The sequence below is a fragment of the Nomascus leucogenys genome, chromosome 4 (genome assembly GCF_006542625.1).
Source record: "Nomascus leucogenys isolate Asia chromosome 4, Asia_NLE_v1, whole genome shotgun sequence".
Taxonomy (NCBI): domain Eukaryota; kingdom Metazoa; phylum Chordata; class Mammalia; order Primates; family Hylobatidae; genus Nomascus; species Nomascus leucogenys.
In genome coordinates this window covers 76,175,127-76,247,215 of record NC_044384.1, presented here as the reverse complement: position 1 = coordinate 76,247,215, position 72,089 = coordinate 76,175,127, and the positions used below count along the sequence as shown (strand labels likewise).

At 37.0% G+C, this 72,089-nt stretch overlaps 2 protein-coding genes and 1 pseudogene across 2 annotated transcripts; all 3 read left to right on the top strand.

Moving 5' to 3' along the window:
- Positions 1 to 35,179: 35,179 nt before the first annotated feature.
- On the top strand, positions 35,180 to 50,768 carry LOC100580661 (olfactory receptor 5G3-like). The gene is given in 4 exon segments (XM_003275254.3): positions 35,180 to 35,321; positions 35,324 to 35,983; positions 50,037 to 50,320; positions 50,468 to 50,768. Coding segments are annotated over 3 exon segments (807 nt in total). The 3' UTR covers positions 50,042 to 50,320; positions 50,468 to 50,768.
- On the top strand, positions 50,051 to 50,996 carry LOC115830383 (olfactory receptor 1002-like). The gene is given in 2 exon segments (XM_030810121.1): positions 50,051 to 50,662; positions 50,664 to 50,996. Coding segments are annotated over 2 exon segments (945 nt in total).
- A 10,818-nt stretch (positions 50,997 to 61,814) lies between these two features.
- Positions 61,815 to 62,686, top strand: LOC100580329 (annotated as a pseudogene).
- Positions 62,687 to 72,089: the final 9,403 nt, after the last annotated feature.

Here is a 72,089-nt window from a genome sequence, read left to right as displayed (position 1 = left end):
GTGTGTGTGTGTGTGTGTGTGTGTATTTTTCAACAAAATGAGGTGGAGAGGCGAACTATTTTCTATCCATTTTGCCTAATGTCAGTAGCTTCTTTGGCTGATTCCAGGCCCCTCAGTAGCAAATTTTGAAGTGTTCATTATCGGTTTGATTACTTTAATTTCCCACTAAACATATATAGAGTGGAATAGTGAGGTAAACAAGCTGGGAGATTTATGTACAATATTATAAACATCGTACAAGGGAATTTTAAAATATTCTGCTTTGTGCTTTGTAGCATAACAGAAATTTCTAAGGTGTGAGTTTGGAGAGGCACATGCTTTCTGGCAAGATTCATTTCATCCCTAATCTTGTCCGGCAGTGTGTGTATCTGTCTGTGTTCTATTTCTTGTTCACTTGGCACATGAGGGAATAGCTCTGTGCAGGTGCTGCTTTCATGGATCAGGGAATTGTAGATGATCACGTCACTCATTTCAGGAAAAGATATTGGAGCCAAACCTTAAGATTTTCCTGCCTAAACTTTCCCAGCATGAAATAAACTGATTTCTGATAAGCCAGAGCAGAACCCAGACAGAAAATCAGTTGCACCTGAGGCACTACTGCATTGGATTATCAGGAGTTCAAGGCAGGGAATGTGTCTTGTTCAAGTTTGCACTCTTCATTGGCATGTAGTGGTCAATGGGTTGGTTATTTTTTAGTATTTATAATAACAATGCCTTAACTTTACAAAGGTCTTTGAAATAGAGATCTTTCTTTCTCTCTCTTTCCTTCTTTCCTCCCTCCCTTCCCTTCCCCTTCTTTTTCCTTCCTTCCGTCCTTCCTTCCTTCCTTCCTTCCTTCCTTCCTTCCCTTCCTTCTTTCCTTCCTTCCTTTTTTCCTTCTTCCCTCCCTCCCTCCTTTCCTTCCTTCCTTCCTTGCTTCCTTCCTCCCTTCCTTGCTTCCTTCCTCCCTCTCTTCCCTCCTTTTCCCTTTCTTTCTTTCTTTCTTTCTTTCTTTCTTTTTCTTTCTTTCTTTCTTTCTTTTTCTTTCTTTCTTTCTTTCTTCTTTCTTTTTCTTTCTCTTTCTTTCTTTCTTTCTTTCTTTCTTTCTTCTCTTTCTTTCTTTCTTTCTTTCTTCCTTCCTTTCTTTCTTTCTTTTTCTTCTTCTTCTTCTTCTTTTCTTTCTTTCTTTCTTTCTTTCTTTCTTTCTTTCTTTCTTTCTTTCTTTTTTTTCTCTCTCTCTCTTTCTCTTTTATACAGACAGGGGCCTTACCATGTTGCCCAGGCTGATCTCAAACTAGAATCTTTCATATTTATTATCTTATTTAAAACAAATGCCAGTAGTTTGAGGCTGGTTGTATTATCTCTGTTTCACAGATAAGGGATTTCTCAAAGTCGCAGAACAGGTAACAGTTGGTGGTTGTGAGGGCTGGTACCAGCACTTCTGTCTCTAAGTGGACTCTTCTCACTTTGTCTCAATTGCCCCCATTTATTTTAATGATTGGAAGAAAAATGAATGAATGATTGGATGAGTAAAAGAACTATAGCCAGGACAATTCACCAACCCTCAGGGATGGAGAAGCTAGCCTGGCCAAAGTAGACCCAAACAGAAGATCCATCAGGATGCCCCTGAGAAATACAGGCTGTTGGTATTAGACTGCAAATTACAAATGTAACAGGGAGGGAAACTCATGCGTATTACACTTAGATATGCAAATGATCTGTACTTTTAATTTTTTTCTATAATTAATTTCATCTTTATTATGAGCCCACATAATGCTGAGTAGCAGGGGCTACTACACTGAGTTGAATTTGTTAAATGCAATTACACTGCTGATCTCAAAAACCCTGCATTTCAGATGCCTCTTCTCCATATACCTCTCCAGATTGGCCTCTAGAGATATGAGAAAGGGGCTTTAGGATAATTTATGGTGAATGGAATGGGAGAAGTCTCTTGGATTTACATGAGAGCCCTCTGGCTTCCCTGGCTCTTATGGTAACTTTATTGTCAACCTAGTTGGGTCTCACCTTACTGGCTTCCTTAGCTGGTGATGTCCTGGCCTCTTCTTTAAGCACAGTCATGAGAACAAGAACTGTGTTCTTCCCTGTCTCCAAGTTCTCACTTTGGTTCAGCTGGTGATGATAGCATGTGTTATAAGAAGAGGTGCAGAAAGTTTTGAAAGGCTCAGATATCTGCCAAGTCAGTTCATAGACAGGTCAATATAGCTAGGTGTTTAAAGCAAACTAGACCTCGGATTTTTCCTACTATTAGGCTTAAGAGTGTACCTTCTATCCACCACTCTACCTTATAATATCTCTTTCCAAATTAGCTTATACTGAGTTGAGAGTGGGAAGGGAGAAGAAGTGATGAAAATTCTTTTGATTAGTCAATGAATTTAGGGGGAATAGCCAGGAGTTCTGCTAGAAGGATTTGGTTAACATCATTAAGAGGAATCTTGAGGAGGATTCAAAGATCAGGGACTCAGACTCCTGAAAAAAATACCATAACCATTCTCTCCTACCCACCATCCAACTTTGCAGGATGTTCTCTTTATAGGTGAAGTGACCTCTCTGAGTTAGACAAGCCATGAGGTACTCTGGCTCCTGGACAGTGAGTGGATATTGATTGGAAAGGAACATTTGGGTTTGACTCAGAATTAAGAATCTCAGTCTCTTAACCTATCCCAGAAAAATTTATTCCAAGTTCAGAGGAAGAATGAGTACACTACAAGAAATTAGTTAAAGCAACTAAAAATATAAATGGATATTTATTGAACACCTACCATGTGCCAGGCACTATTCTAGGCACTGAGGGAAAAACAATGGGGCTGGAGGGAGGAGTGAGAAGGAATAAAAAACAACAACAGACAAAATTATCCAACTTTCTGGAGCTTCTATTCAGGAAAGGATGTCAGATAATAAATAACATAACTAAGTAAACTATGCAGCACATTAACTAGTGATAAATGTCAAAAGAAATAAAGGAGGAAGGAGGACACAGGTAGAGTGGGGAGTGCAATTTAAGTTGGTTTGAACAGAGAATGTCTCACTGAGATGACATTTGAGCAAAAACTTGAAGAGGGTAAAGAAGTGAGCCATGTGACTGGATATCTGAAAGAAGAGAATTCCAGTGAGAAGGTAATACTGTTTCTGGTATATGTTAGAAGCACAGGATGGAGATTACTAGAGCTTGAAGGTACTGTCTGGTGAGGAGAAAATCTGTAAATGAGGCTAAAGAAATAAAGGAGTAGGGCCTTGATCATGGAAAAGGCTCTTGGTTGTTTCCCAGGTGAGATGGGAGCCCTTGAGCCCTTGAGCACAGGAAAGACCTGGTCTGATTTCAAGAGTCATTTGTTTGCTGTGCTGAGAATTGATTCTCTCTACTATTCTAGGAGAAAAGTTGAAGCAGATAAACCAGTTAGGATACTGTCACAATAATTCTAGTGAGAGAGATATTAGTAGCTTGGGATTGGGTAGCAGCAAGAGAGAGTGGGAGAAATAATTAGATATGGATATATTTTGTAGTAGAACCACTCAATAGCATGGATTGGATGTGGGGTAGAAGAAAAATACGAAAATCGAGGATGTCTTCAAAATTGTTGGATTAACTAGAAAAATGGAATCACTATTAAGATGTGGAAGGCTTTAGGTGAGTTAGGTTGAGGGAGAGATTAGAAGTTGGTTTTTGCACATATTAATTTTGAGATGCCTATAAAACATCCAATAATTATTTGTTGAGTAGGTATTTGGAGTCTGACTTTAAGGGACAGGTCTGAGCTGGACATATAAATTTGTGAATCATCAGCACATAGATGGTTTTGAAAGGCATGAAACTAGATGAGATCATCAAGGGAGTGAGTGTAGACAAAACAAAAATGTAATAACATGGCTGAGCACTTTTTAGCATCCCAGGCCTTTAAATACAGCTCTCAGCTGGATATCTCCACTTAGGTATCTCCACGCACCTCAAATTTAACAGGTCCAAAACTCAGTGCATTATCTGACCTCTTTCAAAACTTGCTATGTAAGCACAGTACTGATATTAAGTCGAATGATTATAGTAGGCACTATTTTTTGAATGCTTACATGTCTGGCATTTTGCTAAGCACTTTACATGCATTATTTAGTTTAATCCTTACAGTATCATGTTAAGTAGATATTACTATTTTCTTTCTATAGCAGATAAGAAAAGCGAGGCTAGAAAGTTTGAATAAATTGCCCAGGGACACACGACTAGTAAGTGGTGAAGTTTGATGGTAATCCCAGGTCTTTTGAATCCAGACCTTATAACAACCAAGTCATACAGTATCTTGATATTCAGGAAAAGTAAGTCTAGAGACTTTCCTAAATTTTTAGTTTTGTAACTTGTTTTGCATTATGGGGTTCTTTGATAATCTGATGAGAACTATAGATAATTCCCCTGGAAATATGCACATATGGGAAGAGAGCTAACATTTTGTATTCAATTTCAAGGTTCAATAGTCACCTTCAGATCCATCTATGGAACTTGTCCGCTTAAATATCAGTGGGACCTCCACAAAAAAATTTCTGCATTATGTACCCCCCATAATTTCTCTCATAAATGGCACTTTCTCTTTTAGTAACTTACTAAAAAATTTAAGTGACTTTTTTTAGGCTTTCATTTATTTATTTTAAAAGATATATATTCAGACAGGTAAATACTATAGACTTGTAGAAACCTCATTTCTACCCTACCTCTATTCCTATCTACTCCATCCCATTCCCCCAAATCTCATATTGAAAATGATGTAGTACTTTTCCTTAGTTTAGCTAAAGATGGGGTCCTTGTCCCACGGCCAAGAAAATTTAGGCTTGCAGATGATTTTAGGGGTGAGTGAGGCAGGATTTTTCTGGGGGGAAAGGAAAAAAAGGGGAGTAGAGAATCTCTGCAAGGCCAGAGTTACTGCTAGTGTGCTTCCTGCCTGTCAGCTTGAATCCCAGGTTCCACACAGGAAGAGGAGGGGCTGAAAATGGTGCAAACTTCTGTGACTATATCCCATTGCACATTCCTCCTAGTGCACAGGCTGATTGGAAGCTCTGCCAGGGAGTCCTTCTCACCTGGCCGTCCCAGCAACAACTTCTGTTACTTCATTTAGTATCTGTCCAGTGTTTCTTTAATGTAAATATAAGCAGGAATTTAGTTGTTGGTCCCCACTCCATCTCTTTGTTGTATAAAGGTAGCACAGTATGCTCATAATCCTTTGCTTTGCTTTTATTAATATATCCTGGGCATCTTTCCAGGTCAATAGGCAGAGAGCTTCTTCATTCATTTTTAATTACAATCCATCTATCAGTCTCTTATGAATGCACATTTGGGAGCTTTCTAATTTTTTCTCCTTTAAACAATGCTGCAGTGGATAACTAACAAAAGTCATTTTGAACATATGCAGGAATATCTATCAGATACAGTCCCAGTAGTAAGATACCAAAGTCAAAATGTAAATGCATTTGCATTTTTTAAACCATTTCTCAAGGCATTATTGCCATATGGAAAGTTGTATATATTTAATATATTCATCTCAATAGGTTTTGGAATAAAAAAAGCACACATCAATGAAACCATCACAATCATCCAGGCCATAATTATATCCATCACCTCCCAAAGTTTACTTCTGCTCTCTTTATTATTATTATTTTGTGGAAAGATAAAATAATAACATAATGTAAAATCTACCCCCTTTGCATTTTAAAGTATACAATACAGCGTTGTTTGCTATAGGCACTACGCTATACGTTGGATCTCCAGTATTAAATTCTCCTGCATAACTGAAACTTTGTCCCTTTAACCATCACTCCTCATTCTCCCCTCTCCCCAGCTCTTGGCAACCACCATTCTACCCTCTGCTTCTATGAATTTGACTATTTTAGATTCCACATATAAGTGAAATCATACAGTGTCTTTCTGTATCTGACTTATTTTGCTTAATGTATAACCATGTTGCCACAAATGGCAGGATTTCTGTCTTTCTTAAGGCTGACTAATATTCTGTTGTACGTATTTACCACATTTTCTTTATCCATTCATCTGTCAATGGATAAAGAACAATGGACATTTTGCATTTATAATTTTGATAGATATTACACACTTGCATTCCTTAGAAGTTGAAACATACTGCACATTCATTATAGAAATGTGAGAGAGTGCCTGTTTCTCTACAGTTTCCCCAGAAGCTGGTGTATTATTAAACTTTTGAATTTTTACCAAATAGGTGAGAAATGCTATTTCTGTGTAGTCTTAATTTTCATTGTATGAGAGGGATGAGCATCTTTTCATAAGTTTAGGGCTGCAGTTACTTTTTTTCTGAGAACTTTCTGTTCTCTACTTTTCAGTTGGTTCTTTGGGCATTAATATTTCTATAAATATAAGACTAAAGTAATGGATAAAGTTACTAAAATAAATACTAAAATTTATTTCATCAGGCATTGTTGAAGCATTTTTATTTAATTAATTTATTTATTTTACTTTAAATTCTGGGATACATGTTTTATCTGGGATACATGTTTTAATACATGAAAAAAATACTGGCATTATTATTCTTTCCTTTTTTTATACTGTCAATATACCCTCAGGAAGTTCTTATTGTTCTCTCTTGGCATCATGGGGGTTTTCCTAAATGGTGAAACAAGTCCAGCTTAAAATGAAGACTTCAGCATTGTCCTAAAGAAGATGAGTCACTTTTTACCTGCTTTAACCCAGAAGCTCATCTCTCTTGGGGATATTTGTGTGCCAAAGCACTTTCTTCTACTATAGGTATATGCTGTCTGTGTTGAGCATTTATTTTGGTTTCTAACCTCCTCTGCAATGAGCCACTTTGGCTTTTCAGTTCAGGAAAAACATAAAAACAAAAATATCTGATAAATCAGGAAAGTCAGTCAATGTTCTTTGTTTGATTATATTAAGCAGGGAAAACAGCCCTTAAAATTCTCTTACCAACTCAGTGGTAAACTTCTACTCAATAGTAAACTTGGATTAGGCAAGGTCACTAGAACATTTTACTACGTATAATTTAAGAATGTGTATTGCCAAGTTTCTGACTTTGTCCTGAAGTACATTTCTACTAAGAAGCATTTGTTTTCCTGTGCTAATCCTGGCATGAAAAGCAAACCACTTTTTCCGATTTCATTACTGTTGTATCTCTCACTTGACAAGTAGCTTTTTCAGCGTTGGCAATGCTCCTGAAATAGTTCTATTAAATTTTTCTCCTATTTCTGTGTAGGCAGCATTTGAATTTATTCAACTTGTAGATACAAGCTTTTACTAAATTTGATTTTCCATTTTTACATTATAGCAAATCTTTTGTTTTCAGTCTGAGAACCATTACTTTTACTCTTTATTATTCTTTGCTTCCATCTCCAATACCAGAAGTTGGCTTTCTTTTTAAAGCCATTTAAAAAATCACCCCCCCACTCAAAAAGAGAAAAAGAGGGGTTCATAAGAGAGGTTATGTGAGTTATCATATTCACACTGAATATAAAACAACGAAGCCTCATACTTATGGGCAAATGGTTAGGCTCACTCACCAGCTCAGTAATTCCCCTTTGTATAGAATGTAAGATAAAAATTTATGATACAAGAAAATTAAAGATGCCTGCAGAGGAAGTCTGGCAAGATTGCCCCCAGGTCCTTAGTATTCTAAGGGAGTATGTGTCTAAAGACCCTAAACCTTAAAATACGATGTACTCATCCTCACAAACTGCCAAATGACAACCGGCCTTTTATTCCTATAAACTTCCATTATCCTGCTACTGATGTAAAGATGAATTTCATGTTAATCATTAATGTCTCTATTTGTGTCAGGAGCCTCCCTGTCTAGACATTTTTAGCTGGAGGGATAGCGGCTGCAAATTAGCCATGCAGTCACGCAGCACAGAAGTTCTGTTAGCGTAATGAACCTCTTAGGACTGGGATTGAGAACTGCAGGGATGGCAGCATCTCTGTGGGTCCCCCGCTGGCACTCGCCATTTTGGTAGAGTCAATGTGATGCCTTTTTAATCACAATTTTGTTTCAACACATTTTGATCTGTTAATGGGCATTCATATGTCTTTGGTGAATATCTTGCTTTTTAAAAACATTTTCAAAGGAAGAAACTGTTTTTTACATTTACCAAAAGCCTATTAAATTCAAAGTGCCTATTTTCCACCCGTCCTCTGTTATTTTCTAGCACTCGCAACTTACAGGAGCCACTCACTTTTCTACTTCAGAAAAATTTTTCTTCTCATTTCTGCCATACCTTCCCCTGATCTCTCTTGTCTTTTGGTATTTCTCCCCTCCATGTGACGAGCTACTCAGATGTCATACATTTTCTGGTTTCAGCTCCCCGGAAAGGGCAGTTTATTTTTCACTCTGATTTTCTTGCAAGGGTCTGTTCATCCCACTTCTGACCTTTCCTTTTGGAGACAGAAAAAGGAAGCATAACACTAAATTGACCACGGCTAAATCTTTTGCCTGGACTGGGGAGCTGAGAAGAGAAGGCTGTAAATCTAGATATGAGGACTGTTTTTGTTCATCACACTCTTACCATGATCAATCTTTGTGTATTCCTGTGGAGTGACATCCATGCCTAGTTTGCTTCTGTAGCCTTTTATTGAATTGCGAGTTTATCCCTGATGTTTCTGGAATTGCTGCTGGGCAGACCCTGACTGAAAACATTATCGTCCCTGCAAAAACCCTGGGCTGGGAAGCAGTTTTGTTTAAGAGTAGATTTATTAGAATTAGGCTTCCCTCTCCATGACCAGATTCTTTGCTATGAGCAGGAAATGAAATAAAGAGGAAAGCAGCCAGTAGATACTTATCTCTAACTCCACGGTATTGGGATTTAGTCCATGTTTTCTGGGCTTCCCGATCAGAGGGTGAACGTAAATCACTGCGTGACTCTGACCACTCCTTTCTGTGCTGCGTGGGAGGAAACCCGGGGCATGCGGTCTCTAACATGCACTCAGGCTGGCTGTCGTGGGGATGGCATTCACCCATTAACACTTGCAGGGCCCTCCTTGAGGTTTGCTTCTCAGTTCTGCATCCTGTTGTACATGAGATTCACTTTCTGTGTTCCCAAGTCATGTTTACATTCAAGTAGCATTTGGCTCCTTGGCATAGGGATAATTCCCAACCTTATTTAATGAGTCCTAACTATATTGCTCAATCAAAAACTCAGCTTACTTGCTTATGAGCTTGCAAGCATTATTGCTTTTGTGGTCGGAAAACGGCGTGCTGGAGGATGGCGTGCTATAGTGGTTTTTCAAGTCAGGACCTGAATTGTTAAACTGTCATCCAAATCCTAGTTGTAGTCCACCCTGATATACGTTGTTTCTAGGACAGTGAGTTAGTCTTTTAGAGAAGCAGCAATTTTAATGGATTCAAGTCCATCAAGAGCCCTCAGGAGAAGGCTTGCAAAATATCCCAGAGATATCTCTGGATATGTGTGTCTTTGTGCTGCCTGCTCTGTGTTCCTCCCTTGACTCAAAGTCCTTTCCATTTCTACTGCTGGAGAGTTCACCATGCAAATCCTGCAATCTGGGTAGAAAGCAATTTATGCAAGTAGGCTCCAAAGCTTGATATGAGGCCAATGTCACATGAGCAGGCAAGGCTCAGAGTGTCCAGTCTTAACCATTGCAGAAGATCAAAAGTGTGTCCGGAATTGGTGGGTTCTTGGTCTCACTGACTTCAAGAATGAAGCCGTGGACCCTCCCAGCGAGTGTTACAGTTCTTAAAGATGGTGTGTCCAGAGTTTCTTCCTTCTGGTCGGTTCGTGGTCTCAATGGCTTTAAGAGTGAAGCTGCTCCTCCTTCCCAGTGGGTTTGTGGTCTCGCTGGCTTCACTAATGAAGCTGCAGACCTTCGCAGTGAGTGTTACAGCTCATGAAGGCAGTGTGGACTTCAGAGTGAGCAGCAGTAAGATTTATTGCAAACAGCAAAAGAACAAATCTTCCACAGCGCAGAAGGGGACCGATTGGCAGTGGATTGCCACTGCTGGTTCTGGCAGCCTGCTTTTACTCCCTTACCTGGCCCCACCCACATCCTGCTGATTGGTCCATTTTACAGAGAGCTGATTGGTCCATTTTGACAGGGTGCTGATTGGTGTATTTACAATCCCTGAGCTAGACACAAAAGTTATCCAAGTGCCGGGAAGCTCCGGAGTGCTGGGGAGGCTCAGGCATGGCTGGCTGCAGGTCCTGAGCCCTGCCCTGTGGGGAGGCAGCTGAGGCCCAGCGAGAATTCGAGCGCAGTGCTAGCAGGCCGGCACTGCTGGGGGACCCGGCGCACCCTCCGCAGCAGCTGGCCCGGGTGTTAAGCCCCTCACTGCCGGGGGCTGGCTGCTGCGGCCAGCCTTGCCTAGTGCAGCCTGCCGAGCCCACGCCCACCCGGAACTTGCGCTGGACCGCAATTGCCGCTGGCAGCTCGGGTTCCCGCCCTCGCCTCTCCCTCCACACCTCCCGGCAAGCAGAGGGAGCTAGCTCTGGCCTCGTCCAGCCCAGAGAGGGGGCCCCCACAGCGCAGTGGAGGGCTGAAGGGCCCCTAGAGCATGGCTAGAGCAGGCGCCGAGGCTGAGGAGGCGCTGAGAGCGAGCGAGGGCTGCGAGCCAGCAAGGGCTGCGAGGGCTGCCAGCATGCTGTCACCTCTGAAAAGGTTTAATTTGTAGCGGGGACAGAAACAGTTACATCCCGTTTGCACCTGGGAGCAGCACAGTTATTGAGGCTGGAGAGAGAACTCACTAACTCCAGCAACAGACATAAGAGTAGTCAGCCATGAGTTGGGTATTGGTGATTCTCACAACTAACTCTGGCTCCAGGAGAAAGAGCAGGAATCAGTCTCAATTGAAGCTGGAGTTCAAGATTTCAGACACATTCTGAGTCCTGATAAAGGCTGAAAGGGAAATATTTGAATGAGGGGGAAGGTAGGGATGAAGAGTGGAAATGGAGCCAAATATACTGTTTCTGTCATTGTTTTAACTGTTTCTTAATTGTCTTCTTCTGGTTTGAGGAAGTGCTGTTATATACATAAATACAAGATTAATCTTAGCTGGTCTATTGCAGTCCTATGTTTATTTCCAGGGATGCTTGGAGCCATTGTTGTCTGGAGGGAGGACTGACTTATTTCCAGAGATTCTTGGAGACACTGCTGGAGCCTTAGCCAACTCAGAATAAACTCAACTGACAAATATTCCTGTCCTAGGACCTGAGACAGGCCAAGTGAGCGATCTGTAGTAGTTTATTAGCTTTGTTCATTAAAAAAACAACAAAGTAATCCAGATTGGTGTTTTTTACCTAGTTTCTACTATGTTCTCTTCGTTTCTTCTGTTCACTTTTGTCATGCAGCCCAATTTTGGTTATGAGACCAGACAGATATGAAGGACCACTCCTTGGACAAGACTGTGATTCTCCAGAGCTCAAGTTTTCTTGTATATATCTTGGTAGTTCATGATTCAGATTAAAATCACATCCTAATCAATTGAGAAATGATCCTGGAAGCTGGGTCTGAAGGTCTTGGACCTTTCTGAGGTTTTCTGTGCTATTTTCCCCCTGCTTTATAGTATCCTTTACCTTTATTAAGACTGTACTCTGTGGAGTCTCATGAGTCATTTCAGTTGTTCAACCCTGTGTATTGATGCATCATGTTAGTTTTGTGTTCACTCTGGAATATGATACAGTAAAAGGTCCGTATATTTTTTTCAACTCGTCTAAAGTGTCTTAGGTCTAGCTGGACTAGATCAAATGGTAATTGAGAAAGTCAGGCTTTAAGTAAGCCAGATATCTGGCTTTTGCTTCTCCTCTTTCTCACTTTCTTCTCCTCATTCCCCTTAGATATAGAATACCCTCATAATTTTTCTAATATCCTCCCATCAATGCCTTCTGTGGATTGCTCTAAGAAACTTCCCTAATTCTTTTCTACCCCATTTTCATTAAATAAAATTAGTTTCCAGCCCTCTGCAGCTACAAGACTGTGTTTTTACAAAACTGCTATGACACATCACATCCTATTAAATCATTATCTCACCTGATAGACTGTGAAATCTGTGAAAACAGAAGTCCCGTCTTACTCATTTCTAATTCTTAGCACTCTCTTGTAAGAGCAGGAACTCTTTAAATGCATTATCAAAGAAGTCAATGAATTAACAAATAGCTCTTTATAGATAAAGAAGTTCTTTTACAAGAGTTATTCAAGTGTTGACTGACTGGCAACATATCTCACAGGTGTATTTGCATTCCAAATGTACCAGGTGGATAAAACCTTAGGCTAAAGTAATGCTATTTTAATCGTGGCATGTCACATGTTGACAGACTCTAGGTAGCTCAAGTGTTTGCATATGTTTTTAGTGGGGGCAGCAGGGACTTTCACAGAAACTTCAAATGGAGACACATAGATTCTTTTGACCATAAATCCACTTTGGAAGCTGGAAATATCAGTGAATATTCATCTAGTTTAAGTTGGGGTCAATTCTACCCTAAGTGAAATCTCAATATTACTTTTATCGAGGTTATTTTTAGCATGGCACAGGTGGCCACCATGGCATGGCAGTCAGTCTAAAGCTGTGCCACCAAATAGCTGCATGACCATGAGTCAGGTTGCTTGTGTGAAATTTTCATTTCCTTATTTGCAAAATAAAATGTTGAATTCCATAATCTCTGGTGTGTCTGTCAGCTGAATATTTCATGTGACCATGAATACATCATTCACCTAGATACACTTAACTAGAAAGAAGTGCTTTGTGTGAAATCAGTGAGATCAGTCACCTTTCACTGTCTTGGCAAATGGAAGGAAGGAGTTGTACATGAAAGATTAACAAGTCGTATTTGAACTGGGAAAAAAAAGTGTGACATTTTCATTTGTCATTGTATTTGGCCTAAAACAATATTACAGCAAATTTGGTTCCTCCTGGAATATACTTACCCAATTGACTTTGATATTCTTTCTGATATCATCCAATTGTCTGATTGCCCATAAGGCTGAGAAGGAGACTACATGGCAAATTAGTAGCCATCATAAAGTCTATGAAGTAAGCGAGTGACCTTTATTTCCATCCTGGCAGAGGACAAAAATAAGAGCATATTTGTAAGAAAACTGAATACACCCAAAGTATATAAGTTGATGTATGAAAGGTAAGTCCCATAGACTTTAGGTGTCATGTGAGGAAGCTTCGTGGTTGCCAAGAGATCTAAAAAAAAATTTACTTTGGAGAAATCTAGTCCAGGATCTAATAGGTTTTTAAGTACAGAATTTTGGTCTCAAGGGCATTTGGATTTATGGGTACTGAATTCAGCCAAAGAATATCCAAGATGATATCTAAAAGTCCCCCCAAAGCTTGCAAGAGAATGATACATGAAAGTGGAGTGCCAGGTTTCATTAGAAATGTATTTTTCTTGGGCAGGGACACTCACATGGGCCAGATTCATTCTGGCTTCCTGGGGAGAGGCTTTATTGTGTGTGTGGGGGGGTGCCATATGCTCATTTGAAGCTTGGTTGGTGAACATGACATGGGTAGGGAATATTAGTGGCATCTGGCTCGGCTGCCATAAGATTGACACTGCAGAATTCCCTACTTCATTTTCTACTTACTCCTTACTGTGTTTTCAGAGATTTTTTTTTTTTTTTTTTTTTTTTTTGTGGTTCCATTCAGCAAACTCCTCTTCTAATGGATCAGCTCTAATTTAGATAAGGAAATAATTTACTTTTATTGCCATCCAGTGTAATAAAACAGATCTCTCAAAAGCGACTTTGTATATTGTTGTTCCCAATTATTTTACACTCACTTGTGGTTCTAACTTCAGGATGAGCCATCCTAATTTCCTTTTATTTCAAAGATTTGTTTTGGGTAGGAGGAGGCTGTCAGGGTGGAGATGAGACATCTTAACTTTCCCTAGTGAACTACCTACAAAACATAAGGTAACATTTGCTACTTGATAAACACTAGAATGATTTAATTGGTAAATGCTAGGTGCAATGATGCTTTTTAAATTTGTCATGGTTGTTTTTGGTTCTGCAAATCAACTAACAAGGATTTCAGGAGCAAAACTGCTGTGAGACATTCTGTTTTGAGTTGGTTAACAAAGTTCATAATTAGGATATTAGAAGTTCACACAAGAAAAGGAGATACTGTGGCATGGTCAAGATATTAACGGCTGAGTGTCAGGTTTTCTGTTACATTTCAGCAGGAAGAGGAAAGAATTTGCTGACAGGAAATCAGTATAGCCGACCTCTTTGTATGTGGACGTGCTGCCACCTGTTGGTCTTTTCTTGTCATTGACGAGGTTTCAAAAGCTGTTGAATCTAGACTTTTCATTCCAGTTTTCTGCTCCTGGGATCTTAGTAAGCTTCCAGACTTTTTTGCACTAGGACGGGAATCGGAAGGAATGGATTCTAGTTCCAAAAATGCCAGCAACTTGCTCTGTGATTTTGGGCTACTCATAACTACTCTGGGTGGTGGTTTTCTCATTTGCAAAGAAGCCAAAAATATTGATCATGTTAGCCTAATTTTTTTTATGATTACAATATATTTTTAAAATACTTCAGATGTGTTATAGGACTTAAGCCAAACAATTATATCCACTTGCAATTAAGGAAAATGTGGCAAAGAGAGAGCAAGTAATTTGTTTGTTAAATGGCAGAGCTAGGATTTGACCATGATGCTAAACATGTTTTGCAAAGTTTCTTCCAGCTCTGGTTTTTCTACTTCTTTTCTAATTGAATTAACTTTAATGATCGCCAACACTTATCAACAACTTGCTATTTGGCAACAAACTAGGATTTTTACATAAGTTCCCTCCTTTAATTATTGTTATAATAATATAAAACAGATACTATTATCCTTTCTGTTTTATAGAACAAGAAAACTAAGGCTTAGATTAATTGATAGCTGACCACTTTAACTGGTGTGTCCCACTGTTTGTTTATCTTCCTGATGCAGCTGACAATAATATGCTACAAAACTTTTAAAAACTGGTATTTGAAAAAACTGTATATATAATTAGTTTTTTTCTGTTTGTACAAAAAAATTATGACAGTCAGTGTAGGGAGGGGGAATACACAGTTTATTCTAATAAAGATCCAATCCTCAGAAAGAATTATGACTAATAGAGACCTGTGTCATATGATTTATTATGTATATTTGTGAGGTCCACAATGAAAGGGATTCAGCTAAAATAGTGTGGGGATTCCAGTGTTCAGGGAGATGACAGTCATATGCACATGCATTCACACTTAGACACATGTACAAACAAAAACTTAGTTCCATTGTAAATGTCAGTGAGAGGAAGTTTATCCTATCTTTGGTGTTTCTGAAGAGAGATTTAGGAAATAAAGTATGTAGAACATACAGGAAAACAGTGTACCAATCATGCTAGGTGTCATCTGCAAAGTGTACCCTAGAACTACTCATAAGGCCATTCCAACATTCAGTTGGCTAGTAGTTTCTGGGTGATGTGGCATGAAGGAAGCCATATTGATTTTATAGTCATATGCTTATTGCTCCTTTCTCATCATAAACTATGTCCCTTGGTCTGAGATAATGTTAGATGGAATCCCATGATAATTTAGACGCTCTGTGAGCTTTCAAATTATAATATAGACAAAGCATCTGACATAGTTTGACTGTGTCCCCACCCAAATCTCATTTTGAATTGTAGTTCCAATAATCCCCACATGTCATGGGAGGGACCCAGTGGGAGGTAACTGAATCATGGGAGCAGGTACTCTCATGATGTTCTCATGACAGTGAGTGAGTTCTCATGAGATTGATGGTTTTATAAGGGGCATTTTCCCCTTTGCTTGGCACTTTTCTCTCCTGCCACCACGTGAAGAAGGACGTGTTATCTTTCCTTTAGAAATTACTCAGTCTTGGGTATGTCTTTATTAGCAGTGTGAGAATGAATGAATACAGTAAATTGGTACTGGTAGAGTGGGGTGCTGCTATAAGGATACCCGAACTGTGGAAGCAACTTTGAAACTGGTAACAGGCAGAGGTTGGAACTGTTTGGAGGGCTCGGAAGAAGACAGGGAAATGTGGGAAAGTTTGGAACTTCCTAGAGACTTGTTGAATAGCTTTAACCAAAATGCTGATAGTGGTATGAACAATGAAGTCCAGGCTAAGGCGATGAGGAACTTCTTGGAAACTGTAGCAAAGGCGACTCTTGCTATGCTTTAGCAAAGGGACCAGCGGCATTTTGTCCCTGCCTTAGAGATCTGTGGAACTTTGAACTTAAGAGAGATGATTTAGGGTATCTGGTGGAAGAAATTTGTAAGCAGCAAAGCTTTCAAGATGGAGCAAAGTATAAAAGTTTGGAAAATTTGCAGCTCAACAATGCAATAGAATAGAAAAGCCCATTTTCTGGGGGCGGGGAGTGGGGGGAGAAATTTAAGCCTACTGCAGAAATTTGCATCAGTAACATGGAGCCAAATATTAATCACCAAGACAATAGGGAAAATGTCTCCAGGTCATATCAGAGACCTTTACAGCAGCCCATCCCATCACTGGCCAAGAGACTTAAGAGGGAAAAATGGCTTCATGGGTTGGGCCCTGGGACCCCCTGCTCTATGAAGCCTCGGGACATGATGCCCTGCATCACAACTGCTCCAACCATGGCTAAAAAGGGCCAATATATAGCTCAGGCCATTGCTTCAGAAGGTGCAAGCCCCAAGCCTTGGTGGTTTACCGATGGTGTTGGGCCTGTAGACACACAGAAGTCAAGAATTGATGTTTGGAAACCACTTGCCTATATTTCAGAGGATGTATGGAAATGCTTGGATGTCCAGACATATGTTTGCTGTAAGGACAGAGCCCTCATGGAGAAGCTCTGTTAGGGCAATGAGGAAGGGACACATGGGGATGGAGCCCCCACAGAGAATCCTTACTGGTGCACTACCTAGTGGAGCTGTGAGAAGAGGGCTACCATCCTCCAGATCCCAGAATAGTAGATTCACTGACAGCTTGCACCGTGTGCCTGGAAAAGCTGTAGACATGAAATGCCAGCCCATGAAAGCAGCCAGGAGGGGAGCTATACCCTGCAAAGCCCCAGAGGCAGAGCTGCCTAAATCATGAAAGCCCACCTCTTGCATCAGCATGACCTGGATGTGAGACATGGAGTCAAAGGATCATTTTGGAACTTTAAGGTTTGATGACTGGCCTATTGGAATTCAGACATGCATGGGGCCTGTAGCCCATTTGCTTTGTACAATTTCTCCTATTTGAATGGGTGTATTTACCTGATGCTTGTACACCCATTTTATCTAGGAAGCAACTAACTTGCTTTTGATTTTACAGGCTCATAGGTGGAAGAGACTTGCCTTGTCTCAGATGAGACTTTGGACTTGGACTTTTGGGTTAAGCCTGGAATGAGTTAAGACTTTGGGGGACTGTTGGAAAGGCATGATTGTGTTTTGAAATGTGAGGCCATGAGATTTGGGAAGGGCCAGGGGTGAAATGATATGGTTTGGCTGTGTCCCCACCCAAATCTCATCTTGAATTGTAGTTTCCATAATCCCCATATGTAGTGGGAGGAACCTGGTGGGAGGTAATTGAATCTTGGGGGTTCTTACTCTCATGATGTTCTTGTGATAGTGAGTGAGTTCTCACGAGATCTGAGTTTCATAAGGGGCTTTTCCCCCTTTGCTCAGCTCTTCTCTCTTCTGCCACCATGTGAAGAAGGGCCTGTTTGCTTCCTTTTTCACCATGATTGTAAGTTTCCTGAGGCTTCCTCAGCCATGCAGAACTGAGTTAATTAAACTACTATCTTTAGTAAATTACCCAGTTTTGAGCAGTTCTTTATAGCAGTGTGAAAGTGGACTAACACAGCATCATAGACTGGAAGGGCAAATTCATATCTAAAAATTTTGTTAATCCCAGTGAGATCTAAACATTGCTTCTTGCAATGTGGAAGGAGTCTGATAGGCTCAACTTAACACCTGTGGCTCAGGGGATGGGATAGTCAAGGAATGGGATTGTATCAATGACCCAGAATCAGGCCTTTCTATTGCAAGATGAATGTTCAGCAATAGCAACATCAACAGCATTAGTGAGGCTGTTTGATCAACCTTGGCAGGGGAAGCCCATGCTGCTGTATTTCTGTATAGCTTCTATCCCTGCCACCATGGTTATGCTGTTCATGAATCCACTGTGTTAGCACTGAGGTGGTTGAAGAAAAAGGGTGGTTGCCATCAACTGGTCAACTCATCCCATCTACCTGTTCAGGGGGTAATATTCATTGACATTGACATGAGACAAAGCAATCTGCACCCATTGTGCACATACCCATAGTTATATCTACATACTTCTTATCCAGGTTTCTTTGTCTCATATCTTCCAATCATTTTTTCCAGATATCGGAGTAACCAGTCGAACTATTTGCAACATCTCAGAAGTTTGAGTGTATTTTTAGTTCAGGCAACTTTCCCTTTCAATAACATGATGATTTCTTGCAGAATGCCCAGAAAATCAAGTTTGTTTCAAAGTGTACTATATACGAGAAGAGGAAATTTAAAATATCCCTGCAGCAAAACTTAACGTATACTGCTATCCTTTCCAGGTGAACATAATATACTTCTATACTGTACCTGATAGAGATTGAAAATAAATTGAAAAGGAGGGAATACTTGTAAAACATTTTATGAAGCCAGCACTATCCTAATGCAAAGCCAGACAAAGGCACTACAAGAAAAGAAAATTACAGGCCGACATTCCTGATGAAGATAGAGGCAAAAACCCTTGACAAAATACTAGCAAACTAAATTCACAGCACATTAAAAAATCATCAAGATTAAGTAGGCTTTATCCCTGGGGTGCAAGAATGGTTCAATATATACAAATCCATAAATGTAATATATTATATTAAAGTGGAAATAAAACACCATTTGATTATCTCAATAGATGCAGTAAAGACATTTGACAAAATTCAACATATTTTCATGACAAGAACTCTGAACAAATCAGATATGGAAGAAATTTACCTCAAAACAATAAAAGCCATACATGAAAAACCCAGAACAAATATCATTCTTAATGGTTAAAAATTAAGTTTTTCTCTAAGATCAGGAGCAGGATGAGGATGCCCCTTTCATCTCTTTATTCAACATACTACTAGAGTCCTAGCCAAAAAAGTAGGGAAGAAAAAGAAATGAGGCATCCGTAAAGGAAAGGAAGAAGTGAAATTGTTTCTGTTTGCTGACAACATTATCCAAAGACACATGCACACATATGTTTATTGTGGCACTATTCACAATAGCAAAGACTTGGAACCAACCCAAATGTCCAACAATGATAGACTGGATTAAGAATATGTGGCACATATACACCATGGAATACTATGCAGCCATAAAAAATGAATGAGTTTGTGTCCTTTGTAGGGACATGGATGAAGCTGGAAACCATTATTCTCAGCAAAATATCGCAAGGACAAAAAATCAAACACCGCATGTTCTCACTCATAGGTGGGAATTGAACAATGAGAACACTTGGACACAGGAAAGGGAACATCACACACCAGGGCCTGTTGTGGGGTGAGGGGAGGGGGGAGTGATAGCATTAGGAGATATACCTAATGCTAAATGACGAGTTAATGGGTGCAGCACACCAACATGGCACATGGATACATATGTAACAAACCTGCATGTTGTGTGCATGTACCCTAAAACTTAAAGTAAAAAAAAACAAAAGAAAATCCTAAAGACCCCACCAAAAACTCTTGAACTAGTAAATAAATTCAGTAAATTCGGAGGATACAAAACAAGTATGCAAAAATCAAGAGTGTTTCTATACACTAACAATGAACTATTTGAAAAATAAACTAAGAAAATAATCCCATTTACAATAGCATCAAAAAATACTTAGGAGTAAATTTACCCAAGGAGGTGTAAGATCTCTACAATGAAAATGGAAATACATTGATGAAATTAATTGAAAAAGACACAAGTAAATAGAAAGATACCTATGTTTTTAAATTGGAAGAATTAATATTGTTGAAATGTCTATACTACACAAATCAATCTACAGAGTCATTGCAATGCTCCTCAAATTTTCAATGGCATTTTTCAGATACATGGAAAAAAGTTCTAAAGTTCATATGGAATCACAAAAGATGCCATATAGACAAAGCAATCTGGAGTAGAGAGAACGAAAGTGGAGGCATCACACTACCTGACTTCAAAATGACTTACAAAGACATAGTAATCAAAACAACATGGTACTGGAATAAAAATAGACACATAGACCAGTTAAAAAGAATAGAGAGCCCAGAAATAAATCCACACATTTATGATCAATTGATTTTTGACAAAGATGCCAGGAATACACAATGGGGAAAGGAGAGTCTCTTCAATAAATGTTCTTGGGAAAATTGGATATCCACACACAAAAGAAAGAAATTGGACCTTATCTCATTCCATATACAAAAATAATTTAAAGTTGATTAAAACTTAAATATAAGACCTGAAACTGTAAAACTAATAGCATAAAACACAGGGAAAAACATCCATGACATTGGTCTTTGCAATGATGTCTTTAGATGTGACCCCAGAAACAGCAGAAGTAGCAACAGCAAAAATAGACAAATGAGATTGCATCAAACTAAAATCTTCTGAATAGTAAAGCAAACAATTAACAGAGTGAAGACACAACACATAGACTGAGAGAGAATATTTGCAAATCATACATTTGATAAGCAAATAATATCCAAAATATATAAGGAACTCAACTCAATGGCAAGAAAACGAATATCCCCATTAAAGACTGACAAAAACCTGAGTAAACATTTTTTGAAAGAAGATGTACAAATGGCTAACAGATATCTGAAAAACTGTTCAACACCACTAATCATCATGGAAATGCAACTAAAAACTATAAACAAATATCATCTTATCACTGTTAGAATGACTAGTATCAAAAAGATAAAAGACAACACCTGTTAGAATAACAATTATCTAAAAGATGAAATGTAACAAGTGTTGGCCAAGATGTGGAGCAAAGAGAACAATTGTACACTGTTGGTGAGAATATTAATTAGTACGGCCATTATGGAAGACAGTATGGAGGTTTCTCAAAACACTAAAAATAGAATTACCATATGCTCTAGCAATCCTTCTTCTGGTGCAAATCTCAAGTAATTGAAATCAGTGTATTGAAGAGATATCTGCACTCCCAGGTTCATTGCAGCATTATTCACAATAGCTAAGATATGGAATCAACCTAGGTGTCCATCAGTGTTTGAATGAAGAAAGAAAATGTGACACTTATACACAATATAATACATACAGACTTTGAAAGGAAGAAAATTCTGTCATTTGTGACAACATAAATGTTTGGAAGACATTATTATAAGTATATTTAGCCAGTCACAGAAAGACAAAAACTGCATAATCTTATTTATATGTGAAATTTTTATAAAGTCCAACTCACAGAAGCAAAGTAAAACTGTGGTTTCTGGGCACTGGGTTTAGAAAAACATGGGGAGATGTTGGTCCAAGTTCAAACTCTAAGTTACAATATGACTAAGTCCTGGGGATCTCAGGTACAGCATGAGTGTGATGGATAGGTTAATTAAATTGATTGCAGTTATTGTTACACAATGTATACATATATGAAATCATTGCATTACACATCTTGAATAGATACAATATTTATTTGCCAATTAAATATTTTAAAATAGAAAAAAATCTTCATACTTAAAAAGTTCACCCTGTGTTTAAAAAAAGAGAAGAGAATAAAGAAAACCTGCAGTTCAAAGTACCATTTGCTTTATTCAAGGCAAAACGTGCTGCAGAATTTTAGAAGAAGGATGGATGATTGTCTGCTATAGTGGTGGGTAAAAATTTCATGCAAGAAGTTAGTGATTATCCACAGTTAACAGAAAAGGCATTCCAGGTTGGAATAAGAAGATGTACAGAGGCAAAGAGAAAGGAACAGTGAAGTTGGTTGGAACGAAGTTTCACTTAGGAGAGGACAAAGTGTGGTATCTGTCATCTTCTTTTCATGTAACGTCTTTGTATGATTTTGGCATCAGAGGAATTCTGGCCGAGAGTCATTTAAGAAGTATTCCTTTTCTAATGTTGGTGGTTAGTGTTACAAACTTCCCTCTAAGTGCTGCTTTACTGGGTTTCCACCAATTTTTGATTCGTTGTGTTTTCATCTTCTATCCATTAAAAATAATTTCTCTAGTTATTTTTGTTCCTTTTTTCACTCATAGATTATTTAGAATTAAATTATTTATTTTCAAACTATTTAGGAATTTTCCAGAAAGCTTTCTATTTATCACTGGTTTCTCATTTAGTTACACTGAGTTAGAGAACATACTTTCCATGGCTTGAATTCTTTTAAATTTTTGAGGCTTTTTATTGAGAGAAAATATAATCTATTTTGGCTACTATTCTAAGTGCATTTTAAAACAATGTGTTTTCTGCTATTCATTGAAGTGTTCTATAAATGATAATGTTTGTTTTGATAGTGTTGTCTAAGTCTTTTATATCAATACTGATCTTTTATTGACTTGTTCTATTAATTTTCAGAGAACAATGTTGAAATCTCCAACTCTAGTTGTGGATTTATTTATTTCTCATTACATTTCTATCAGTATTTGCTTCATATATTTGGAAGCTCTGCTATTAGGTGCATAAATGCTTAGGATTGTTGTGTCTTCTTGATAAATTGGTTTCTCTATTAATATGGAATTGCCATCGTTATCCCTGGTTATTTTCTTTGTTGTAGCATTTAATTAGTCTGATGTTAAGACAGCTGTGCCAGCTCTCCTTCAGTTAGTTTTAGCAAGGCTTATCTTTTCCCATCCTTTTAACTTTATTTGTCCCTTAATATTTAAAGTAAGTTTCTTTTAGAAGGTATGTTTTTGATCTTGCTTTATTCATACTAATATAAATTTTACATTTTAATTGGAGGTATATAGAACATTTTCATTTAGAGTGATTATTGATATGCTTGCACATAAATCTACAGTCTTTCTGTTGTTTCCTTTTGTCTCATTAGTTATTTTTTCACTTTTGCTTCCTTTTCTCATTTTTTGAATAAGTTTTTGGTTGAAAGTTGCTCTTTGGGAGTGTTAAATTTTTTAACACTTCTGGCTTGCTGGGTGGTGGAAAAGTAGTGGGAAGATGATCCTCAGATAAAGAAATGTAGCTGGCATCAAGAAAATTGGCTAGTGTGCACTGAAATGATAAGGGTGAGGCACAGGGTTTGCCACATTAACTGTTGTAAGAAAGGGAAGCAGTATGTAGACTACACTTTTCGGAGTGCCTGAAATGTAACTAATATCTGACTTTCCTTTTCTTTTGTCTATTACATGTTTTACTTTAGATTCCTGGGGGTACATGTGCAGGTTTGTTAAAAGGTATATTGCATGACCCTGAGGTTTGGAAGATGATTGAACCTGTCAGACAGTGATATAATTTGAGTGTCTGTCTCCTCCAAATCTGATGGTGAATATGATTCCCCACGTTGGAGGTGGGGCCTTGCAGAAGATACTGCAAGGGTTGATCCCTCATGAATGGCTGGGTTCTGTCCTCATGATTAGTTAAAGAGTGAGTTTTCACAATATCTGATTGTTTAAAAGTGTGTGACTCTTCCCCCACATCTCCTGCTCCTACTTATGCTATGTGACATTGACTACTTTCCCTTTACCTTCTGCCATGATTGTGAGCTCCAGAGTCCTCACTAGAATCAGATGCTGGTGCCATGCTTCTTGTACAGCCTGCAGAACTGTGAGACAATTAAATCTCTTTTTTTTGTTTATAACTTGCCTAGCCTCAAGTATTTATAGCAGTGCAAAAATGGACTAACATAACCAAGAAGTGAAGACAGTACCCAATAGGTGATTTTTCAGCCCTTGACCTCCTCCCTTCCTCCTCCTTGTATTTTCCAGTGTCTATTTTTCCTGTCTTTATGTCAATGTGTACTCAATGTTTAGGTCACACTTAGAAGTGAGAACATACGGTATTTGCTTTTCTATTATTTTCTTTAGGAAAATGGCCTCCTGCTGCATCCATGTTACTGCAAAGAACATAATTTTATTCTTATTTATGGATGGATAATATTTAATGGTGCATATATGTCATATTTTCTTTATCCAATCCACCATTGATGGGCACCTAGGTTGATGCCATATTTTTGCACTTGTGAATAGTGCTGTGATGAACATACAGGTGGAGGTGTCTGTTTGGTAGAAAAATTTGTATTCCTTCAGGTAGATACCTACTAATGGGATAGCTGGTTCAACGCAGTCGTTTGAGAAATCACCAAACTGCTCTCCACCATGCAGGAACTAATTTACATTCCCACCAATAGCACATAAGCATTTTCTTTTCTCTATAACTTGGCCAACATTTTTTTTTTTTGACTTTTTAACAAAAGCTTTTCTGACTGGTGTGAGATGGTGTCTCATGTAGTGTTGATTTGCATTTCCTTGATGATTAGTGATGATAAGCACTTTTTTCATATGTATGTTGGCTGCATGGTTTTCTTCTTATGAGAAGTGTCTGTTCATGTTCTTTGCCCACTTTGTAATGAGATTTATTTTTTGCTTGCTGATTTTTAAAAGTTGCTTATACATTCTGGACATTAGGCCTTTGTCAGATGCATAGTTTGTAAATATTTTCTCCCATTCTGTAGGTTGCCTGTTTATTCTGTTGATAGTTTCTTTTGCTGTGCAGAAGCTGTTTAGTTTAGTTAGGTCCCACTTGCCAATTATTGTTTTTGTTGCAGTTGCTTTTGGGGACTTAGTCAAACATTCTTTGCCAAGGTTCATGTCAAGAAGAGTATTTCTAGGTTTTCTCTAAGATTTTAATAGTTTGAGGTTTTAAACTGAAGTCTTTAATCCATCTTATATTAATTTTTGTATGTCGTTAAAGATAGGGGCCCAGTTTCATTCTTTTGTATATGGCTAGCCAGTTATCCCATCACCATTTGTTGAACAGAGAGTTCTTTCTCTATTGCTTATGTTTTTTTTTACTTTGTTGAAGATCAGATGGGTGTAGCCGTGCAGCTTTATTGCTAGCTTCTTTATTCTGTTTCATTGGTCTATGTGTCTATTTTTGTATGAGTACCATGCTATTTTGGTTACTGTAGCTTTGGGGTATAATTTGAAGTCAGGTAATGTCATTCCCCTAGCTTTGTTCTTTTTGCTTAGGACTGCTTTGGCTATTTGGCTTGTTTTATGATTCCATATGAATTGTTAATTTGTTTTTCAAGTTCTGTGAAAAATGTCATTGGTAGTTTGATAGAAATAGCATTGAATCTGTAAATTGCTTTGGACAATATGATAATTTTAATAATATTGATTCTTCCAATCCATGAGCATGGAATTTTTTCCATTTGTGTCATCTCTGATTGCTTTGTGCAGTGTTTTTTATTTCTTCTTGTAGACATCTTTCATCTTTTGTTTAGATCTATTCCTAGGTATGTTATTCTTTTTGTAGATATTGTTTAAAAGGTATTATGCTCTTGATTTGGTTCTTAGTTTGAACATTATTAGTGTATAGAAATGCTAATGATTTTTGTACATTGATTTTGTATACTGAAAGTTTACTAAAGTGGTTTATCAGTTTAAGAGCCTCTTGGCATAGTCTTTAGGGTTTTCTGGGGATTCAATCATATCACCCATGAAAAGAGGTAGTTTGATTTCCTCTTTTCCTATTCGAATGCCTTTTATTTACTTCTCTTGCCTCATTGCTTTGGCTAGGACTTATAGTATGATGTTGCATAGGATGGTAAGAGTGGGCATCCTTGTCCTGTTCCAGTTCTCAAGGGAGTGCTTCCAGTTTTTGTCCATTCTGTGTGATGTGGACTATGGGTTTATCATAAGTGGCTCTTAAGAGATGTTCCTTTAATGCCTAGTCTCTTGAGAGCTCTTATCATGAAGAGTTTTGATTTTTATGGAGCGCTTTTTCTGCATCCATTGAGATGATCATATAGTTTATTTTTAATTCTGTTTATGTGGTGAATCGCACTTATTCATTTGCATATGTTTAACCAAACTTGCATCACAGAAATAAAGCCTACTTGGTCATGGTGAATTAACTTTTTAATGCATTGGTGGATTTGGTTTGCTAATGTTTTGTTGAGGACTTTTTTGCCTATGTTGACCATGAATATAAGCCTGTAGTACTCTTTCTTTATTGTGTCTCCTCCAGATTTTGGTATTGGGTAATGTTGGCTTCATAGAATAACTTAAAGAAGAATCCCTCTTTCTTAGTTTTTATGCGATAGTTTCAGTAGGATTGATATCATCTCTTCTTTGTATGTCAGGTAGAAATTGGAGTGAATCCATCTCATCCAGGGCTTTTATTTGTTGCTAGTTTTTTTTATTATTTTTGATTCATTTTAGAACTTGTTATTGGTCTGTTCAGGGATTCAATTACTACTTGGTTTAAGCTTGGGAATTTGTGTATTTCTAGAAATTCTTTAATTTCCTCTAGATTTTCTAATTTGTGTATATAGAGGTGCTCATAGTAGTCTCTGAGGAGTTTTGTATTTCTGTGGGATTGGTTGTAATGTCATCTTTGTTGTTTCTGATTGTACTTTTTTGGATTTTCCTTTTTTTCCCTTTGTTAATCTAGCTAGTAGTTTATTAGTGTTGTTTATTCTTTCAAAAAGCCAACTTTTGGTTTCATTGATCTTTTCTGTGGATTTTTATGTCTCAATTTTGTAGGTTTCTGTTTTGACTTTAGTTATTTGTTTTCTTCTGCTATCTTTGGGGTTTGATTTTTCTTGTTTTTCTAGTTCCTACAGGTATGATGTTAAATTATTAATTTGATATCTTTCTAACTTCTTGATGCAGGCATTTAGCACTATAAACTTTCCTCTTAACAGTGCTTTAACTGCATCCCAGAGATTTTCGTATGTTTTATCTCTGTTTTCATTAATTTCAAAGGTTGAAATTTTGAAATTTTGAAATTAATGAAATTTATTATACAGAATAATAATAATACAGAATTTTTAAAATTTCTGTATCAATTTTTTTGTTTATCCCAAAGTCATTGAGGAGTAAGTTGTTTAATTTACATGTAATTGTGTGGTGTTGAGAAATCTTCTTGGTATTGATTTATGTTTTTTGCACTGTGGTCCAAGAGTATGACTGATGTGATTTTGAATCTTTTGGAATTTATTGAGACTTGCTTTAGGGCTGAGCATGTGGTTAATCTTACAGTATGTTCCATGCGAAGTTGAGAAGAATGTATATTCTGTGGTTGTTAGGTGTTGTATTGTGTGGTTTTCTGTTAGGTTTAATGATTCAAGTGTTTAATTTAAGTCCAGGGTTTCTTTGTTAGGTTTCTGCCTCATGCATCTAACACTGTTAGTGAGGTGTTAAAGATCTCATTTTTATTTTGTAGCTAAGTTCTTCAAAGGTCTACAAGTACTTATTTTATGAATCTGGGTGCTCCAATGTTGGGTGTGTATATATTTATGATAGTTAAGTCTTCTTGTTGAATTGAACCCTTTATCATTATATAATGCCTTTCTTTGTCCTTTGTTGTGGGAAGTCAGGGACCCTGAATGGAGGGACCAGCTGAAGCCATGGCAGAATAACATAAATTGTGAAGATTTCATGGACATTTATTTATTCCCCTAATTAATATTTTTATAATTTCTTACGCCTGTCTTTACTGCAATCTCTGAACATAAATTGTGAAGATTTCATGGACATTTATCACTTCCCCAATCAATACTCTTATAATTTCCTATGCCTGTCTTTACTTTAATCTCTTAATCCGATCATCTTTGTAAGCTGAGGATGTATGTCACCTCAGAACCCTGTGATGATTACATTATCTGTACAAATTGTTTGTAAAACCTGTGTGTTTGAAAGACATGAAATCTGAGCATCCTAAAAAAGAACAGGATAACAGTGATTTTCGGGAACAAGGGAGATAATCATGAGGTCTGACTGCCTGCAGGGCTGGGCAGAATAGAGTCATATTTCTTTTCTTGCAGAAAGCAAATAGGAGAAATATCACCGAATTTTCTTCCTAGCAAGGAATAACCCTGGGAAAGGAATGCATTCCCAGGGGTAGGTCTATTGATGGCCACTCTGGGAGTGTCTGTCTTATGCGACTGAATATAAGGGATGAAATATGCCCTGGTCTCCTGCAGTGCCCTCAGGCATATGAGGATTGGGAAATTCCAGCCTGGTAAATTCTAGTCAGACCAGTTGTCTGCTCTCAAACCTTGTTTCCTGTTAAGATGTTTATTAAGACAATACATGCCCAGTGGGATACGGAACCTCATCAGAAATTCTAATTTTGCCCTGGCCTTGTGATCTTGCTCTGCCCTTCTGCCTTTGTGATCTTTTATTGCCCTTTGAAACATGTGATCATTGTGACTTACTCCCTGTTTGTACTCCCCTCCCCTTTTGAAATCCCTAATAAAAACTTGCTGGTTTCGCAGCTCAAGGGGCATCACGGAAACTGCCAATATGTGATGTCGCCCCCGGAGGCACAGCTGTAAAATTTCTCTCTTGTACTCTTTCTCTTTATTTCTCAGACTGGCCAACACTTAGGGAATATAGAAAAGAACCTACATTGAAATACTGGGGGCTGTTTCCCCTGATAGTCCTTTTACACTATTGTTGTTTTAAAGACTCCTTTAAGTGATTTAAGAAGAGTAATCTCTGCTCTTTTTTGTTTTCTATTTGCATAATAGATCTTTTTCCATCCCTTTACTTTGAGCCTGTTGGTGTCATTACGTGTGAGATGGGTCTCTTGAAAACTGTTCATGGTTAGGTTTTGTTTTTTCTAACTTGTCACTCTGCCAAGCAGTGCATTTCAATCATTTACATTCAAGTTTAATATTGATATGTGAGATTTTAACCATGTCATTGTGTTGTTAGCTGCTTGCTTTGTAAACTCAATTGTGTACCTGCTATAAATACATTGGGTGTGTTTTTGTGGTAGCAGATATTGTTTTATTGTTTCTATATTTAGAACTCCCTTAAGGACCTCTTGTAAGGCTAGTCTAGTGGTAACAAATTTCTTTAGTGTTTGTTCATCTGGAAGAATTTTATTACTCTTTTGCTTATGAAGCTTAGTTTGGTGAAATATGAAATTCTTGGTTGGAATTTCTTTTCTTTAAGGATGCTAAAAATAGACCCCCAATTTCTTCTGGCTTATAAGATTTCTACTGAAAAGTATGTTGTTAGCCTAATGGGGCTCTTTTTTTGTAAGTGACCTGACCCCTTTTGTTTTTTCTTTTTTTAGCTGCCTTTGAGATTTTTTGTCTTCCATGTTAACTTTGGAGAGCACGATGACTATGTGTGTTGGGGATGGTCATTTTTATAGCATCTTGCAGTGGCTCTCTTCTGAGTTTCTTGAATTTGCATGCCAACCACTATAGCACTTGGGAAATTTTGTGAGGCCTGTATCTTCCCACATGTTTTCCAAGTTGCTTACTCTTTGTCCTTATTTCTCAAGAATGCCAGTGAATCCTATATTTGGTCTCATTACATAATCCTATATTTCTTAGAGTTTTTTTAAAAAAATTATTCTTTTATTCATCTTTTTTTTTGTCTGACCATGTTAATTTGAATGAATGGTTTTTGAGCTCTGAGATTCTTTCCTCAGCTTGGTCTATTCCATTGTTAATACTTCCAACTGTACTATAAAATTCTTATAGTGAGTATTTCAATTTTGGAAGTTCTGTTTGGGTCTTTCTTAAAATGACTATGCCATCTTTAATTCTCAAAACATGATATAGTTTGAATATTTGTCCTGCCCAAATCTCACGTTAGATTATAACCCCTAATTTGGAGATAGGGCCTGGTGAAAGGTGATTAGATTATGGAGGCAGATACCTCATGGCTTTGTTCTTTTTTAATAATAGTGAGTGAGGATTCATGAGACCTGGTCATTTAAAAGTGTATGGCACCTCCCTACTGCCCAACTCTCTCTCTCTCTCTGTCTTGCTCCTGACTTCTCCATGTGAAATGACTGCTCCTGCTTCACTTTCTGTCATTAATAAAATTTCCCTGAGGCCTCCCCAGAAGCAGATGTATAGCCTGCAAAACCATGAAAACATGAACAATTTAAACCTCTTTTCTTGTAAATTATCCAGTCTCAAGTATTTCTTTATAGCAATTAAAGAATGACCTAATACAGAAAGTTGGTACTGAAAAGTAGGGCACTGTGATAACAATATCTGAAAATGTGGAAGTCACTTTGGAAGTGGGAAGAGCTGAGAGGAAGACAGGAAGTTGAAGGAAAGTTGGAAACTTCCTAGAGACTGGTTAAATGTTTGTGATCAAAATGCTGATAGTAATATGGGCAATGAAGTCCAGGCTGAGGAGAAATGATATGAGGATAGAAATGAGGAACTTATTGGGAACTGGAGCAAAGATCACACGTGTTATGCCTTAGCAAAGAGCTTGGCTGCATTCTTCGTATGCCCTAGGGATGTGTGGAAGTTTGGGCTTGAGAGTGATGCAGGTGAAAACAATTTCTAGAAGTGTTCAAGAAGTGATATGGCTTCTTCTAACAGCCTATGCTCAGATGCAGGAGCAAAAAGCTAAAATGGAACTTATAATTAAAAGGGAAGCAGAACATTAATGTTTGGAAAATTTGCAGCCTGGTCATGTGGCAGAGAAAGAAAAAGCTTTTGGGAAGAGGAATCCAGGCAGGCTGTGGAGCAACCAGTTGCTAGAGATATTTGAATAACTAAAAGGGAGCCAAGTGCTACTATACAAGATAACAGGGAAAAGGCCAGAAAGGCATCTCAGAAACTTTGGCAATAGTCCCTTCCATCACAGCCCAGAGACTAAGGAGGAAAGAATGTTTTAATGGGAATGGTCAAGGGCCCCACTGCCCTGCAAAGCCTCAGGACACTGTTCTCTGCATTCTGGCTACTGCAACTCCAGCTCTAGCCAGAGCTCAAAGGGACCCAGGTACAGCTTGGGTTGCCACTTTGGGGAATGCAAGCCATAAGCCTTGGTGGCTTCCATGTGGTGTTAAACTTTAAGGTGAACATAATGTAAGAGTAAAGAACAGTTGGTAGTCTCCACCTAGATTTCAGAGGATTTATAGGAAGCCTAGGTGCCCAGGCAGAAGCCTTCAACAGGGATGGAGCCCTCACAGGAAACATCTACTAGGGCAGTGCCAAGAGGAAATGTGGGATTGGAGCCCCACACAAAGTCCCCAATGGGGCACTGCCTAGTGGAGCTGTGAGAAGTGGGCCACAGTCCTCTAGACCCTTGAATGGTAGATACACCAGGAGCTTTCACATTGCACCTGAAAAAGCCACAGTCATTCAACTCCAACCCCCTAAAGCAACTGTGGGGACTGAACCTTACAAAGCAACAGGGGTAGAGTTGCCCAAGACCTGGGAGCTCACTCCTTGCAGCAGTGTGCCCTGGATGTTGGAAATGCTTCTTTTGTATTTCAGATGTTTAGAGCAGAGCTCTGAGTTGTAGGAGATTTGCAGGGTGAGAATCCAGCCAGCAAACTACCTCATCCCAGCTTGTGCTTACTCCTCAATGCATCATTTTCCACTGATGGAAAAGTGGTCTGTCTTTGGCAAGGAGAATCCTAAAGGGGCACACACACACACACACAAACACATGTGCATACACACACACATACAGAGTGTTCTTGGGAATCCTCTCTTTAAGATACAATAAAGAGATACTACTTTGCCCCAATGCTACTGATACCAGTTTAATTTTGTCCCTTCAGGTGTAAGCTCTTGAGGTTTAAGTTCTTTGGGGACCTGACTCTAAATTACTGAAAACTCCTTAAAAATGTCCCTTATTTTGTGCAGTATGTGAATGAATATGTGTGTCAAAAAGTATCTCTTTAACCTAGGCTCATCAATATGAGGGATTTGTCTTCCTCATCAGGTACCTGGAAATTAATGCTTCTTGAAAATGGTTACCACCATGGAGGGAGCTGCATCTTCCATTCTTACTAATAGACAATGCTCATTTGCTTTGAAGCAGTTAAAGGAGATACATAAAGAAGTGAGTAAACTGCATTTGGAAAACATAAACTTTTTGGTAGAGGCAACCTTTGGTAGAGGAACCTCAGGATTAGTTTGAACTTTGGGAACATGACCTTCCACCTCAGTTTCTCTGTAGAGAGCAGACGTTGGCATTTTGTTCACATCTTTGTGAAATGAAACAACTGAATTCCCTGTTTTTTAAAAATAATATGGAGATATTGTTAGTAACAATGTTTTATGTTCTTAAAAGTTGCTAAGAGAGATTTTAAGTTTTCTCCCAGCAAAAAATGATAAATATGTGAGGTAATGCATATGTTAATTAGCCTGATTTAGCCATTTTACAATGGATACAAATTTCAAAACATCATGTTGTACCTAAGAAATAGAAACAATTTTATTTGTAAATTAAAAATAAAATAATTATATAAAATAAAATAATTCTGTAAAATAATAAAAGAGAAAGGCACTGTAATGTTCATGAAGAATTCTAAGACCACGGAATGTTAGATATTGAAAGGCATACAGAACATCCTCTTTATTTTATAGAAAACTCAAAATGACTTACAATCAAGTAAATAAATAAGTAGTATTTGGAATAAAACTAGAATCAGTCTGTACACCTCTTATCCCCACACACCAATCTTGACATATTTGAATATGGATAAACAGAAACACTTCTGCAATGGATAATACTCTTAATGTAAGCCTAAAATTGTCCTTGTGACTGCTGAAAATACATTCCACAATAGCATGAAGCAAAAAATCATGATAATGATAAAATTATCATAAATCAGATAGATGCAGTGACTATTTACTGAGAGTGTATACTGAGTTTCACATATTAATTAGTATTTAATTCAAGAACGGTATGCTGTTTGTATTTTATCCACACAGGACATTAATTGAAGTGATGGTGTTGTATAAACCAGGTTCTTTTTTTCATAAATCATCCTACATGATTGTCTTCTTCTACAAATTTTAAGCAGTTTTATTTGTTATTTCTTGAGAAATGTGTCACAAACATAGTATTTTCTTGAAGGTTTTCCCTGTATAAAGTATTAAGCATTTGACATTTCACATATCATTACTATAATTGATATTGCCTCACAGACTTCAAGATAAGTGCCTTAAAAATATTTACATAAAATATAGGAAAGCATGTAAAATAATTATGTGTTACTTTAGCTCAGCAGATCTTAATTTTCTACATAATTTCCATCACAAGTTTCTGTACATTTGTCAGATCACTTGATCTCAAAGGCAGGGAAGATCTCCCCCCATGGCATCATCTTCCTTTATTGGAATTACACGGTTGAGAGAAATTTCTAGCCCCTGCCCTTCCTTTTCAATCTATCATCTTATATTCTTGATTCCTGATGCCTCTTTTGACCTCAGATCTGTCATAGATCTGAGGGCAGGTCTTTATAAACATGAACATCTAAAATTTATTTTTACTAATTTTCAATAAGCAACCTTTTTGTTAAGTGTATTATCATTTCCACATCATTATATAAGGAACAATAGGGAAGAGAGTGATAAACACACTTATGAATTATGTCTTAATAACATTAGGATGTTACTAATCATTTAAAAAGAATGAGAACTCCCCTGCTTATCTTTTCCCTGATGTCTAATGTTAGGATCTGAATATCTCATTGGTTTTTTTTTTTTTTTTTTTGGGGTGGGGGTGAATGCTCTGATTGCAGATTTTGTTTTTTTTTTAGATTTTTTCTAAGTATTTTTTTAATTTTATTATTATTATACTTTAAGTTTTAGGGTACATGCGCACAACGTGCAGGTTTGTTACATATGTATACACGTGCCATGTTGGTGTGCTGCACCCATTAACTCGTCATTTAGCATTAGGTATATCTCCTAATGCTATCCTTCCCCCCTTCCCGCACCCCACAACAGGCCCCAGTGTGTGATGTTCCCCTTCCTGTGTCCATGTGTTCTCATTGTTCAATTCCCACCTATGAGTGAGAACATGTGGTGTTTGGCTTTTTGTCCTTGCGATAGTTTACTGAGAATGATGGTTTCCAGTTTCATCCATGTCCCTACAAAGGACATGAACTCATCCTTTTTTATGGCTGCATAGTATTCCATGGTGTATATGTGTCACATTTTCTTCATCCAGTCTATCATTGCTGGACATTTGGGTTGGTTCCAAGTCTCTGCTATTGTGAACAGCGCCGCAATAAACATACGTATGCATGTGTCTTTATAGTAGCATGATTTGTAGTCCTTTGGGTATATATCCAGTAATGGGTTGGCTGGGTCAAATGGTATTTCTAGTTCTAGATCCCTGAGGAATCGCCACACTGACTTCCACAATGGTTGAACTAGTTTACAGTCCCACCAACAGTGTAAAAGTGTTCCTATTTCTCCACATCCTCTCCAGCACCTGTTGTTTCCTGAATTTTTAATGATGGCCATTCTAACTGGTGTGAGATGGCATCTCATTGTGGTTTTGATTTGCAATTCTCTGATGGCCAGTGATGATAAGCATTTTTTCATGTGTTTTTTTGGCTGCATAAATGTCTTCTTTTGAGAAGTGTCTGTTCATATCCTTCACTTTACATCTTTAGGGTATTCCTAAGTGGGTTTATTATCTCATTATATGGTGACATGGAATATGGAGAGTAAAGTCATTCTCATTTCAAATATAATTTTAGAATCTGAGGGCATTTGAGGTCATACAGTTGGATGACTGTTTATTTTCTATTTTTTAGAGACAGGATCTCACTCTGTCACACAAGCTGGAGTGCAGTGGTGGGATCATAGCTCACAGCAACCTTGAACACATGGGCTCAAGTAGTGATCCTCCTTCCTCAGCATCCTGAGTAGCTGGGACTACAGATGTGAGCCACAACTGGATGGCTCTTGGTGGGAGGGTGTACGGGATCCAAAGAGGTAAAGAGTAAATTGTTCACATTTACACAGGATCTTTGCACAACTGCTCACATCTAGTATCTAGGAGTATCTCCCAGACCAACACTATTTCACAATTGTCTCCTATAACCCTGTTTAAAATAATCTATCATTAGCTTCAAATACTATTTGTAGCTATTAATCGTTGATTTCCTTTGTAATAAAAATAATTCCTCTTTCTTATGACAGATTACAATGAACCAGTGGAACCAAAGGAAGATAAGAACCAGACAGTAGTGACTGAATTTCTCTTATTGGGCCTCACAGATCATCCCTATCAGAAGATTGTTTTCTTCTTCATGTTTCTCTTTGTTTATCTTATCACCCTGGGAGGTAACTTGGGGATGATCACTCTCATATGGATTGATCCCAGACTCCACACTCCTATGTACTTTTTTCTTAGGCACTTGTCCTTTGTAGATATTTGTTCCTCTTCTTCTGTTTCCCCTAAGATGCTGTGTAATATCTTTGCAGAGAAAAAAGGCATCATTTTCTGGGTTGTGCTGCACAGATGTGGTTCTTTGGTCTCTTTGAGGCAACTGAGTGTTTTCTCCTGGCTGCCATGGCATATGACCGGTATGTGGCCATCTGCAAGCCCTTGTTGTATACGCTCATTATGTCTCAGCAGGTCTGTATGCAGCTGGTGGTAGGGCCTTATGCCATGGCTCTTATAAGCACCATGACTCATACAATTTTCACTTTTTGCTTACCCTTTTGTGGTTCAAATATTATCAATCACTTTTTCTGTGATATTTTTCCACTGCTTTCCCTAGTATGTGCAGACACCTGGGTGAATAAATTTGTGCTGTTTGTCTTGGCTGGAGCTATAGGAGTACTCAGTGGTCTGATCATCATGGCCTCCTATATTTGCATCCTGATGACCGTCTTGAAGATCCAGACTGCTGATGGGAAGCAAAAAGCTTTCTCCACCTGTTTTTCTCACCTTGCAGCTGTCTCCATCCTGTATGGGACTCTTTTCTTGATTTATGTTTGGCCAAGTTCAAGTTCCTCCCTGGGTATCAATAAAGTGATTTCTCTATTTTACACTGTGGTAAGCCCCATGGTTAACCCCCTTATTTACAGCTTGAGGAATAAGGAGGTGAAAGACGCATTCAGAAGAAAATTTGAAAGGAAAAAATTTATTATAGGTAGGTAAAAGAGAATTCTATTTGTGTTGCAGCATAGATGTTGGTGCAAAATATGTAGTAAAAACAAAACCGGACTGAGAACCAGAAGCTGCATGTGAGTACTGATTCTGAAAGGTCATAGATTATTTAAAAATGGATAAGCTTTAAAATATTTTTCTGCCTCAGTCTTATTTTCTGTGACATAATGAGAATCTCAAAATAATATAGAGATGGACTGAGAATATAAATATAAAAATAAACTAGAAGAAAATGTAAGTGAACATTTGAAAAATCTTGAGTGTGTGGATACTTTTAAATCCAGACATAAAAATGAAAAGTTATAAAGAGAAGATTAAAGCACTACATACAATGTTAAAAGACAAATAATAAAATGAGAGAAAATAGTTGTGTACCTGTGCTAAGCAAACAATATCCCTAATATCCAAAGAACATCCCCAAATTCACAATCGATCAAAGAGAAAAACAATAGATAAATGGGCCAACTCATGAATAGGCAATTCACAAAAATGAGAATGCAAATTGCTAAAAATATATATTTAGGATGGTGCAAAAGTAATTGTGGTTTTGAACTGTGAATTTTGAATTATTATAACTAGGCCCAAACACAACCTCATTAATCAAAATAGGAAACATTGTAATTAACATATTTTTGTCAACGAGAAATAAGCTTATTTATTCCTGTAGCATAAAAATCTGTGCTTTGGCCGGGCATGGTGGCTCACACCTGTAATCCCAGCACTTTGTGAGTCCGAGTTGGGCAGATCACGAGGTCAGGAGATTGAGACCATCCTGGATATCATGGTGAAATCCTGTGTCTACTAAAAATACAAAAAATTAGCCAGGTGTGGTGGGACGTGCCTGTAGTCCCAGCTACTTGGGAGGCTGAGGCGGGAGAATCACTTGAACCTGGAAGGTGGAGGTTGCAGTGAGCTGAGATCACACCACTGCATTCCAGCCTGGGCAACAGAGCAAGACTTCATCTCAGAAAAAAAAAAAATCTGCTTTGAGATTCAACAAACTCTTGGAAAGCATTTTCTGCATGCTGCTTGTTGTGGAAGTGTTTTTCCTGCAAAAAGTTGTCAAGATGCTCGAAGAAGTGGTAGTTGGTTGGTGAGAGCTCAGGTAAATATAGTGGATGAGGCAAAACTTTGTAGCCCAATTCATTCAAGTTTTGAAGCATTGGTTGTACAACATGTGGTTGGCATTGTTGTGGAGAAGAATTGGGCCCTTTTCGTGGACCAGTGACAGCTGCAGGCATTGCAGTTTTCACTGCATCTCATTGATTTGCTGAGCATACTTCTGAGCATGTAATGGTTTCGCCTGGATTCAGAAAGCTGTAGTGGATCTGACTGGTGGCAGACCACATAACAGCAACCACTGTAAGAATTAAAGAAAGAGGAGAGAAACACAAAGGGTGGCTTGACAGTTAACAGGTTTATTTCAGAAAACAAACATGGGAGGGACTTCTGACTGAGTTAGGTCAAAAGCCACACTCTCTTACAGACTGAGTTTTTAAGGATTCAGGGTGGGAGAGTTTATTAGAGGCCTGAATGGCTTCTGTGTCTCTTTGTTGTGCTTACCTGGGAGGGAAAGTTGTGTGTCAGTTCCCATACATCTTTCTGTAGCTGCAAGCACATCGCCCAAGTCTGCCTTAAGCTTCCCTATCTTAGTGGACCTGAAAGGAAAGGAATGTGCTTATTAAGGCCCACTGTTTTACTGGGGCCCAATCGAATGAGCGTGAAGTTTGACAGTTACCCAAAAGACTTCCTCCCCACCCTCCTCTGTACCTGAGCTGTCTTATCTGTGTTTTACTGTCTGCTTTTTTCTGGCTGCTTGTAGTTAGAAGAGAAGTGATTCCTTGGAATCCATGAAGCTAGAAAGGGAGCTGGAACTTAAAGTAGCAGTGTTTGTCTGAGATAATGTTCTCCTGCTCTGTCAACCATGACCTTTTTTTGGCGCAAGTTTGGTTTTGGGAAGTGCTTTAGAGCTTCTTCTCAGTCCAACCACTGAGCTGGTCATTGCCGACTGATATATAAAATCCACTTTTTGTTGCACCTCACAATCCAATTGAGAAATGGTTTGTTGTTGTGTAGAACAAGAGAAGACAACACTTCAAAATGACATTTTAAAAAAATTTTTGCTCAGCTCATGAGGCACCCATGTATTGAGCTTGTTTACCTTTCCAATCTGCTTCAAATGCTGAATGACTGTAGAATGGTTGACATCAAGCTTTTTGGCCACTTCTTGTGTAGTTGTAAGATCAGCATCGATGATTGCTCTCACCTGGTGATTGTCAACTTCTGATGGCCGGCCACTATGCTCCTTATCTTCAAGCCTCTTGTCTCCTTTGCAAAACTTCTTGAACCACTGCCGCACTGTACATCTGTTAGCAGTTCCTGGGCCAAATGCATTGTTGGTGTTGAGAGTTGTCTCTGCTGCTTTACAACCCATTTTGAACTTGAATAAGATAATCACTCAAATTTGCTTTTTGTCTAACATCATTTCCATAGTCTAAAATAAACATAAAATAAATGGCAAGTAATAAGTCATTAGCAAAAAAAAAAACATAAAGTGAGACATGTCCATTAGAATGATGTATAATACAAACACATTTACTTAAGAATGCATTCAAATGTCAAATGGAAAATTCCCACTGAGTCTTGTAATAAGCTCCATACTGCTCCTTTTCCCACTACTACAACCTTCAACATCATAACATCTGTTGTACATCATGTGGCTCAAGTGGCAGGGCTGCTTGGACTGCAACTGGGATCTGCTGCAGAGCCCTTTCCTGCAGCAGATTCCAGTTAACACTAGCAGCCTTTGTGCCACTTGGTATAGGGGCTGGAGCAATATTCTTAGCTGTGGAATATGTTGCTTCCAAAACCCAAGGTCCTACCAAGACACTGCCTGGGTGACCTTCACTTCAAAGGAGTTATTCTAGTATTCCCTTAAGTGCTGAACCTGCAAAAGCTTTCCCTAAGTGTCCAAATTCCCAAATCTTAATATGGTTTATCTCATACCCCCTGTAGCAAATGTGCTTTACCAAGATCTCCAATATTCTAGTAACTACTTGTGTAACTTGCTCTGTCATTGTGATGTTATCAATGTAATAAATCAGTATGATGTTTTGAGAAATGCCTAGGTGGACAATATCTTCAGTCTATATTTCCTTGGGCAGGAAAACTAACATAGTCTTGAGACATAATTGAAAATGAATACAGTATCGTTCATCTCACATGAATGTAGGTCATTTCTGATCCTCTTTTCTAACCGCAATAGAAAATAATTCATTCCCCAAATCACTGACTGTATCATATACTGGAGACCTTTTAAATGATTCTGTGTTTAGTATAACACTGCTATTGGGGCTACTACTTGGTTGAACTCAAGGCAGTCTGCATTCATTCTCTAGAATAAACATATGGGTCTTCAGGGTCCAGGCTGATGAATTAAATAGAGAGGGAAAAGAGACAACTGCTGCTACATCTTTTATGTCTTTAGTGGTGGCATTAATTTCCAACTCAAGTGTTCTGGAATCCTATCATCTCTAGTGACTCTAGGAAGCCTAGATCCATAGCAGCATCTCAAACCACTGAGCTTTTCTCCAAGCTGGTGGCTCTCTAGTGCTTCTCTTTATTGCTTTAGTGGAAAAAGTGTCCTTTGAGTCTTCTCAGGAACACATGTATCTGTAGCTTCTTTGGTCTTGTGTAATAAATCCTTTTTAAGCATCTCTACCTCTTTGAGCATTTGGGCCTTTTCTTCAACACTCTGCACGGCAATAATGGCATCCCTACCTTTTTTACTGCATGCTGTTACTTTTTCCAAAATTCAAGGAGCCATCCTAACAGTGCATTAGAATCAGTTTCTGGTGTCCTGCCTGCAAGCTAATTTCTCAGTTACTGAGGTTCTCCTATGTCAGAAAATTCTCCCCTACTCAGCTTTTTATTTCCCCAGTCCTAGAATTACCCTCAATATATTAATATATGCTTTAACATGTTCTTCTTGTTCTTGTGGCACATTTTAGCCAATTCTTTTAACTCCTGGTGGGTAATCATTTTCCTCTTAAAGCAGAGCCAGTTCTCCTTAGTCATCACACCTCATCATTCTAAGCCTTGTCCCTGGTTGCTAAGTCTAAGAGCCATGAGGGGAAGCAAGACTACGTCCTGAGAAAAGAAATTACTTTCTTGTGAATGCTGTGACTCATGTGAGGCCTCTTTATTCTCTCTAAGCAAAGGAAGGCTGCTGCCTTCCGGCAAGGGGAACAGGACTACTTCTGCAGGTTCAAGGTTTCAAGGGTACTGGAAAGTCTCAAGCACATTCATGCTGATGTCTTAATCCCAATTCTCAGTGTTCAGCTTTTCCCCTGTCAGAGTTCTGTGGCTCTAAAGAGGCTTTGAATTTAGCTTTTTTATTATTACTTCTTGCAACCTGGTACAAGATGTATAACATCTATAATATACAAATCTGATTGAGTTCTCATGCAGTCTGGGTTGAGTTTTCATGCAGTCTGGTCTCTAATTGAAGATGAAGGCTTTTTGAACATTGCCTTTCTGACTTTGACACCATGCCTGAGTTGAAAATTGTCCTATTTGAGTCTGTTTTCATCACTGAGCATATTAAAGACATTTAACATAAATTAATTTCATAGTTTAATAATTATCATTGCTCCCCATATTTCTCCTGTTGCATAAGTCAGCATACGTCTCTCACTTGTACACTATCCCAATTCATTGCAGGTGAGTCTTGGTAACTGAGATGCTAAGGCATGCCCATGGTTATGACTATTTCATTCCATCAGCAATGGGTATTGTTGCCATCTTTCCAGTGAGTAATTTTACTCCAGAATTACATCCCAATAATCTGCACCTTAAAGGTCACTCTGGTACGAGGCATCTTAGTTTGAGTTTTCCAGGAAAAAAGCCTTGAGGAAAAGATTCAAGTGCAGGCATTGGTTGATAATAGTTTATTTGGGAAGCAACTAAAACACTGACAGGGAAGTTAGAAGTGAGATAATGAATGGAAAGAAATTAACACTCTCTGGAGGAGTTTCGTATATTTATTTTGGGAGTGACGGCATAAGGGTGTGTATTCCTTTTGATAATTTAGAAACATGGTAATCAGTTCTTATCTCTTCTAGTGGTTACCTTTTGGATTCTATTTAGTATACATCTATTTATTGAGCTATTTGAAGTGTTAATGAGAAGATCACTGCAGTGGTCAACTGAGCACTGCTGATGCTAGAGATCTCTAGGTAGCAGTGCATAAAACACAGGAATCAGAGTATTCCCACCTGAGAGGGCCTGAGTCAAGAAATGTTTACATAAGCCAGTCTTTGGTTGAGAGCTGCTCCTGGAAAGTGTTCATTTTCTGCCACTTCTGGCTTGTTGGGCAGGTAGAAAAGTGGCGGGAAGATAAATCCTCACACACACACACAAATCCACACACAAAAACCTTTGGTATTAGCAGTCGAAGATGGAACTGAAGTGCACTGAAATGATAAGAGAGAGGCACAAAGAAAGTATGCTATACTGATCATTGCAACAAATGGAAATAGCTTTCATCTATACTTTATCTAGGGACTGTCATTTAGTCAGGAGCTGATTTTAACCTTCTTATTCTCTGCTAGTAATGGGAGGAAGAATTGCATCATGCACTGACCCTGCCCAGTGAGAAAGTGACCACATTTCATTTTGAATGACTGTGTGTGGGTCAGGAGAATATACAAATCTGATTCAAATAAACTGCTGGGAATATCAATATTCATATTTTGGCTTAAAGAAATGAATTTCTTCTTGTTCAGTGGTTGGGGAATAGTATTATTACTTATGTTTTTGCGAAAGGGTGGCAGTAAAGAGAATTTACAAGTTTGGAGAAGACATTCATAAAATAGAAGTTTTGGTCCTAATTTGTGAGTCTTTTCTGTGAATGGATATACTGTACCTGCAGTCCCATTCACAATAGCCACAAAAAGAATAAAATACCTAGAAATACAGCTAACCAGGGAGGTGAAAGATCTTCACAATAAGAATTGCAAAATGCTACTGAAAGTAATCAGAGACTACATAAAGGAATGGTAAGGCATTCCATGCTCATGCATAGAAAGAATAATATTGTTAAAATCACCATACTGCCCAAAGCTATTTACAGATTCAGTGCGATTCCTATCAATCTACAAGTGACATTTTTCACAGAATTAGAAAAAAATTCTAAAATTTATTTGGAACCAAAAAAGAGCCCAAATGGCCAACGCAATTCTAAGTAAAAAGAACAAAGCTGGAGGCATCACATTACCTGACTTTAAACTATACAACAAGGCAATGGTAACTAAAACAATGTGCTACTGATACAAAAAACTGACACATAGGCAAATGGAATAGGTTAGAGAAACCAGAAATAAAGCCACACACCTAGAATCACCTGATCTCAACAAAGCCAAAAATAATAAAGAATAAGGAAAGGATTGTTCAATAAATGATGCTGGGATAACTGGCTAGCCATATGCAGAAGATTAAAACTAGACACCTACATTTCAGAATATAAAAAATCAACTCAAATATAGATTAAAGACTTAAATATAAAACCTCAAGCTATCAAAATCCAAGAAGAAAACCTGGGAAATAACATTTTCGACATCAACTTAGGCAAAGACTTCATGATGAAAATTCCAAAAGCAATTACAACAAACTGATAAGAGTAGATACTACACTTGATCTTAGCCAAAAGGCCAAAAAAAATTATTGACAAGCAAGACCTACTTAAAGAGTTTCTGCACAAGCAAAAGAAACTGTCAACAGTGCAAACAGACAGCCTAGAGAATGGGAGAAAATATTCGCAAACTATGTGTCCAACAAAGGTCTAATATCCAGAATCTATAAGAAACTTAAATTGACAAACAAACAAACAAAAAATGCCATTTAAAAAGTGGGCAAAGGACATAAAGAGACACTTTTCAAAAGAAGGCATACATGTGACAAACAAACATATGAAAAAGTGCTAAGTATCACTAATCATTAGGGAATCACAAATCAAAACAACAATGTGATACCATCTCACACCAGTCAAAATAGCTGTTATTAAAAAGAAAGTAACAAATGCTGACAAGGTTGTGGAGAAAAGGGAACACTTACACACAGCTGGTGGGAATGAAAATTAGTTCAGCACTGTGAAAAGCAGTCTGAAGCTTTCTCAAATAATGTAAAATGGAACTACCATTCGACCCAGATATCCCACTACTGATTATATACCCAAAGGGATGTGAATTGTTCTACCATAGAGACACACATGTGCATATGTTCACTGTAGCACTATTCACAATAGCAGAGATATCGAATCAACCTAGATGTCCATTAACGGTGGACTGGATTTTAAACATGTGGTATTTATACACCACAAAATACTACACAGCCATAATAAATGATATCATGTTCTTCGCAGCAACATGGATGGAGCTCAGGCCATTATTGTAAGCAAATTAATTCAGGAACAGAAAACCAAATACCACATGTTCTCATGTGTAAGCAGGATCTAAACACTGACTACACATGGACACAAAGAAGGGAACAATAGACATTGGGGCCTATTTTAGGGTGGAAGGTGGGAGGAGGGTGAGGATTAAAACATTACGTATCAAGTATTATGCTGATTTTCTGGGTGACAAAATTGTCTGTACACCAAACATCCATGACATGTAATTTACCAGGATAACAAACCTGCACACGTACCCCTTGAACCTGAAATAAAAGTTAGAAAGTAAAAAGAAAACAAATGAGAGTTTACTGTACACATTGCACCACTTTTTGCTTTCTTAAGAATTTTATTGGATATTATTTGACAAAAAAACACATAGCTGTTTCTCCTTGACTATTTGTTTGACCTGTCCCTTAGTGGTGAATATTTACTTTCTGGTTCTCTGTAATAAAATCTAATTTTGCAACAACCACATTAGAAATGTGTTTTGTCTTAGTTTTCTCTTTTCTTTTAAAAATGATGTTCGCTTTTAAGTGCTTTTCCCTAAAGCTTTTTATATGGCAATACTCTTAACCTTAGAGAAATAATATAGAATAGATAGATACATTTAAATAATGCAAAGAACACTCGCATACTTTTTGCTCAGATTCCTGTTAATATTTTCCATTCCCTTTGCCACTACTCCCATGTACACATATATATTATCACACATACAAAAGCATTTAAATGTAGGTTACATGTATTACATTTATTATGGTTGTTTATCCCTAAATACTTTCTTATGTCTTTCCTAAGAAAAGGAATATTTTCTTACATAACCATAGTGTAGTTATCAACTTTAGGTTATCATTTAATGCTTTAAAAAATTTAATGGCTACACAGTGTAAATTTTTTTATGTTTTGTGGAGTCATGTAAAGGTATATATTCCCTTGATAACTTTATAATATGTTTTTATCTCTTCAAGTGGTTAATCATGCATTTTTAAACTCTATCAATTAATTCCAGGCTAAGAAAAATGTTCAAAAAGGATACTTATGTATCTTTTTGTTGTCATTCTAGCATCTTTTAGGTTGTATTATTCTTGTTGGTTCTAGTGGTTAATTTTTTTCCTTTTCAAAATATACATGGAATGCTGTCAACTTTAAATAGTTTCTGATAGAAATTTCCTATGAGATGAGAAGATGGGTGGATGTATTCCACTTGCCAAACTCTTTCTTATTCTGTTTTTCACTCTTGATAGCTTTTGGTTGTTGTCATTGTCATATCATCATTGCTTGTGGTATTTATTTTTCCATTCTATAATATTCATAATCTTGTCCTCTATGTAAATTTATTCACTCTAATATAGTCTGAATAATTGTATCTTTTGACCAAAGTCTCCTTTTTATCCCCAACCCTACTTCCAGATCCTGGTAGCCGTCATTCTACTCTCTACTTCTATGAGTCTGACTTTTTTTTAGAATCCACGTGTAAGTGAGATCATTTGGTATTTATCTTTCTGTGCCTGGCTTATTTTATTTAGCATAATGTTTCTAGGTTCATCAATGCTGTCACCAAATTTCCTTATTTTTTATGACTGAATATACTACTAAATACATAAACTTTTCTTCTTCTAGTCACCCACTGATCAATACTTAAGTTGCTCCCATATCTTGGCTATGGTGAATAATGCTGCAATAAAAATGGAAGTGCAGATATCTCTTCAACATATTGATTTAGATTTTTTTGGATATACGCCCAGAAGTGAGATTGTTGGAATGTATGATAATTCTGTTTTTAGTTTTTTGAGGAATCTCCACACTGTTTTTAATTATGGCTGCCCTAATTTACATTTCTACCAACAGTGTACAAGGATTATCTTTTCTCCACATTATTACCAATATTGGCCATTTTTGTATTTTGATAATACTCATTCTAACAGATGCTAGTTGATATTTGATTGGGGTTTTATTTACATTTTCATGATTGTTAATAATGTTGAATACTTTTTACATACTTGTTGGCCATTTGCATGTCTTGTTTTGAGAAGTGTCTATCAAGGCTTTCTGGCCATTTTTATTTTTATTTTTTTGCTATTGAGTTATATGAGTTTCTTATACATTTTGGATAAGGAAGAAATGAAGCACCTGATCAGATGTATGGTTTTCACATCTTTTCTCTCAATCCATGGGTGTTTTTTTTTCACTGGTAACTTTTTCTTTTCATGTTCAGAAGCTTTGTATTTTGCAATTTAATTTATCTAGTTTAGCTTTTGTTGCCTGTGCTTTTGGGCTAATAAACAAACACACACAAAAATAATGCCCAGACTAATGTGATGGAGTTTTACCCTTTATATTTTTTTCTATTAATCTCACAGGTTCAGGTTTTAAATTTTGAATCCATTTTGAGTTGATATTTGTATGTGGTGTGAGATAAGGGTTCTCATGATCCAACCCCTAAAAGAAGTTAGATCAATTTCCTAACTCCTCTTTTTACAACCATACTCTTAGAAGTATTTGTCCATTTATTCACTTACTCATTTGTCTGAAAATATTCATCGAGCACTTATTTTTTAATGAATTCTTTGGAAGCTTGGGAATATATTGTGGACAATCCTACAAAATCCCTGCTCATTCTTATGGGGTAGATGAATGCAATAACAAATCAATGTTAGTTAATACCAATTACTTTGAATAAAAATAAAACTGGGCAAAGAGAAATGAAGTGAACGAGGCTGGGTTGGGGTCAGTATACTCTTTTCCAAAGGATGATTGGAGAAAGCCTTTCTGATGAGAGGATATTGTAGCAGAAACCCGGATAAAATGAAACAAATTGTGCAGCTATTTGGAGAGAAAATTGTTTTGAGAAGAAGGAAAAAAGAGAGCAAAGATTCTGAGGAAGGATCTTGGTTTGCTGGTTTCAAGAAGGCAAAGTGGACTGAGTGAGTGGGGGAAAGATAGGAGATCCTAGGCTTTTCTATTCATCTTCTTTGTTGGGTTCCTTTGCCATTTGATTGAGTTAGTTCTTTCAAACCACTTAGAAGAATGTGACACATTAGTAAACAACAATAAGATTAATGTCCTGTAGCATCTATTGTGTAAATAAATTTCATCTGTTTTCTGAAATACCTTGATAGACTCCTCATTATTTACAGAAAAAAATTCAAACTCCTTTGCCTAATGTTAAAATCTATATGAAGTTTAAGGCCAAATATATGTTTTCGGACTTAACATTTGAAATTTTTTATACAGTCGATGTGGACTCTCTTTGTCTCGCAGAGATGCTGTCCAAATTTATAGCTGTTCACTGCTGCATAGAAACCTCCAGTCCACTTTCCTTTTATTTGCCTATATCTTAGCCTCCTTTTGAGATTCATCACCCCCATGAGACTACGTGCAAACCCTTCTGGTTACAGAGATGTCACCTTCCTAGAACTCCTGCACCAATCACAGGGTTCCCAGAGCTGCTGTGCACCCAGACCCCACTTTTGACTGTAATCTCTGAAGCAGGGCTCTCTTTTTAGAATTCTCACATCTGCATAGTGCCAACGGCTGGTGCTCATCAGGCAGCAGTTGCAGGCTGACAACTAGAATTTCTCTTTGGGGCAGACTCAAGGAGAGAGAGAAAGAGATATAATTATACTTTGTGTAATTACACTTTACTTAAAACTCCCAAGATTATTTTCTTAGAAAATAATGTTAATATCCTCCCTATGGAGCTGATCCCCCAAGCTTCCGATTCCTTGAGGTAGTTGGTGCCAATTTACTGAAAAACTCTTTAGAGAAATCTCTCCTGTGTCTTGTGCAGAATTGGGTCAATGAACTCTTTTTTAAAAGTGCTATTCGAAGGTTCAGTTTTCAAGATGGTATCACTATATTATTTCTCTTCTTGGACGCCTGAAGAATCTGAGAAGGAGGACAAGTCTACATTTGTAGAGTAATTTATTTTAATATTAGAAACTATGGGTTTTGTGATTCACTTTGACATAGGCACACAGAGTCTAGGGCTGGTTTCTTCAGATGGGGGAGTTAAATGATCACCCAAATTATATTCAGGAAGCCACTTATGCAAAAAATAAGCTTAGAAGCCTGGAAAAACGTGATCTCTAAGAGTACCCTGAAGGATGGTTTGGTAAAAATAGAATATTTGTGTCTTTTGGTTTCATTGGCCCAACTTTAATGTACACTTCAGTTGAATTTTGTGTTTGGCATAGAGACAGTGAAATTTGCTGGAAGGTTTATGGATTCATAGAATATTAGAATTAAGAAACCTTGGCTTTTCTGGCTTGTAATTACTTCACTTCACCTAGAATGTGTGTTATAAGTAGAAGACAAATTTCTGGATCAGCTGAGTTGCTCATGCCCCAAATCACAATCATGTATAGTATTGCGATTTTCTCTATTACAATCTTTGGCTTGTATGAGACTGGGAAAAATAAAGCTTAATAGCCTTTTCTGCAGCAACTATTGTTTTGCACAAGATTTCAGGTTTAATACCAAGTTTTAAAAAAAACAATTATTAATGGTGTATGTACTTCATTAACTTCATTTACAGAGGTAATTATTTGAGGCCATCCAGTTCCAGTTTTCTAAAATTTTTCCATAACCTAAATTTATTTTGATGCTTAAAATTCTATTTCCATCTTTTTTGCGTAATAAGTAATGAAAACATAAATAACCTGGGGCTAGTGTCTATGTTTAGAAAAAGTAGAATTCTTGAAACATTTTACTATTAAAGTAATAGATTTTCCTTATTAATCTGAAATTTACATCAAGCCTTTTCTTTTTCAATCTCCTTTGCCTCTGAGACCCTAAAAAGCCAGTGGCTTTTCATTACATGAATTTTCAGGTAACCAAATCCTTTCAAAACTTTTAGATCAGAGGAGAATGTTGTTAGACCTTCTTTCATTACTTCTCCTCTGTTGGAATCATTATGAGTATTTCAAGATAAAAATTGTATGCCTGACTTCCCCAGTTTTCCTTTTTCCCCCCCATCCTCATTCCCCCTTCTTCTCCCTTCTCTTTCATTGTAATTTTGTTCTAAATTTATATTTTAAAAGAATTATAGATTAGCAAGAGGTACACAGATAGCACAAAGAGGTACCGTGTACCCTTCTTCCAGTTTTTTCAAAGTTACATATTATGTATCTATAGTACAATATGTAAACCAGGAAACTGTTATCAATTATACTATTAATGTTGTATGATGCATGTATAGAATTCCATATCACTTTATGTCATGTGTAGATTTGTTTAACCACAAGCAGAATCAGAATACACAACGATCTCATCACCACAAATATCTCTATTGTGCTACTCTTTATAATTACACCACCAACCTTTTTTTAACCATCCCTAATTTCTGGCAACCACTAACTTGTTCTCCATCTCTGTAATTTTGCCATCCTGAGAATGTTAAATGAGTGAAATCGTAGAGTATTGGACCTTTAGAGAAGGACTTTCCTCAATTCAGTGTAATGTCCCTGAGATCTATCTAAGTTGTTGCCTGAATCATAGTTTGTTCCTCTTTATCACTGAGTAGTATTCTATGGTATGGTTGTACCACAGTTTGTTTAACCAGTCACTTATTGTAGGACATTTTTTTTTTCAAATTTTTGGCTATTATAAATAAAGATGTTATGAGTACTCTTGTACAGGTTTTTATATGGACATGTTTTCATTTCTCTGGGATAAATGCCCAGGAGTTCCCTCTTTCTTTCTTAAATTCTTTGTCTTTCTTTTCCAAGAAACTGATAACACTGATTGGATCATAGTGCCTCCTCAGTATTGAAGAACTAGTCTCTTCTTTGATGGACAAAATTCAATGAAGGGTGAATGCGTTAATGGGTATATACACCAATGATATGAAGGAATACAGGAGGATCTAAGAAGGCATCCCAGAGAGGATACTGTTGAGTTGTTTGACTCCTGTTCCAAAGACAGGCTCTCTTGTTTCAGCCTTCCCTCTATTATTTTAGACAATTTGATTAACTGTTGCTATAGAATCTAAGTGAATTGGAAAGGGCATTACATTAGCTAATTCTTTTTGTATTTTTAGTAGAGATGGGGTTTCTCCTTGTTAGCCAGGCTGGTCTTGACCTCCTGACCTCAGGGGATCCACCCACCTCAGCCTCCCAAAGTGCTGGGACTACAGGTAGGGGCTACTGTGCTGGGCCAATATCTATTTACTCTTAATCTGGTGTGATGATAGGTATCAGCCTGAATTCATTGCTTTCATAATTCCCTTTTCTATGATATGTTTCTTAAAATATCCTTGGTTAGAAGGCAGATGTTTTTAGAAAGGTAACCTGACACAGTTAGAAGATTGCATTAAATAATCTCCAGAGTTTACTTCTAGGTCTAAAGTTCTAATTCTGTAAGAAAATCCTCTTTTGATCAAGAAGGAAACTGAGGAACCTAGTGAGGTTCCATAAATAATTCAGTATCACCAAGATGGTTCACAGAGAGTAAGTAGGACACCAGGAATAGAACTTAAGACTGTTGTACTACTTAGCTTAAATAAAAGTTAAATTCAGATGTGAAATTAAGAAGCATTTAATTATAAATATATTGCATATAAAATTATTTATCTTTGTTGTAACAGGTTAAATCAGAGAAATGGACTGTAGAAATCAAACTTTGGTTACTGAACTTTTTTTCGTGGGATTAACAAATCTCTTTCAGCACGAGGTGGCTCTCTTTCTGGTATTTCTCTTTGTTTATCTCGTCACTGTTCTGGGAAACTTGGGAATGATCACTCTTATTTGGATGGATTCTCGACTCCACACCCCTATGTACTTTTTTCTCAGCCACTTGTCCTTTGTGGATGTCTGCTCCTCTTCTGCCATCAGTCCCAAGATGCTGACTGATATCTTCGTGGAGAAAAAAGTAATCAATTTCTTTGGTTGTGCTGCCCAGTTATGGTTTTTTGGCCATTTTGTAGTAACTGAATGTTTCTTTCTGGCTGCCATGGCATATGACCGGTATATGGCTATCTGTAAGCCCTTGTTGTATACACTCATTATGTCCCAGCAGGTCTGTGTGCAGCTGGTGGTGGGGCCTTATGCCGTGGGCCTTATAAGCACCATGACCCATCCGACTTTCACTTTTTGCCTACCCTACTGTGGTCCAAACATCATCAATCACTTCTTCTGTGACCTTCTCCCTGTTCTCTCCCTGGCATGTGCAGATACCCATATTAATAAACGTTTGCTTTTTATCTTGGGGGGTGGCCCTGGGAGTACTCAGTGGTGTGATAATCTTGGTCTCCTACATGTACATTGTCATTGCCATCCTGAGGATTCGCTCTGCTGATGGGAGACACAAAGCCTTCTCCACTTGCTCTTCACACCTGATGGCTGTCTCCATCCTGTATGGGACACTCTTCTTTACCTATGTATGTCCAAGCTCTAGTTTCTCTCTCGATATCAATAAAGTGGTTTCCCTGTTCTACACAGCAGTGATCCACATGTTGAATCCACTTATCTACAGCCTGAGAAACAAGGAAGTAAAAGATTCATTCAGAAGGAAGTTTGAAAGAAAGAAGTTTCTTATAGCTAGGTGAACTAGAATACCAATTATACTGCAGATTGAGAAGTGATACTTAATAGAGGCAAGACACTGGAATGAGTGATATTTTGTGTTTACTGCTTTGTTTTGAGACTCTACAATCTGGTATATAGTAAGGGTTCAATATATATTTGTTGATTGAAAGGTAAATATATGGTCAATACGAAATTCTTTAACGAACATTAAAGTTGGACAGGCATTGGTTCAAAAACAGCTCTGGCCAAATTTTCCTGTATGAATGACCTACCCACAGAATGGAAAAATGCATCAGATTCAATATGTATACATAAATACACACTTAAAATATATGTATGACTTAACATGGAGTTTGGCATGCAAAAGATAATCAAAAATGGTAATTTTTAAAGAGAAAAAAGTGACATTTTTCTTTATGATTCCATTTATCACTATATGGCAGTTGTAATGATATGATTTCTATTTGACTTTCTGGTAAAGCATTATATTTTGCAATTTTTTCCCTGTAATATGTACTTGTTTCTTGGTTGTAGATATCCATGTACTCTATGTTTACAATGGTACCCTGATTTACTTTTAGTGCATTATCTGTCACCTAAAGAAAACAGTTTTAGGGGGACCATGACTGTCCTTGCCTTCCCACAGCATGGTATAGACAAACACCTAAGCTAAAATTATTTCTCTCTGGCCTTTGAATTGTAAGCCAAGTGACACAGTAGGAAAATGGTTGAGACCCATTCATTTCAGCTAGGTCTCTTGATTGTACAGCCTCTGCCATAGGGACACTAAAAGCTGTCTTGGCTCTTATTCTGTTTATACTCTGTTTCTCTCACCTTCCCATTCATCCTGTGAGCTACCCAGTATTCTTGCAATGAATTTCCTATTTATGCTGCTTGCAATTCAAGAAATCTGACATATTGCCCAATATTTCTTTGCTTATAAGAGTATTCCATGCTCAGTTAAATTTTCTTTAATAATTTTAAAATAGATTCTAAACTTAGATTTTGCTATTTAGCATACCTTAGGAGTTAGATTAAATTGTAAATTTATTCTATTTAAATGTTACTTGCAGATCAAAGCATTCTTTTTTTGTTTTTGTTTTTGTGATGGAATCTCACTCTTGTCGCCCAGGCTGGTGTGCAGTGGCATGATCTCAGCTCACTGCAACCTCTGCCTCCTGGGTTCAAGTGATTCTCCTGTCTCAGCCTCCCCAGTAGCTGGGATTACAGGTGCCCACCAACATTCCTGGCTAATTTTTGTATTTTTAGTAGAGACTGGGTTTTGCCATGTTGGCCAGGCTGGTCTCGAACTCCTGACCTCAGGTGATCTGCTTACCTTGGCCTCCTAAAGTACTGAGATTACAGGTGTGAGTCACTGCACCCAGCCCAAAGCATTCTTAAAGTAACTTCTTTGATGATCAGTTAACCCAATTACATTTGTTGAATAATTCCGTTAATAATTATCATTAATTGAACCTCCACGATGTACCAGAGGACCTGATTTAACTAAAGAACATCCGCACAGCAAAAGAAACTACTGATAGAGTAAACAACAATTTACAGGATGGGAGAAGATATTTGCAAACTATGCATCTGACAAAAACCTCATATCCATAATCCATATGGAACTTAAATCAACAAGTGAAAATCAAATAGCCCCATTAAAAAGCGAACAAAGGACATGACAGACACTTTCTCAAAAGAAGACATACAAGCAGCCAACAAACATATGAAAAAATGCTCAATATTTTTCGAGTAATGCACATCAAAACCACAATGAGATACCATCTCACACCAATTAGAATAATTATTATTAAAAAGTTAGGCTTGACGTGATGGCTCATGCCTATAATCCCAGCACTGTGGGAGGCCAAGGTGGGTGGGTCCCTTCAGCTCAGGAGTTTCAAGATGAGCCTGAGCAACATGGTGAAACCTTATCTCTACAAAAAAATCTGAAAATTAGCCAGGTATGGTGGCACCTGTCCCTGTCTGTAGCCCCAGTTTCTTGGAAAGCAGAGGCGTGAGGATCACTTGAGCCTGGGAGATTGAAGCTGCAGTGAGCTGTGTGTTCAAGCCACTGCATTCCAGCCTAGGAGACAGAGTGACATCCTATCTCAAAAAAAAAAAAAAAAAAAAAAATCAAAAACAACAGATGATGGCAAGGCTGTGGAGAAAAGGGAACACTGCCACACTATTGGTGGGAATGTAAGTTAAGTTAGTTCAGCTACTGTGGAAAGCAGTATGAAGATTTCTCAAAGAACTTAAAACAGAGTTACCTTGTGACTTAGCAATCCCATTACTGGGTATACACCCAAAGGAAAATAAATCATTCTACCAAAAAGTCACACACATTCATATATTCATTGTAGCAAAATTCACAAGAACAAAGACATGGAATCAATCTAGGTACCCATCAGTGGTAAGTTGGATAAAGAAAATGTGGCACATATATATCACGGAGTACTACACACCATAAAAAATGAAATTATGTTCTTTGCGGCAACATGAGTGGAGCTGGAATCCATAATCCTAAGCAAATTAACGTAAGAATAGAAAGCCAAATAGCACATGGTCTCCTGTGTAAGCGGGAGCTAAACATTGAGCACACATGGATATCAATACGGGAACAATAGACACTGTGGACTGCTAAAGGGGGCAGGCAGGTCTGGGAGCATGGGTTGAAAAACTACCTATTGGGTATTATGTTCATGACCTAGGTGACCAGATACATACCCCAAACCTCCGTATCAGGCAATATTCTCATGTAAAACACCTGTACATGTACACCTTGTATCTAAAATAAAAGTTGAAATTAAAATAAAATAAAATGTAAAAAACAAAGCTGTATAATGCAGAGGGTTAGAAGTTCTGGTTGTGAGCATTTAATATGATGGGTAAGATTTCTCTCTACTGCTATCAAATTCCACTAGGTGAATACCCTATGGGTTGATTAATCCTCTATTCTCATTCAAGGATAAGGAAAGAAAAAACAAATTATATACAGTTGTGAAATAATGCTTCATAATCAAAGAAAGAGCAGGATACCGTATTTGGAAAAGAACCTAATGTGCAAGTTATTAAAAAATAAGAAAAAATGTGTTTGCGTGTGTGTTTGTATGTTTTTTTTTTCTACTGAAGCAAGAGAAGAGATGAGGATGAAGAACCAGTAGCGACTTACAGTGCACATGTGTTGTGATGATGATTAAGTTTCAGTATACATCATGTGAGTGAAAAATAAATAAATAAAAGAAAGAGAATACTTAAGTTGAGAGGACATTTTCCCAAAGACATTGGTATCTAAAAAGGGTGAGGTGACTGAGCAGTCATGAACGAATTGATAAAGATTTTTGAAGGCAAAGGTTGAAAATGACTGAAATTATACCTGATTTGACTTCTTCCTCAACATTACGACATTACACCTTATGTAAATGTTTCTGTCTGCATTCCTTTCTTTTGGTTTCAGAGGTTTTAGAAGCAGGGCATTTGGGAAGTGGGGGGTCTAAGGTATACTTGTGGCTAATCCTCTAGTGTAGTATACTTTGGCTGAGCAGTTGCAAAAATTTTGCAGTACTTCTTGTTGGGAAATCTTAGCAGTTGTTACATCATTGTGCAAAAGTTTTACTCTGTAAGTATTTAATTGTTTGGGAAAGAAGTGGGGGGAAAAAGTTTACCAGTCAAACACAGAAAACAAATAAGCTGATCCCAGTGGATTTTGAAACAGCATTTGAAGACAGCAAGAATATTTTAATTTACTTCTCTTAATGATGAAATCCCCAGGGTATAGCGTACTTTGGGGACGAAAGTTCTCCCAGAATAAAAAATGATATAACTGCTCCTGCAAATTTTAACACAAGTGATTAAGATGCTGGATTTATTCCAGAGTGGAATTTTACTAGTTTATTGGGAAGAAGATTAAGAATAAAATCAAGTCACTCCCAGAAAATCTGACCTCTTCTTTGTGCAGAGTCACAGATTGAGGAGGGAGATGGAATGCATATTTAAAAGGAGTACAGTTTCTACTCCATTTAAATTTTAATCCTTTTTGTCATCTTTAAAGAAGAAAAGATTTCATTAGAATGTAAGTTTAGGTCAATTTTAAAATCCATTTCTGTCTCTCTGTTTACTCTTTGAGAATACAAAAATGAATGAAATGTATTTATAGGAAGATGAAAATGATTGACATTTAAAATGTGACATGGAGGAATATCCAATATCAGATATTAACTGGTTAGAATACTGCATTAAAATCTAGCAACAATAATGGGAAATCTTGTAAGATGCACAAAGTGGCTATGATCAAGTTAAATTTGTCTTCAAGTCCAAAGAACTTTATTCTTCTCCTTAGTCCACGTTTATAGATGACTGTGCCCTGAGCAGGAGAGAGGTTCCGCACCCATTCTGGGAGTGGTGTCATCAGTATGGAACACTGCATCACAATGAAGGCATGAGGTGTGAAAGGTAATGAGATGACTATAAATAAGAGCATAATTTGCAGGTGTTTGAGAGCTGCTGTATTTAAGCTAACTTGGGCCCTACACAAAATTTATCTGGAATCTCATTGCTTTCTTTGTAGTAGCCTCTTTACTATTAAATGTGCATTTGAATTGATGGATTCTACACTTCAGAAACAGCATACAGGATTGGATTGGGACATTGAAAGATCTCCCATTATTATTGTAATGTCCCGATGGAATGCCACAGTGGTAAACTAATAATGGAGGCTCTAAATTCAGACATGGCAATATCTTAATCTCAGCACCCTAAGGAAGTAGCAGTGCTAGGACTGCTTCATCATCTTCCACAGAGTTTTGATTTCCTGCTCTATGAAATGAGGAGGGCCAAATATTTCTTATCCCAGCTTGGGTGGAAATCAAATGTATGGTCATTTGTAAAGAACTTGAGGCAGACTCTGGTAGGTCATGAATACTTTACAATTGTTGTTGTACAATATTCATTGTAGTTTCAGTCATACTCAGTCTTTAGCACTGCATGGTGGAAAGTGATTTTGTATTTGCCACCATTTCTATGGTCTTGGGTGAGATATCGTGGAGCCTCACCCACTTATAAAGGATGAAGGTGGGGCTCTCTTAGCTTCTTTGAATTTTAGAAATCTAGAACTCTAAATGCATATTTTGAAATTGTTCCTCATCCTTTACCTGCTGGGTTTTACACATCTCTTGCTTCTTGTTTTTATACTAGGCTGATTGTAGGTATTTTCTTTTTTAATTGCTGAAATAGTTGAAGGAATTGCTTTTGATTTTCATTATTTTTAGTCAGGTTTTGGATTATTTTTAATTACAAACATAATGCATGTACAGTTGCCCTTTGAACAACATGGGCTTGAACTCTGCAGGTCCGGTTTTACATGGATTTTTTAAAACAAAAATTACACCCAGTGTGCCTGCGTCTCCTGCCTCCTCTTCCACCTATTCCACCTCTTCTGCCTCTGCCACCCCTAAGACAGAAAGACCAAATCTTCCTCTTCGTATTCCCTCTTAGCCTACTCAACATGAAGACAAGAATAAAGACCTTTAAAACGATCCACTTCTACTTAATGAATAATACATGCATATTCTCTTTCTTAAGATTTTTAATACTATTTGTTTTCTCTAGCTTATGTTATTGCAAGAATACAGTATATAAAACATAAGCAAAATACGTGTTAATTGACTGTGTTAGCATCAGTAAGGCTTCCGGTGAACAACAGGCTATCAGTAGTTAAGTTTCTGGGGAGTCTAACGTTATACATGGATTTTCAACTGCTTAGAGGGTTGGTGCTCCTGACTCCTGTGTGGTTTGAGGATCAACTGTATATTTTCTCTTTGTAACAAAATCTAAAAATTGTAAGTAGGGCTAGCTTTGGTTACTCACTCAAATAGGGTTCCCTGCCCCTTTGTTCTCAGAGCTAATGACTGCTCATGTGGTATATATCCTTCCAGACACATTTATATATTATTTCTTTCCCCCATAGGTTATTGGGGAACAGGTGCTGTTTGGTTACATGAGTAAGTTCTTTAGTGGTGATTTTTTGAGATTTTGGTGCACCCATCACCCGAGCAGTATACACTGCACCTTATTTGTAGTCTTTTATCCCTCACCCCCTTCCCACCCTTTTCCCCGTTAGTCCCCAAAGTCCATTGTGTAATTCTTATGTCTTTGCATCCTCATAGCTTAGCTCCCACTTATGAGTGAGAACATAATGATGTTTGGTTTTCCATTCCTGCATTACTTCACTTAGAATAATAGTCTCCAATCTCATCCAGGTTGCTGTGAATGCCATTAACTAATTCCTTTTTATGGCTGAGTAGTATTCCATCATATATATATATATTTTTTTTTCTTTTATGTGCTTATTTTTATTTTTAGCTCCAACATATGAGTGAGAATACTGATGTTTGACTTTCTGTGCTTGGCTCATTTCACTTAACATGATGTCCTCCAGTTACCTCCATGTTGCTGCAAATGACAGGATTTCATTCTTTTTATGACTGAATAATATTTTGTAGTGTATATGTACTACATTTTCTTCATTCATCTGCTTATGAACAGTTAGGTTGATGCCATCTCTTGGCTATTGTGACTAGTGCTGCAATAAACATGGCAGTGCAGATAGCTCTTTGATTTACAAATATATTTTCTTTTGGGTATGTATCCAGCAGTGGAATTGCCAAATCATATGGTAGTTCTATTTGTGTTTTTTTGAGGAGCCTCTATACTGTTTTCCATAGTAGCTGTACTAATTCACATTCCTACCAAAAGAGTATGAGGGTTCCCCTTTCTCCAGATCCTCACCAGCACACATTATTGCATGACTTTTTGATAAAAGGCATTTTAACTGGAGTGAGGGGATATCTGTTTTTTTTTTATATACCCAGTAATGGGATGGCTGGGTCAAATGGTATTTCTAGTTCTAGATCCCTGAGGAGTCGCCACACTGCCTTCCACAATGGTTGAACTAGTTTACAGTCCCACCAACAGTGTAAAAGCATTCCTATTTCTCCACATCCTCTCCAGCACCTGTTGTTTCCTGACTTTTTAATGATGGCCATTCTAACTGGTGTGAGATGATATCTCATGGTGGTTTTCATTTGCATTTCTCTGATGGCCAGTGATGATGAGCATTTTTTCATGTGTCTGTTGGCTGCATAAATGTCTTCTTTTGAGAAGTGTCTGTTCATTCCCTATTTAACAAATGGTGCTGGGAAAACCGGCTAGCCATACGTAGAAAGCTGAAACTGGATCCCTTCCTTACACCTTCCTTATACAAAAATTAATTCAAGATGGATTAAAGACTTACATGTTAGACCTAAAACCATAAAAACCCTAGAAGAAAACCTAGGCAATACCATTCAGGACATAGGCATGTAGGCATGGGCAAGGACTTCATGTCTAAAACACCAAAAGCAATGGCAAGAAAAGCCAAAATTGACAAATGGGATCTAATTAAACTAAAGAGCTTCTGCACAGCAAAAGAAACTACCATCAGAGTGAACAGGCAACCAACAGAATGGGAGAAAACTTTTGCAATGTACTCATCTGACAAAGGGCTAATATCCAGAATCCACAAAGTGCTCTTACAATTCTTTAAGCTGCATCAATTATTTACTTAAAGTCTTCCTACTTTCATGATTGTAGGCTTTTATTATAAACTTCCCCCTTACTACTGCTTTTTTTTCTATTGCATACATTAGGTATATAGTGTTTTATTTTTAACTGTTTCCTTTGGAAAAAACAAATTCTTCTTAACTTCTTCATTGGCCCAATGGTAATTCAGAAGCATATTGTTTAATTTTCATACATTTGCATAGTTCCCGAAGTTCCTCTTGTACTGATTTCGAGTTTTATTCTATTGGGGTCAGAAAAATATATGTGATATTATTTCAATTGTTTTTAATTTTTTGAGACTTTTGAATTTTTTGTGGCCTAATAAATAGTCTATAAGGAGCTCAAACAAATTTTTAGCAAGTAATCATAAGAATAATCACATTTGAAAATAGGCAAAAGCTCTGTATAGATATCTCTCAAAAGAAGATATACAAATGGCAAACAGTTATATGAAAAAAAATAGCACAACATCACTAATCATCAGAGAAATGCAAACCAAAACTGCAATAAGATATCTCCTCACTCAAATACCATTTGACCCAGCCATCCCATTACTGGGTATATACCCAAAGGATTATAAATCATGCTGCTATAAAGACACACGCACATGTATGTTTATTGTGGCACTATTCACAATAGCAAAGACTTGGAACCAACCCAAATGTCCAACAATGATAGACTGGATTAAGAAAATGTGGCACATATACACCATGGAATACTATGCAGCCATAAAAAATGATGAGTTCATGTCCTTTGTAGGGACATAGATGAAACTGGAAATCATCATTCTCAATAAACTATCACAAGGACAAAAAACCAAACACCGCATGTTTTCACTCATAGGTGGAAATTGAACAATGAGAACACATGGACACAGGGAGGGGAACATCACCCACTGGGGCCTGTTGTGGGGTGGGGGAAGGCAGGAGGGATAGCATTAGGAGATATACCTAATGCTAAGTGATGAGTTAATGGGTGCAGCACATCAACATGGCACATGTATACATACGTAACAAAGCTGCATGTTGTGCACATGTACCCTAAAACTTAAAGTATAATAAAATATATATATATAAATAAATTTAGCTAATTAAAAAAAAATTAAATGACCTTCACGTACTATTTAAGAAGACCATTCTTACAAGAAAATCGTAATGCTGTCTTTATTATATCTTGTCACATATTTATAGTTAGGATTACTTAATTTAGGTAGTGTAAGGTAGAGTGTTAATATTTGTTATTTTTTCAAATGCATTCAAATATTATAATACCTTTTATGTTTAATTCATCGTTATTTTCCCAATTTGAAATAAACATTTATATTAAATTGGCATATGTTCATGAATCTGTTTTGGATCTTCTACTCATATTTCCGTATAGTCTAGGAACAACACCTTGTTGTTATAATTATGGTAGCTTTATAATCTGTGCAGATACCTGGCATAACACATCCCTTGTCTTTGGTTTTCTTTTTCAAAATTTTGTTGGCTATTGTTGAACATTTTTCTTTTTTATACATTTTTAAATCAAATTGTTTAATTATGTTTGGATTTCGGTTGGAGCTACATTAAATTTGTAAAATAATTTGGTGAGTATCTTAACCCAAATAGCCTAAGAAAACCAGGAGCAAGCCTTTTTCTCACCAAATCACCTTTATTGATCCATCACAATAAGGGAGACCACACAGCTTATAAACTACGGATGTCTCATTAAATGAAGGAAAGATAGTTATTATAGGATCATTGAGAAGGGCTGAGTTTAGGTAAAATTTATACCAAGCGAATTTTTGATATACCCCAAGCAAAGTGGGGTCGTCTATAAAGCAGTCAACATCAGTTTCAAATTACAAAGCAGACATAGGGTCCTTCTTCCTTTGGAATTACAAAGTTAAGATAAATGTGGAATATTACATCTTGAAGCCCCCTGTTTGATGTTCTGTATCTGTGTTGGAAATTAGACTGCTTTGCTGTGTCAAGGTGACTTAGATCTTCTAGAAGAGAGTAAGCTGTTTTATCTACTAATATAATTTAAAAGAAAATTAGATGGCCTACTAGTTTAGAATAGGAAGTCATACTTGAGTAATAAAATAGTAATCACTCAAAGAAAAGGGCTGTTGGGACACTTTACAGCTGCAGAATATTCCATGGAGAAACCTTGTTTCCTGTTGACTCTACAGTTGGATTTATCTAAGTCTGTTAGTCCAGTGTGAAGAATGGCCAGTTAGATTTTTACTTTCCCAATAGGAGCTAATTTATTGTTTTCCAAGAGAAAAAGACTCTTTATGACTAAGTCTTTTGATCCAAAAGAGATCAAAAAACAAAAATATTATGTTTTTCTGGCTTATTTTGTCATTTCTTCTTTTATTTCAGTAAACTTCCATTATTTGTATTTTTCTTCAAAGAAATCTTGAAAATTATTTGTTAGGCTTATTAATGGTTATTTTTTATCAATTCCAGTTGATTAATATGATTTTTGCTGAGATAATTTACATTTGATTATTTTTGATTTTCCATATTGATTTTCTATTCCACTACCTTGTTAAACTTTTATTATTTTTTTCTAAAAATTTATCTTAACAGTTGATTCTCCTTGGTTTTCTATGTGGGTGATTATTTTGCCTGCTAATAGTGACAGTTATTTCTTTCTACTTTTACTACAGTACTTATAGTTCATTTTTTTTTTTAGAATTTTACAATCTTTAATATAAATGTTAAATACATATGTTATGGACATCTTTAAATAGTGTCTGATTATAATGTGAATGTTTCTAATGTCTTAACACTACACACATTTTTTTTTCTGGAAGATTCTTTGTATTAAATTAAATAGTTATTTTTATTTCCAGTTTGGGAAAGTTCTTCTTGAGAGCTGCATTTCATCAAATTCTTGTTCAAATGCGACTGAAATAATAATAATGCTTTTTCCTATAATCTGTAAGGGTAGTGATTAATTTGTATAGGTTTATAATGTTTTAACCATTTCTTAGTTAAATCCCAATTTTCTCTTTAAAACACTGAAACCATACTACTCTTTAGAACTGTGATATATCTAATGGCCTAGCATTTTATTTGGGCTTTTTAAAAAATATCAATGTTTCTAAGTTAGTTCCACCTATATTTCTTTTCCTGTGCAATATGTTATGATTTTAAAAAATCAAAGTTGAATGCATGATCAGTTCTCTATTTTTCTCACTATAGAGACTAAAACCAACCAATGGCTGATGGAAATATACAAGGATCACAGAATTCATTTTTGTAGGCTTAAGGTATCATCTTCAGCTGTAAGTCTTCCTTTCCTTATCATTTCTACCTTTCTTACCTCATTACTATGACAGAAAACTTGCGCATGATTGTTCGCATCTGGCTCGATTCCCGCTTTCACACACCTCTGTACTTTGTCCTCAGCTACCTGTCTTTGTGGACATCTGCTTCTCATCCGTTGTGGGCCACAAGTTGCTCACTGACTTCTTTGCTGAAAGGAAAGCCGTCTCTTTCCTGGGCTCTCCCTTATAGCAGTGGTTCTTTGGGTTCTTCGTAGTCATTGAGTGTCTTCTCTTGGCTTCCATGGCCTATGACAATTATGTGGCCATCTGTAACCCATTGTTGTACTCAGTGGCCATGTAATAGAGACTGTGCATCCAGCTGGTGGTTGCACCTTATGCCACTGATTTCTTCAACACCATAACTCACACAACGGCTGCTTTTCAGCTTCCCTTTTGTCACTCCAACATTATCAATCATTTCTTCTGTGAGATGTCTCCTCTTCTTTCTCTCGTATGTGCTGACGCCCGGATCAATAAATTGTTAGTTTTCACTGTGGCTGGATCTGTACTAGTTGTCAGTAGCCTGACCATTATAATCTCCTATTTTTACATCCTTACTGACATTCTGAGGATCTGCTCTGCTGATGGGAGGAATAAAACTTTTTCCACCTGCTCTTCCCACTTAACAGCTGTTTCCATCTTTTATGGGTCTCTCTTCTTTAGCTACGTTCGACCAGGTGCAACTTTTTACCTGGAACTCAATAAAATAGTGTCGGTGTTCTATACAACATCCCCATGATGAAACCTCTCATCTACAGCTTGATAAATAAAGAAGTATCCTAGCCACTAGACCATCAGGGAAGTGGGGAAAGGATTTCCGGCTAGCCATATGTAGAAAGCTGAAACTGGATCCCTTCCTTACACCTTATACAAAAATTAATTCAAGATGGATTAAAGACTTACATGTTAGACCTAAAACCATAAAAACCCTAGAAGAAAACCTAGGCATTACCATTAGGGACACAGGCATGGGCAAGGACTTCATGTCTAAAACACCAAAAGCAATGGCAAGAAAAGCCAAAATTGACAAATGGGATCTAATTAAACTAAAGAGCTTCTGCACAGCAAAAGAAACTACCATCAGAGTGAACAGACAACCTACAGAATGGGAGAAAATTTTTGCAACCTACTCATCTGACAAAGGGCTAATATCCAGAATCTACAAAGAACTCAAACAAATTTACAAGAAAAAAACAAACAACCCCATCAAAAAGTGGACGAAGGACATGAACAGACACTTCTCAAAAGAAGACATTTATGCAGCCAAAAAACACATGCAAAAATGCTCATTATCACTGGCCATCAGAGAAATGCAAATCAAAACCACAATGAGACACCATCTCACACCAGTTAGAATGGCGATCATTCAAAAGTCAGGAAACAACAGGTGCTGGAGAGGATGTGAGAAATAGGAACATTTTTACACTGTTGGTGGGACTGTCGACTAGTTCAACCATTGTGGAAGTCAGTGTGGCGATTCCTCAGGGATCTAGAACTAGAAATACCATTTGACCCAGCCATCCCATTACTGGGTATATACCCAAAGGACTATAAATCATGCTGCTATAAAGACACATGCACACGTATGTTTATTGCGGCACTATTCACAATAGCAAAGACTTGGAACCAACCCAAATGTCCAACAACGATAGACTGGATTAAGAAAATGTGGCACATATACATCATAGAATACTATGCAGCCATAAAAAAAGATGAGTTCATGTCCTTTGCAGGGACATGGATGAAACTGGAAATCATCATTCTCAGTAAACTATCGCAAGGACAAAAAACCAAACACCGCATGTTCTCACTCATATAAGTGGGAATTGAACAATGAGAACTCATGGACACAGCAAGGGGAACATCACACTCCGGGGCCTGTTGTGGGGTGGGGGGAGGGGGGAGGGATAGCATTAGGAGATATACCTAATGTAAATGACCAGTTAATGGGTGCAGCACACCAACATGGCACATGTATACATATGTAATAAACCTGCACATTGTGCACATGTACCCTAAAATTTAGAGTATAATAAAATAAAATAAAATAAAATAAAATAAAATAAAATAAAACAAGTAAAAGCTCCCGTGGGGAGGATAATCACCAAAAAGAAGTTTTTTTTGAAGAAAATTAAAATTTTAATTCTCATCAAGAACAAAAAATAGATAAAAGGAAAAGCTTCCAGACATGGTTAGACTTCCTGGTCATCATCCCAAGATACTAAGACATTTGCAAAATTTAGGGGATGGCATATTTCTATGCTTCCATCTGACTTTTATTTTACTACTTACTTTTGGAAAAACCTCCATTTCATCATCTTTCTATAAATGATAAAAATTCTTAGTTACCTACGGAGTCAGAACAATTATATGTCTCCCCAAAATCTTCATTACTAGGAATATGATAAAGTCTAATGAATGTTAGAACCATCTAGCGACTGTTAATACTAGCACACTAGTTATATTTAATAATGTAAATGTCCAGACTAGGAGTGATTTATTAGAAAAAAAACATGTGTTCCTCATTCCTATCTACAGAATTAAAAATATAAAAGGTTACTTTGCTTAAAAATAATTTTTTAAATAAAAGGAATTCTTCTTATTATATTCCTTTGAATTTATTTTATGCCTATTTTCTTTATCTTTATATTCTAAAAACTAAATAAATCATCATTATCACAGAAAATATAAAATATAAATAAGCAAAAGAGGAGCAACAATAAAAATAAAAACCCTAGAATCTTACTATTTCATACAGAGACAAATCCTGGTAATAATTTTCAGATAACTCTCTGTGTATTTGACTCTTAAGTCATTTCAGCTATTACTTTATTTGTTGATATTTAGTTTTTTTCTTAGTTCTTTAAGGTAAAAATAAATGGGAATAGCTTATTATAGAAACTAGAAATAAAATGCAAGAAAGTGAATGAGTAAAACAGAAAAATTTTTAAAATTCAGAGGCACTGGGTATGGAAAAGTTAGAGGTAAATTAGAATACAGAAAATTTACAGCCTATTTTCATGTTACCCTTTTTCGTTGTTTCCAAATTGAAAAAGAAATATAATAGATAAAATTTTAAAATAGTTTTAGCATCTTCTTGTTTCTTTGAAATTAAGGAAGAGTTTCTGGTCAGAAAAGTGGATGCAGAGCTGATCCCATGCATCTAAAATAACTCTTCATACAGAACCCCAATTTCAGAATGAATCAGGTGCTATCAGTTCTTCTCCAAGTGTTTACAAACTTCCCTGGAACACATTGGGATGATATGTGTGGACACTCTCCTTTCCCCAAGGCTCTCAATATTTCATGGGCGTCTCATTGAGGGAGAGACCAATAGACATGTTCAGATGGAAAGGGGTCTTGTCTGGACTCAGAACAATGGGTCAGTAACTGCAATCTCCTTGAATTGCACTTGAGCAATTCCACTGCCAAAAATAATGGGGTTGAAGGCAAATCTAATGATGTTGACAGAAAACAGACCGTCTGTAGCCTGAGTGCGATGAGAGGATTTGCACCCTCTTAGAGATTTCAGAAATCACTTTTTCCAACCACAGCTTTTACCATATTTTAAAACTAGTAAACAAAATTTTTCTTGAAATGAGAAAATGGTTCCACTTAGTAAGATTATTATATAATGTAATGTATTAATTGAATCAAAACGTCTTTGGCCTAATAAGAATATAAAATATATGTGCCTAAATTAAAAAATATTTTCTCTTGTTGCCTAGGAAAAGCAATAAATACATACTTTTAGAGACCTAAAATTATTAGAGAATGTTTGGAAAGCATAACACAAAGAAAATAAAACTCACTTGTAATTTCACTACTCACATATGAAAACAATGGTAATATACATCAAAATAGATATATTTTTTCTACTATTTAAAATTTATATGTTTGTACCATATATATAGGATTCTGAAATATAAAAATGCAGATAGTCTATTTTATAAGACAATGGGATCTAGAAAAACACACGTTCTTGTCATGTAATTTTGTTTGTATAAATAATCTATGCTAAATCCACTGTTTACATTCTTCCAGCATTTTCTTATATGTAGGTATATATATTTTTACAAGATTTTTATAAGATTTTATATTAAATGTTATTTTTAGTTTGCTTTTAACTAAATAAATCCTAAATATTTTAAAATAACAGGATTTTTATTTGTCAAAATTAAGTTAAAAAATATGTATATGGTGACCCCTGATTAGCAGGCATTATTCCAAGTCCTGAGGATATAGCAGTAAATGAGACAGGAAAAGTTCTTTTCTCCTTTGGAGGGAGAGAAGCATGCACTTAATGGCAAACCAGCTAGGAATTAGTATTACTACAAATAAAGAAGAGCTAGGGATCAGCACTACTACAAAAAAAGAAGAGCTAGGAATCATTATCCTACAAAAAAAGGAGGATCAAATATATCTCATGATGGAGACAGGATCATACAGTTTATTTATAGTGGGGTTGGGATTCTAACTCAGGTCCTCAGACAGCAAAACTTGTGCTTTTAGCTATCATACAAATGCCATCATGATAGGAAGATCATCTAAGGGGAAAAAATGGCTAAGAAGAAAAGAAGCCAAATAAATTACATTTACCTCTGTAGCAAATACTACTAAAGAGGAATTCCATCTTTCATTCTCCTCTTGTTTAATGGAAGCCCTATTTTTAGCTGGGCACATTGCAACCAAGATAGAACACTACATTTTCCAATCTCCTTTGTACATGGCTGTTGCCACATGACGAAGTACTGAAATGTAAGAAGAAAAAGTGTGAGGTTCTTCTGGGAAGTCTCCTTAGATGTTCAGGTTAGCATTCTTCCTGTCACCTGTCTCCTTTTTGTGACCTAAATGTAGATTCAGTGGCAGTCATTTTGTACCATGGGGAAGCATTCGGGCTCCTGTCACTGTATAGCAGCCATATCTGCCCTACATTGGCTATTTACTTACTCGTTTTATAAGAAAGAAAAATAAAGTTTAAGCCATTTGTTTAAGTTACTGCTATTTTAAATTTCCTATCACATGTAGGTAAACCTAATCTGAACTGATAAAATCCCTTTTTTGGGGGTAGGTAGGGAAAGAACATCCACATAACACCTTTGGTTGACTATTGGTTTGGCTTTTAAGCTTTAGCACATTAAAGGAAAATAAAATTGGGACAATATAGTTGGGAGAAGTTTTCTACTCATTTCTTTTCTGTCACTATTTGACACCATTCAAAAGAAACAAAAACTGTCTTTGATTGACCCACTTTTTTTTTTTTACTTACCTGGTAGCTGTGTTCATGGTACTGGTATCCTCCAACTGACTTATTCTCCTGGATCAGGGCCTACCTCCGTGGTTTTGAAGATTCAGGGCCTCATGGTTGACAGCAACACCAGGTGTGGGAGCGACTTATCTTAGAACCACTAAAAGATCTTAGAACCACTAAAAGAGTGGTTCTTTTGCCAAAAGAAGGGAAAAGGGACATCTGATTGGGAAGACAAACATATTTAAAATGGAACTTCGAGGAAAGAAAGAAAAAGATTTAAAGATGTTTTGAAGAAAGAGAGAGGAAAAGGTTATTTTTAATTCTATTAGATTCAGTGATGTGTGTGCATGGTGTGAGTATGTGAGAGAGAGAAAGAGAGAGGGGGATGTGATGGTCTATTGTAGGTGTCAAGTTGGTTGGATTAAGGGATGACTAGATAGCTGGTAAACAATTATTTCTGGGTGTGTCTGAGAGGGTGTTTCCAGAAGAGATTGGCATGTGAGTAGGTAGACTGAGGTGGCAAAATCGTCCCTCACTCAATGGGGGCAGGCACCATCCAATCGTCTTGGGGCCTGGATGAAACAAAAAGACAGAAGAAAGGCAAATTCTATTGTTTTCTCTCTCTCCTAGTGTTGGGACACTCTTCTTTTCCTGCTCTTGGACATCAGAACTCCAGGCTCTCCAGCGTTTGGACTCCAGGATTTGCACCAGTGGTCCCAGGTTCTTAGTCCTGAAGCCTCAGACTTAGAGTTACATCATCAGCTTCCCTGTTTTTGAGGCCTTTAGGCTTGGGCTGAGCCATGCTACTGGCATCCTAAGGTCTCTAGCTTGCAGATTATCTGTCTGGGACTTAACGTTCATAATATGAACCAGTTCCCCTAATAAATTCCCTCTTATGCATCTATATCTCTGTCTGTGTCTACATCTATCTATCTCTGATAGGTTCTGTCTCTCTGGAGAATCTAATATCTATATTATATTATATTATATTATATTCATAAATTTAAATATGAATGGCATAACTATATTAAGGTTACACAAGTGAGGCTACATACTGCAAAATTCAAAATAAAATCAGTATCCAAAATTACACATAATTTATAGAAATTTTTTTGTATTCTTAGCTATAAAATGGGGATAACATTATCTAGGGCATTGTATTACTATCAAAATTAAATAAAATATTGCAAGTGAGTATTCAGAAGTATTGGATGATGTTTCTATTATTGTTATTGCTGATATTCTTTTTCTTATTATTATTGATATTCATATAGTTATCTTTATGGATGTTGGAAGGCATGGGACATCATCTGCTCCTGATTAAAACAGAATTTTATTTACCTAGAAATAGAGGAATTCATCCTAATCATATGTCCTGAGGAGCTACTACTTGTTTATCATGAGAGCCTTGTACAGTGTCTGGCACAGAGTAGTTATTCAATAAAAGTTTGTTAAACCCAACGGAGCATAACAGGCTTTTGTTTTCTTCAGGTCCATTTGGAAAGAAATGCGAGGAAGGATTAACTATTAAGGCTGATTCATCTTTCTCCAATTTCTCTGTTAGTAAAGATTTCCTCAAAATGACCTTACATCCTGAGTTTTCAAAACCTAATTTTAAATATTAGTTCAATTTCCCAACCCATTAAATTTTGCTTTTATAATGTTTGCTTTCAGTACTCATTAAATATCATTTTCATATTCTTTATGAAACATCTTTTTCCCCTTCCTTTTAGTAATATTAGGTAAGAAATTGTGAGGGAAAAGAAATAACTAATTTAATTGAGTTACTCCAGTGACAACTTTCTATAGAAATTTTTTCCTGAGAAATTATCAGATTTGTATAAGGATTATATTTTTCAAAACTAAATTTTAATTAAAAATTACTCTAAGTTTATATAAAATATTTCACTAAGAAATATATTGTATATCTCTAACTCTTAAGTCAACTCTTGTTAACACGGTCTCAGCGAATGTATAATACGTTTAAGGGTAAACAGCATTCCCAGCGAAATAACACGGTCGTGGTTTCTTCTTAAGTTGTTAAGCATTGCCACTAGATGGCAGCATCAACTTATCAATTAAGATAACAAAATTGTCTCATGTATTAATTGAAAGCATTACTAAGATATCAGGCTTGCAATTTTGGAGGGCCGCGAAGTCCAAAGTTTGTGTGTTAAGGTCTATACACATTTATTCCACAGGAAAGGAGCAGAGCTTTCATTAGATTGTCCAAGTTAATGGCACATCAATCTTTAAAATCGCTGATACACTTTCACATTCGTATCTTTTGATTTGTGAAACTAAAATATAAAGGGAGAAAATAATTTTCCTATGATATGTAACAGAATTATGGCATATCTTTTCTAGAAACACATAGTTAAGAGCTTTTGACTCCGTCATTGAACATTCTTAATAGCTCCTTACATCATCATAACGATCATAAATAAAAAGGCATAACATTAGCTGAAAATACTTTCTAGTCTGTCATTTGCTACTTTTCAAATAAATAAAAATGAGTAAAATATGTATATTTTTAAAATTACTGCTTCCACCTTTAATATCAACCACAGACTAGAATGTTTGGCAAGTATTTATTTATATGTTCCTGTAGTTACATATTTGTATTTTACTCTAATTTTTCAGGAATTTAAAAATATCTAAAAAGTAATCTTCCTTTTCATGGGGTAATACTTACATATTAATAATACTGGTAATTGTAAAATGCTAATGTTAATTGGGCTATTGGAACACTCTTTAAGAGCAAATAATGTTATAAAACTTTTTAGCAACAGGTGATGTAAGCCCTTTAAAAATTATTTTATTAAAAAAACTCTGTAAAGTGGAAATTATTCTCATTCAAGATATAAGAAATCCTGAGGTTCATAATAGTGGAGTGACTTTCCTGAAGCTACATGGGAGGAAATGGCAGACACAGATGTCAAATTAAATTCTGCTTGGTTCCCAAGCTCTTCTTTCTCTTTATAGAAATGTTCACAGCCTTCCTTGGCTAGGGGAGGGAGTTCCCCAACCCCTTTCGCTTCCCCGGTGAGGCGATGCCCCACCCTGCTTCTGATCGTCCTCCCTGGGCTGCGCCCACTCTCTAAAACCAGTCCCAATGAGATGAGCCGGGTACCTCAGTTGGAAATGCAGAAATCATCCGCCTTCTGCATTGGTGTCGCTGGGAGCTGCAGACCAGATCTGTTCCTATTCGTCCATCTTGCCCGGGAATCTAGTGCTTCTTAATTGTCAGCTTGTGTTTAATATTGGGGCAACTTAAGGCTGTTTAGAAATAATGGATATCTGAGTGAAGATTGTACATTTTAGGTTTCATGGTAGAGTGACTCACTGGGCCACTTCATTGAAGAACTCTCAAAGTCAGCATCCTAGGTCCTCTTTACACTCTCACTGAGATCTATAATCAAATATGGGCAAATTTTTAAAAACCAGAGCTTTCATGTAATGGAAAGTATATCTTCCTTTAATCTCAATATTTTCAAAATGGACTCTTGAGGTGAAGCATTTTCAGTGAGTTCAGATTTATGTATTGTTTCCATAACATTTTCAAAATATCTGATATCTTTTGGAGTATTCTAGGTTATTCTGTAATGACCAACCGTCTTCCAATTTCTGAGCCTTTAACTAATAAAGAAATACATTTATTTTTTCCTCAAGTACATTCTTATTTCATGTTGGTGTATTCCGTGAATAAAGACTTCAGGTTGTTGAACACTCCACCGTCTGGAACTTTCCTCCTCAGTTTGGGAGGAAAGAGAGTACAGGGGCTCTTCTTTGCATCTTCCCAAGAGTAACACATGCCTTTTCTGTTCAAATTGCAATGATCAAAGGAAGTTTTATGGCTATGCCTACTTCCAGTAGAGTAAGGAAAAGCAATACTTTGTAATACTGAGATATCAAGGGGATAGGCATATCACATATTCATTTAGGACTATGAATGATTTATCTTCATTAGTTTGTTTGGGACATATTTGCAGCTCAAGCCTTTACCTTCACAGAGTGTAACTAGAGCTATTAACTCTTTTCTGTTATTAATGTCTATAGATTCCTCAACCACTGTAAGGAAGCAATTTTGATTTAATAATCTTTTGAATTAGTGTTATCTCCATCTTAGCAGGTATATTGTCAATTTGTCTGTTCATATTATTTTCTGCTTGTTTTATCTTAATTGATTCTCAAATATAATGTTGATGGTAAAATACATAATCTGCTATTGTATAAAGCATTTTTGCTTTAGCTATTGATTGCATGAATTTGAAACACAGTTTTCAGAATCAATCTGATACTACCATAAAAAACTAATTACATAAGTTTTTTTTCTGATTTTACCCTCATTTTCAACTAAAAATGTGCAAATCTTTGATGGCATAAGGTGAATATTCTGTGGTAAGGCCTGGCATAGTTTGTACCTTTCCTTCTTTTGCCAACTGTTTCTTGCCCAGTGATATGGTTTGGCTGTGTCCCCACCCAAATCTCATATTGAATTGTAGCTTGCATAATTCCCATATGTTGTGGGAGAGACCCAGTGGGAGTAATTGGATCATGGGGGCGAGTTCCCCCATATGGTTCTCATGGTAGTGAATAAGTCTCACAAGATCTGATGGTTTTATAAGGCATTTTCCTTTTCACTTGTCTCTCATTTGCTCTTTTGCCTGCTGCCATGTAGCCTTTCGTCTTCTGCCATGATTGTGAGGCCTCCTTAGCCACGTGGAACTGTGAGTCCATTAAACCTCTTTTTCTTTATAAATCACCCAGTGTCGGGTATGTCTTTATCAGCAGTGTGAAAACCAACTGATACACCCAGAAAATCATTTAGGTAAAGGGAGAAAATACTTTTTAAAAGCACAGACTTATATATTGAAAATAAAGCCAATCATTTGCCTTTTCTTTGACATATGGGTTTGTTTTGTAAGTTTAACA